This window comes from Daktulosphaira vitifoliae, unplaced genomic scaffold, assembly GCF_025091365.1.
Source record: "Daktulosphaira vitifoliae isolate Bord-2020 unplaced genomic scaffold, ASM2509136v1 Scaffold_2, whole genome shotgun sequence".
In the NCBI taxonomy this organism is placed as follows: Eukaryota; Metazoa; Arthropoda; class Insecta; order Hemiptera; family Phylloxeridae; genus Daktulosphaira; species Daktulosphaira vitifoliae.
This window is the reverse complement of record NW_026099573.1, coordinates 10,669,572-10,741,660: the sequence shown is the minus strand read 5'-3', so window position 1 is coordinate 10,741,660 and position 72,089 is coordinate 10,669,572. Positions and strand designations below refer to the sequence as shown.

The following is a 72,089-nucleotide window of genomic DNA, read 5'->3' as shown; positions in this document are numbered from 1 at the left end:
TTTTCCCAAACTACATTTTACTTAATATTTATTTTATTGCAAAAAGTTATTAAGATAATCAAGTTGAAAACTTAATATGATTAAAGTAATCTCACCTTATTAATGGAGTCTGTCAACGTTTCATCGTTACTAATTTTAACCTAGAGAAATACAAATAATAAACAAACATTTGAGTTTTAATATATAATGCTGTTGAAAATTATAACGAAAATTTCTTGAATTGAGTAATCTTATGATTATCATTGATTATTTATTATTTGATACATTTAGGAAGATATTTTTTATTGGAAATATTTATATAAATAATCAATTATCCACATAACTAATTTTTATGAGCTGTGAATCCCCCCCCAGATCCTGTGGTCTTCAAGCACATATAGAGCGATAAACCATTGTCTGTAAAAGTAAGCTACTGATTAGGGTAAAAGTACCCAACTGCGTTGGACAAAATATGTGTTGTGCAAAAAAAGTATTACTTCAGAAGCACTTTTTTTCAATACGAAGCTGAGAAGGTATTGGTTTTACTATGATGTGTTTTTTTTTTGTCAAAAGATAATACGTCATAAGATCACAAATCGTGTCTAGTAAAAACAGTACCCTCAAAAATTGAAAAAAATTCCCTCGTTCCCGTAAATGGGGGGCACCTCCAAAAAAATTACAAATTTAAAAATTGCTAATTTTCGAAATTTTTTCAATTTTTTTTTTTTTTTGCTCCGAAGCAAATCTTTAGATAGTGTTTAATTAAAAAAAAATGATGGATTAATCCAAAAGCTACGTGATCTGTTATTTCCTTATTAGTATCCTGAATGAAAAAGGGATTATTAAAAAATATTATTTCTCATAAAATAATAGTGTTGATCCATACATTTTTCAATAAGTTATGCATTATAAAGTTAAAAATGTAAAAAATAAAATCGAGAATTTTCACACAAAAATAGCATTTGGTAGCCATTTTTACCGTAAAGACAAAACAAAGTCCGAAATTTTTTTATTTTCATAATAGAGTACATTATTTTAGCTTTAATTTAATATATATATATATATATAAATAAAAGACTTTCCGGAACACTTCAAAAGTTAAGTTGAAAAAGTCAATTTTCTGTGAAAAAGTAATCATTTTGAATTCCCCACTGTAGGCAGGTAAAGGGTTAGATTTATAAAAAAAATCACGCATCTATAAAAAAAAATTATATTGTTTAGTTATTTTTAAGAAAGTTATGTCAGTTTTAAGAAAAAAAAAATTGAAAAAATGTCCAAAATAAGCGATTTTTGAATTTGTAATTTTTTTGGAGATTTCGACCATTTATGAAGAACGAGGGAATTTTTTTCAATTTTTGAGGTGAATTTTTTCGGATAGATACAGTTTGTGATTTTTTAACGTATCGTTGAAAGAAATTGGTTTGGTGAGAGCTGAGAAAAAGTGGTAACAGACAAAAAAAACACATCATATTAAAACCAATACCTTCTCAGCTTCGCATCGAAGCTAAAAAATTGTACAGTATAGGTGTATGTTTAATACTATTCATAATAAACATATGCATGCGCAGCAGATACTCGTTCCGTTACGCGAACGACAATTTTTTCCCCGTGCAAAACATATAACCAAAGAAGTAGTCACTTCAAAAAATATTAACCATTAATTATTTTTAATAATACTCTTAAAATTATATCAAAAATCCCTTAAGTTGATTAATTTTAGGACTATCATTAATCAGTCCTACGTAATTAATCGAGAGTTATATCCTTAGTATAATCAAGTTGAAAATTTAATAGGTTTAGACTAATTTAAGTATTATTTGATTATATCAAATTTTCATAATTACTAAAATTAACCTAAAAAATAGAAATAATAATCAAATATTTTAACAGTTGAGCAATTTCATGACTGTTATTAATCAATGACTATTTGTCGTGCTTTTTTTATTATTATAAGACGTAACAAGCTATTTTATTTAATGTAAATATTACTCGACAATGTGACGTTATCGATATAATTAATTTCATCATAATTTAATGGGAAACCAGATATATTTTTAGGAGGGAGACATTACAGGATTTTATTACATTTGAACACATTTTTTGTGCTGATTAGGTTTGATAGTAATTAATTTAAGTTTTAATATTGTTGATTTGAATTTCAGTAAAAATAATAATTTACTAACACTTGTTTTTATACAGCAATTAACATATCTAACTAATCATTCTTTAACTATTGATTGAATCAGCATTTCGTTATGTATATATATATTTTTATTGTACGATTTTGTACGTGATAAAATAGTATCCACTTATTTTTAAAGTGAAAATTTCTTTGAGAGATATTTCTTAGGAGTAAACGGGTGAAACGATTTAGTGACACTGACAATTATAATCAAGTATATACATATGTTCTATATGTATACAAGTAAAAACGTGATGAAGTGTAACATGTAAAAATGAATAAAATATAGATTCTATAAAAAATATATTATACTTATTTATCCTACACCGATATGTAATATCTTCCATTTTTAAGTTTAATTTAAACCAATAATCAATATTTATAAAAGAAGTTCTTACTTCTCTCTATTGTCCCAAGACGGTTTTATAATTGTATATTTTGTAATTGTTCGATAGTAACTAGTAGATCTAACTACTTGTTATGACTGCAACCAGCGCTTATTATGTATGATTATAAATAATCAATGAAATTATTCATTAAGAATGAATAATATAATTCTTAATAACTTACATACATTTCGGGGAAATAATTTTTGTATTGTTATGAAAAGTAGTGAATCTCTTTTATGCGATTTAATATGAATTACATTTTAAGGTATAGCTTACAAATTAAAAATTAGTATCATTAATAATTTTACCTCAGCAGATTTTGATGAAGATGCGACATCTTTGCCATGTTTTTTTTTTCCGGCCAATGCTGACATAATACATATAAATATACACATTAATAATAGTATATTATGATAACGCATTTTTCAAATTTTATTTTTAAAAGTTTTAAAATGTTAAATTAAACTATCAAAGTAGAAATATATTGTGGGTAAATAAAATATTATTTATAATGATATCGATTATATAGAAAAAAATTTTTTTTGTTAATATTTTAAAAATAATTTAAAACTTGTTAATTATAAATTTATATTTACTTCATATTTGAATTACTGACATAAATTTACAGAAAATATTTGAAAAAATGTTACAATTTTTCGCAAAAATATTGCTTGAAATGTAAAAGTGTTTGGTAGAGTGAGTTCATAAATTATTCTTAAACAAAATACTTCGGTCTATCAACAAACATAAATCAATAAAATAAATAAACTATACATTTAATTTTTTTTATCGATTATTCTCAAAATAAAAAAGAATATTTTAAACAAATTTCATAGTTATATAGTTAATAATTTACTTAACTTTAATTTAGAGAATGTATTTGTGTTTAAGAAGGTAAACCTGTCTCTTAAATGATTAACAAAACAAAGCTGATTTACTTAATTTTAAACATAGTAACACTAGTTTACATTTACTTTCAAAAAAAAAATTTCATTACTTAAATTCGATTTTTTCTATCTCCTCTAATTTATGAAGTTATTAATAATTAGTAAAAACGAGTATTATGAACGAAATCATGTGTAAAACTAAGCCTAAAATAATATTCAATATATTTATACATATTACTATATCACAGAATATAGAATATAACTACAAGGAATATAATTTTTTGAATGTTTCAATTATAGCAATTATTTAACCACTAGTTACATAAAAGTGATTACTATAATTTTTAATGAACTTATTTATTTAAATATTAATACAAAATAATAATGTTTTTAATGATATGTTGAGCTTTTCTCATGAATTTACTGTAAATAGTAAATTAATAGTATGTTCCTGGTCACATAATAAACTAAACGATTCGATTTTTTAAATTTTCATAAAAATTTCAATTTAATGATATATATATATATATTAAACTTATATGTTTCGCTAAAAAAAAAATTTAAATACAGCAAAAAATGAAGATCCTAGACATAGAAATATATGGTTCATTGATCTATTTGCTGTAGCAAATAATGAAAATAACAATTTAAGTATGAACGAAAAAAAAAGCCTTATTGATTTATCATCAGACTCTTCTCTTGAAGCTAAATTCATAAATACATTTTACTATATTCTCTTTTTGAATTTTCCTGATTTTAATAATAACATTTTTAATATATTTTTGTTGACTTGATACCTCGGTGATTCACGATTGTAATTTTATATGATCAATCCTGATATATTTAAAAATAGATAACCAGTTTAAATGCTGTTTAAATATTACAGTCATATTTCATGTCACACTTGTCATATTACATGAAGTAATTGATACAAAAGTCACTATGAGTAACATGATAAAATGAAAATCCTATGTATAATAAAGATAACTGTCTATGGACAATTATATACTTTCATTAGTACTAAACAAAAACAATAATTTAAAAAATAGTTGCTTTCAATGGTATGTATGTAGTATTTTATTTTCGTGCAGAATAAATGCAAAAAATTAAAATTAAATGTTGAACATTACGTAGTTTGTGGAATATCCATAATACGCAAATTGTAAATCTTGTTCCACTAGTAGCATTAAAATTATTTCTGCATCATAAAATTTTTACCAGACATTTTAATTTACTAAACGTAAGTACTAATTAAAAAATATTCAGTCACTTTTGTGTAGAGTTGATTAAGTTGGCTTATGCGTCAAGACCGTAAAACGATACAAAAAAAATTATAAATCGATTCAAATATGATATAGGTTAAAATGGCATTAATAAAAGTTTCTAAAAAGAAAAAAAAATTTTTTTGACGTTCAAATTTTGCTATCAAAATTTAAAATACTGCAAAATTTAAAAATTTAAATCAAAATTTCTAAGTTAAAAAAAAATCAAAATTAATAAACTTAATAATGAAATCGAAGTATTATTATATAATAAGTAAAACAGTGCTAGTTCCACAGTAATAACTTATTTGGATGTTATAAAATCTAGTAAAAAAGGTCTTTTTTCATGTTTTTTAATTATAATAAATGCGCTATCGGGTAAAAACAAAAACTATTTTTGTTGTCAATGATATTTAAGAAGCCTATGATAAAAATGTCAAAAATTTCTGTACTATAGCAGCACAAACATTAGGTGGTTTCACATGGAATGACCCAGCTTAGATAATTATCATGGAAACAGTTACATATTTATAACTAATATTTAATAAGAAATTATTTGGTTTTTTCTGTCCTTTTCTAAAATCATATTGTAATATTATTTTAAAATCTACTCTATAAAATCGCTATCTTTTTTTATATTTTCATTAATATAGTTTATTTTCCTTTTTTAATTAATTAAAAAAATATGGCAAGTTATATTATTTGCATAGTTGTAAAGTTTAAAAATTATTCGTGACTCTCTATATTTAACGCAAAATAGTATAATTTACTACAAATTAAAAAAAATTAACCCGAAGACTTGTCTTCTATAGTGTGATTTATTAAAAACACTAAAAATAAATAATATTTCTATATTTTTTTAACTTAAAGTAAGAATTTAGAATTTAGAACAGTTACATACTTATATATGTTTTAACAACTTTTTTAATTTTTTTCGTAAATTTGATTTTTTTTTCCTTTTTTTAATAAATTAAAAAAATATGGCTTGTTATGTTATTTGCATAGTCTTACAGCATAAAAATTAATCGTGACTCACTGTATATTTAATGCAAAATAGAATACTTTACTACAAGTAAAAAAAATTAACCCGAAGACTTGTCTTCTACAGTGTGATTTATTAAGAACACTAAAAATAAATAATGTATCAATATTTTATTATCTTTAAGTACTTTGTGTTAGTATTAATTTAATATCATCAGCTAGTAAAATATTTGCATTATTAAAAATGTCATCATTTTAGATTTAAAAGAGCTTTTTAAATTTTTAGTGAATTATACTAAACTATTGAATTATAAATACTTATAATACTATTATACTAATTAAGTAGTTAAGTAGTTAAGTATTATTATACTTAACTATTGAATTTTTGGAACACATTAATTTATTTTTAACTGGTATTGAAAGTAATTTTTTTAATTATTATGCTGATAGCTACTAGAATTTTTGACATATTATTGATTAAAATCGTTTCAATAGGTGATGATCAGTTGGTTAAACTGAAAAAAAAAACCATAATAAAAAGAAACATGTATTTGATATATTGATATTAACAAGAACTAAACTAATTTTCAAAAACATATCTGATAAAAAATATGAGGAAAGTATAATTTAAAAATGAAATTTTAATGGAAAATATATTAAAAAGTATATAATAAAATATAAATCATTGTTAGCAATACAAAATAAAAGTATTTATTTAAATTATAATTCGCTACATCAAATAATTTTCAGTTTTTGAGATTAACACCATTCCATATACTATAAAATTCTGTAAAATATCACAAGTATAAGTAAAACGAATTTAGTGCAGTATGAATCCAACAAAGTGAGATGAGCCATTTTTTTTGAAATACTATTGATACGAAAAACGAAATACGAAAAAAATAGTTGTCTATTTTTGTACCTACTCATTAATTATTAATATTTTCACTAAATATATTTTTTTATTAATAGTTATCGGAATTACGACAGTTATCACAAAAAATTATGAGACAGTACATATTATTTTTGATCAGGTTAATTACAGTCTTGATGCAGCATAATGGAATAAAAAAATCATTCATTGTTATTATTTATAGTAATCATGATTACTGAAAGAAATAAATACTACTGTGTTAAAAGTCTTGATGTGTAATTAGGACATATTTAAATTTTATGAAAACAACAAAATATTCAAGGTCAAGAATTTTAAAGATAAGATACAGGAACGTTTTTCTTTTAATAATCATATACAGAGTGATCGGGTTATCATAAACCACTCAATTAAAACCGAAATATTTAAAATATGGGAAAACCAATTTTCGATATCTCTTAGTTATATATAATTCTTGATTTATCAGCAAATAATTACTTTTTAGAATCATTACTTTTAATCCATGGAAACTGAAATTAATTTTTTTAAATGGGAACATACATATTTAACTAGTTTATAAAATAGGTAATAATCTAATTTAAAAAATGACTGGTCGATAGCAAATTCTATATCAGTAATTAAGATGTTATTAAAATATTAAAGTATAGACTGATGGTGAGAAATTGGTGCTGTTACTTATATTATTAGGCTTTAATCTTCGTCCCACTAGGTAAAAAACGAGAATAACATCTAAAAGACTGGTCCAAAAGTAATTTTTTAATTAGGTAATTTTCAATTTTATTTGTTTTGAAAATTTGTTTTCCAAATTGAATTTATTTTACGACTAATCCAGTGGTTTATGATAAACCAAACACCTTATGTTACTTAACACAAGCGTTTCAATTTGAAGTAATTTAGAATGATTTCAATACTATGCCTATATCTTAAAATTGGCTTTTTTCCAAAATTTAATGGTTATTTTTAAGACCCCAAGGTACCTAGATGAATAATTGAATTTTCATAAAATGTATGTTGAAACAATAGTAATTGTTTTAAAAATTAACACTGAAAATTTTATTTTAATACCTGTATTATTAAAATAGTTAAAGCGGTTTGTCATATCCACCAAAAATTAAATGATTATCGTTTTTAGAATTCAATTACTCATTAATGACAAGTTATTATTTTAAGTTTCATAAAACAAACATTAAATTTGATATAGCTTTGAATGATATATATGTTCCGTTGCTACTCAAAGAACTTTAAAATAATCTAATTTTATTAAATATCGTATGAATATTGGCTTTATTAACTCTTAAAAACGAGATTTCGGATAATTTTATCTTTCTAAAAATCTGTTGATTTACTTTGCAATTTTCGTGTATACACGAATATTCTCACTCCTATATGTCCAATTTACTCAAAAATATGTAAAATATCATAAAAAGTGTCTATTTGAAGCTGTCGCATATTAATTTTGAAATATTCCTCACACTTTCAGTAATAAAGAAAAATGACACACAAAATTACTGTTGTTATAAAAGAAACAATATTATTTTTAGTATTCAGTTTATATTGAAATAATTGTTGGAGAATTGGATAGATTATTATGACATTTTTATTGATAATACGACAGATTTATGTTTTTTGACTCCATACTTTTGTTTTAATTAATAATGACATAGATTATATAGATGTTTAAAAATTGTAAAAATATTTTTTTTTTCAATTTTTTACAATATTCCAAAAACTTTTTTTTCTTTAAATCTCCATAAAATTTATTATAATATAATGTATTTTTTGACGAAAATGATATATTATTTGAAATCTTGATCTCTAAGAGTAATTGGAAAAATCATAAAATGTTTTGTAAAATTGCAGATTTTAAGATTTTTTCTTAGTAACGGATCATGTACATCATTCAATGTAATAAAAATAAGATTTTCAGTGCTAATATTTAAGACACTTATCCTTGTTTAATTATATTTTTCTGAAAATACGTATATTAATTAATGTAGAGAATTAATTTAAACATCATAGAATTTTTAAAAAACATACAGTAGGAGCGAATGTAATCTCCAATACATCACAAAAAAAAAAAATAAACACGGAAAGATAAATCAATAGATTGACAGATACGCATAGAAGCTAATTGTTTACCATTTTTTTTTTTTTTGTGATAACTCAGTAGGCTCATTAAAGTTTATACAGTACAATAAAGCTATTCACTACGCACTCGGTTTGTAAAAATTCATAATAAAAGCAATACAATTTAAAACCTTATGGATTATATTTACTAATGAAAGAGTACCTTTTGTTTTAAGTATAATACTCTTAAATTACCTTCATATGTGACTTTGCCATTTTCGTGGGTATATTTTTTTAAACATTGTATGTTATCACATTTATAACGATAAAATTTCNTATTTGTCGGTAAAGACTTAATACTCTTTACAGTATATAGTGAACTCTTGGAATTATCAACGTCAAATTATTATTTCTCTTTATAGTATCAATATATTTTAGGAAAAGAAAGGCATAAATAAGTTAATAAGTTACAGACATGCCGGCTATATTTTTTCTTTAGTATCGGCAATTTGCGAATTTTTCTTGTAACATTTTTGTTCGTTTAATAACTACGATTGACTATACGAATTTTCACACAAAAATAGCATTCAGTAGCCATTTTCACCACGAAGACAAGGCTAGAGGTCAAATTTTTTTGTTCCAAAATGAAGTACATTACATTAGCTTTAATTTAAGATATATATAAAAGTGTCAGACCTTCCGGAACACTTTCAAAAGATATGTTGAAAAAGTTTTGTGAAAAATTGTCATTTTAAATCCCCCTGTGGGCAGGTAAAGGGTTAAATTTATGAACATAATATACCACATGATAGGTAAAGACATCAATCATCAATATAAAAAAAAATATATTGATATGTTCATTTTAAAAAAAAAACCAGCACAGGGGGGTAGTGATGGGAATTTCGGGTCAATCGAACGATCCGAATCATTTGGATCGGATCGTTCAAATGACCCGTTCATATAACTCGTTCTTTCGTTCATTTCTTACGATCGGTCACGGTTCTTTTCAATTACTCCTTACTTTGGTTTTCCTGAACAAGTCGTTCAAATTCGCATTTTCACCATGTAACATTACTGTGATATTAGAATTTTTACTGATAATACACTTGTATAATCGGGTTATATATTATTTTTTCAAATACAAATTACTTGAAATAACATAATATGCTGTTATACACGAATATTTTTGTATAGAATAAAAACAAATAATTTATACCTAGCGCATGAGTTGCGTTACATAAATCCATAGAATTTGTTTCTATAATAAGCGAAATCATTTAAATTATTTGTTTTCATAAAAGGAGTTTTATAGAGAAATTAATTCACCTAAATCAGATATTACAATTTACAGCAGCTATGACCAGATTATAAAAGAGTGAGGTGGTTTAATACCTCTCACAACAATTATATTAGTCTAATAGTCAATTTTTGTCCTAGTTGCTAAATTCAATAATTCATAGACCTATTTTCGCTTATAAATAATTATATGAATGTAATATTTATGAAATAAATAGCTATATATTGATAATCAAAATTGTTCTTCAAATGAACAATATAGTAGGATACTTGAAATAATCTAACTGTATTAAACCTGCATGATTATGTTAGTAGAAACATGTCACAACTTTGAAAATTTAGTCTGCAGACCTGCAATAAAAATGTTTTTATCACAAACCAAATAGTGTTGCTTTTAAACTCTCATTGGCAATAAGTATTTTTTTATTTAATTTTTTAAAAAAACATTATAAGTATATACTTATAAAGAATATATTCTTCGTTTTTTTTTTAAATTTTTATATTATAAGAATATAAGGTTAGGCATAGGTTTTAACCGAAGTGCAGGTAAACGTTCAGTAAATGAACGAATCATGAAACAGTGTGTCCGATATATTGCGTGAAACGAACGAACAAATGAACGATATCTATTTTTTTTGCGATCCGTATCAACTCGTTCACTGATATGACCCGTTCAAAAAGACCCGTTCGTTCGTGAACGACCCATCACTACAGGGGGGTCGCAACAGTGGTGACGTGGCATAGATGGATCAAGTAAATGATATCTGACAGTGATTAAAATCACTATCAAAAATAAACGCTTCGATGCAAATCTTTAGATAGTGTTTAATTTTAAAAAAATTGGTGTTTTATTCCAAAAGCTACTTGATCTGCTGGTTCCTTATTAATATCTCGATTAAGATAAAGTATGTCGAATGAAAAAGGGTTTATTAAAAAATATTATTTCTCATAAAAAAATTGTGTGGATCCATAAACTTTTCAATAAGTTATAGCATTATAAAGTTAAATATAATATAAATAATAAAATCGAGAAGTTTTACACAAAAATAAAATTCGGTAGCCATTTTCGCCGTGAAGACAAGTCCAGAGGTCAAATTTTTTTTTTTCAAATTAAAGTATATTACATTAGCTTTAATTTAAGATATATATAAAAGTGTCAGACCTTCCGGAACATTTTCAAAAGTTAAGTTGAAAAAGTTAATTTTTTGTGAAAAAGTTGTCATTTTAAATCCCCCCCTGTGGGCAGGTTAAGTGTCAGATTTACAAAAAAAATATACCAAATGATAAGTAAAGACATCAAGCATCTATATAAAAAAAAATTATATTGATATGTTCATTTTTGAAAAAGTTAGAGCATTATTAAGTTAAAAATATAAAAAAAAATTATTTTACAAAAATCGTAATTTTTTATTAACTTTGATGTCAACTTTCACCACGAAGACAAGTCCAGAGGTCAAATTTTTTTTTTTCAAATTAAAGTATATTACATAAGCTTCAATTTAAGATATATATAAAAGTGTCAGACCTTCCGGAACACTTTCAAAAGTTAAGTTGAAAAAGTTAATTTTTTGTAAAAAAGTTGTCTTTTAAATCCCTCCCTGTGGGCAGGTTACACATTGAAGTATTTTAGGGTGACGTGTCCTTTTTCTACCTGGGCTTTGAAGTAGTAAACACATGAATTGAATTTTCTTGAAGATGCCCTACGGAGCGCCCTTCGTTATAACTTTTTGGTGCTCGATGCATGCTGCTGATTTCGATATTGTTGATAGTTGATTCTTCTTTTCATTGGCAATTTTTCTTTTGCGACAATCTTGAATAAATTAGTTTAAACTAAATTAGTTTGTATTAAAATAACAAGTACTGAGAATTCAAATAATAAAATAAAATTTAAATTAAATATTCTTATACATGAGTTTAAAAAGAAAAACTTTAAATTGAAATAAATCAGTTATTCCGAACTTAAGCACATTTTTTTTTTTTTTTTTTAATGTAACACAGTAAAGATGGTAAAGGTAAAGGTGTAAATGTGCAACTATGTGTACGAAGATGAATATGAGGAGGTGGTGCCTGCTGTCTAGGTATTCACGTGCGTGTTGTCGTACAGCAGTCACCGTGCTCGGCTGACACTCCGGGTTAGCTGTGGGTGTCGAAAGGCTGTTGTTATAGGAAGGGAGAATAAGAGTAACACCTAGGTATGAGGTGCAGACGAAGTGCAAGACACAAATACCAGGTGTACCAGATAAGGAGTATAACAAAGTACGAGGTGCAGACGAAGTGCAAGACACAAGTACTTCAAAGAGAGAACGGGGTAGTCGAGTATAAGGTGCAGACGAAGTGCAAGACACAAATACTAGGCGTACCAGGTGAGGAAAGATAACAGAGTACGAGGTGCAGACGAAGTGCAAGACACAAGTACTCTGAAATGTCGAGGAAAAGAGTATATAGGTTTGAAAAGGAATAAACAAAGACTTTACTTTAAACAGTAAGCCGGACAGCGACAACCGAGTACTGAGACTGATGAATGACACAAAGCACTGGAGTCGAATGACCACGATGGTCAGGTCTATTGGGTTTTTATAATAATTTGAACTATTGCCAAATCGACAATAAATATTATTTGTTAATTCATCAGTCTCAGGCAGCGGATGTGCTGTCTGTATTTTATTAAAATAATTCTCACGATTATGAAAACGTGACACCATCACAGTAATATTCTAAAACAAAACAATATGTATGGTTACTTACAGTACGAGATACATTTTTACGATGGATTGAAAAAACAATGTTGTTGAAGTAGAATGAATTGGATTAAGGTAGAATAACTACATGGCTTAGCTTTTGAAATTACGAGTGAGTGAATAAAAACATCTCCTTTAAATGAAATAACTTCCTTGAAATGACACAGTGAATGAAATTATTTCCTTGAGTTGAAATAGTGAACGAAAATAATCTTCTTTTAAACGTAGCAAAAAAAAAGTAATAATAAAATAAACACTTCTTGATTATTTGCTTTCTTGTTGTAGTTGATGATTAAAACGCCGGTAATGATTGGTGGCGATGACGGCCGGATCAGCTGGACTCCTCTGGACAGTGATAAAAATGATACAGTAGTCTGACGATAACGATGGTGTTTCATAAATTTAAAAAACTTTTGATAGAGAGCGTACCCACGGCGTATGGGTGTGGCTACTATATTCTAGAGTGCGCGTTATCCATGGTTTGGATATTTCGATGAAAAATGTATACACTAGATGGCGTGAGAATCAGTTGTCGCACTTGTAAAATTTCTGACAGTTAATCAGAGACGGATGCGTGTGTATGGTGCTACCCAGTTGGCGGCCTTGATTAACGAATACGATACAACCAGAAACACCGATTCAAAGAACTTTTCGAAATATTGAAATTTTGTATATTAAAAAAAAAAACACGATATACACAAAAAGTAAAAATAAAAATAGTAATTAAAAATTACTATAACGCACTGGATTAATAAAATTTTTGTATAACGTACCTCGCAGACACGTGGGTATCATGTCAACACTTACTGAAGAAACACGGAAAAATGAAGTAGAATGTTGACTGTAGTTGATTCTTCAGTATAAAATAAATGTTGATCACACCGCTGCCACCAAATGTTGTGACCGGGTTGGTACAGTAGACAAAATGAAGAGATAAAACGTTTGATAATTAGTTGCTATTTATTATATATTAATATACGAGGTGTGACAATAAAATAACAAGACTTTCTAAATATATCCTAAACTATTAACGTTATCTATAAAACTATTATTGAAAAATGATTAGGAAACACTTATCTAAAAGTACTATAAACAATGATGAAATCGGTTAACTTTCTTATACGTTAGTAACCTTGTTATTAGTGCAAAGTCGACTATACTGCCGAAAAATGTTAGATATGAAAATCGAACAACGTGTTAACATTAAATTTCTTGTTAAATTAAAAAAAACTGCCGCAGAATCATTTCGTATGTTATGTAAAGTTTATAGTGAAGAATGTTTATCAAGAGCTTGCGTTTTTGAATGGCACAAACGGTTTTGCAATGGAAGAGAGGACGTGGAAGACGATGATCATTCTGGACGTCCTACCACATGTTCAACAAACGAAAAAGTTAAAAAAATCGACAAAATTATTCGGCAAGATCGTCGATTAAGTGTTAGAGCTGTAGCAGAGATGGTAAATATTGATGGAGACAGTGTTCGTAAAATTTTAGTTGAAAATTTAAATATAAAAAAATTGTATGCTAAAATGGACCCTAAAAATTTGACGATTGATCAAAAATTCAATCGCAAAGAAATTTGTTCTGACACCTTAAAAATTATCAAAAATTATCCATCTTTTATAAATAATATCATTACATGTGATGAAACGTGGATTTTTACATATGATCCTGAAACTAAAAGGCAATCTATGCATTAGAAGACATCAACTTCCCCAAGAATGAAGAAAGCACGAATGAGCAAGTCCAAATTCAAAGCAATGCTCATTGTTTTCTTTGACATTAAGGGAATAATTTTTGTTGAATGGGTTCCTAATGGGCAAACTGTCAACCAATGTTATTATAAAGATGTATTAATTAAATTAAGAGAACGTGTTAGAAAAAAGCGACCAGATCTGTAGAAGGATGGCTGGGTTCTTCACCAAAACAATACTCCAGCTCACAGTACATTTTCAATTCAAAGTTTTTTAACTGAAAAAAATATTTCTATACTTCAATATCCCCCCTACTTGCCAGACCTTGCTCCTTGTGACTTCTTCTTATTCCCAAAAATTAAAAGTTTTTTAAAAGGAACCCATTTTCAAACGGTTGATGACGTAAAAATGAAAACGGCAGAACTTCTAAAAGGGCTAACTGAAAGCGATTGGCAATATTGTTTTCAAGAATGGCAGCGACGTATGCAACAGTGTGTTGATGCTGAGGGAAGGTACTTTGAAGGTGACAATCATTAAATTGTAAAATTTTTAAAATAAATAACTTTTATTAAAAAAGTCTCGTTATTTTATTGTCACACCTCGTACAGTGACACTTATAATTGACTTTACGACTTTAATGAGTTGATACTTAATTAATATAACAGATTCAGTGAAAAAATTAACAAAAGATTCAGTGAAAGTGATTCAGTAGAGAGTCGTCCAGGTTTGACCCTATGAACTATATGACTCTTGAACGAGTAGTTGACTACTACTGGCGCGTCGCCTCAGGTGCAGGCGGCCGCCGTAGACCCAATAAATTGAAAAGGGCTGAGCAAACATCAAATGTTCTAGAAGGACTAGATGCTTGCCTGGTTAATACTTTATATACAAGACAAAATAGGGTTCCGTTCCCATGATTAATATATACTATTAAATTTCACAATTATAATTAAGCAGCAAAAAGCCAGTTCACAAACCCACACCATTTTGAATGACCCCCTAAGTCCACATTTATAATTAACCAACTTAAAAAATAGAAAATGATCAAATTAAGAAAATAATAACAGTTGATATAATTTGGTCCAGAATTTTTGATGGTATTAGTATTTTTATATACAGCCTGGTGATGAAACATTGAAGATGTTATTTTTAAATCAAGTAATTTCCTGGATACACACTTTCCCTCTAAATATAAAATTGTCAATAAATTCGGAAATACTGTTACAAAATTTTATAAATCAACATTAATATATATATTAAAAATCAATAACATTTGAACACCGAAAAACACAAAAAATTGATATTGTTTAAATAAAGCAAAACAGAAGACATTTAATTATGTCTCTCGTTTAAAACGAAATAATTGTTAACGTTTTAACTGTAATAACTGTTTACGTATATGCAATGAAATCAGGTTTGGAACAACACTGGGAATCCTATAAGGACGCCCAAAGGAACTACAAATCTGCATTGAAAAAGTCCAAAAGAGAAAGCTGGAAGAAGTTTTGTGAGGATATACAACAACTCCCTATAGCAAATAGACTTCTGCGATCACTAAGGAATGGATCAAACAAAACTGTCGAGGCAATACTACTGCCAGACGGAATGTTCACCAATAACAATAATGAAACATTATCACATTTGATGAACACACATTTTCCTGACTCTGCAATTAACAACAGAGAACAGGAACATGATGCACAGGACAAACGTGTGACCTGTGCTGATTGGAGACCAACCAGGAAAGTGATAACCCCAAGTGGAATAAGATGGGCAATAAAAGCCTTTGGCAGTTTTAAAGCCGCAGGCTGTGACGAAATTGTCCCTGCACTGCTGTGTGAATCTGCACAACAGCATGGAATAGAACCACTTATTATTAAGTGGATAGAATCCATGCTCAAGGAACGCTCCATTTTGGGACAGCTCAATGAGACCAAAGTAATCAAGAGTGTTAAACAGGGGTGCCCACAAGGCGGGGTTCTATTCCCCTTGATATGGTGTCTAGTATTGGACCTGCTTATTAGAGAGTTAAACAAATATTGTTATACACAAGCCTATGCGGATGAATAGGCTTAACGAATTAATACGTGAAATAGTAAATGATTTAGGAAATGAAGTAGTAAACGAATTACTAAATGAAATAGTAACCCAATAAAGAATTAAATAGTAATCTTAGAAAAATGGAACTAATTATCAAACGCATTATCTTTTCATTTTATCTACCGTACCAACCCGATCACAACAGCATTATAGCTCAAACTCTTCGCAATTCAAGGGCAGGAGTAGGGAAGTGGTTTATTCAAAATTCTGAGCTGTTCTCCCCTACGGCATCGTCTATTCGAGAATGAGGTAAACAAAAACCCTATGTTAACTGACCTATAGTCTAGTTGAGAGGGTAATGTAACCTACGTCTACACATCTGTAGTCTAGTAATAAGGCACTTATAAAAAACCCTATAATCTAAGCAATTAAAATAAAATTCTAAAATTACTTTAACAAGATTAAAAAAATATTTCCAAAAATTCGGTCCCCAACGGACCAAAATGTGTGACGTGAAATACTCAGACGACTACTCGCCGAGATAAATCGCGTCTCTAACAGTTCTTTTAAATTAAATAAAAAAATTAAATAAAATAAAAATTAAGTTTTGTGGACTGTAGTTTATTTCCCCGTTTGATATTATCCAATAAAATAGCTACAATAATTTACCCTAAATCTATTGTGCAGTATTTATATTTAAACAAATATAACAAAATATGACAACATAAATATATTAACAATTAATATTTAGACAAAAAAAAAGTAGAAAATGTGTAATCTGTTCTTGCTTCTTCGTACCACTATGACGAGCACTTCAATGTGTCAATTAGTACAGTCAAACTGTATATTATATGGTTATAAGGTGAATTGAACACATAAACCATCTAAAAAGAAGCAAGTCGAACAATCAACAACAGAATCCGTGACACTACACGCTATTAAGTTGGCTATTTTCATGCGTCAAGACCGTAAAACGATACAAAAAAAAATTATAAATCGATTCAAATATGATATGGGTTAAAATGACATAAATAAAAGTTTCAAAAAAGAAAAAAAAAAATTATTAAACATTTTTTAACCTTCAAATTTTGCTATCAAAATACTGCAAATTAAAAAATTTAAATCAAAATTCATAAACTTAATAATGAAATCGAAGTACTATTTAATATAAGTAAAACAGTGCTAGTTCCATAGTAATAGCTTATTGGGATGTGAAGTTATAGGCTTTAGAACATAAGGGGTTTGTTCATGTTTTTAATTATAACAAATGCACAATCTGGTAAAAACAAAAACTATTTTTGTTGTCAATGATATTTAAGAAGTCTATGATAAAAATGTCAAAAATAGCAGCACACACATTAGGTGATTTCACATGGAATGACCCAGCTTTGATAATTATCATGGAAACAGTTATATATTTATAACTAATATTTAAACAGAAATTATTTGGTTTTTTCTGTTCTTTTCTCAAATCATACTGTAATATTATTTTAAAATCTACTCTGTAAAATGGATATCTTTTTTATATTTTTCGTTAATATAGTTTATTTTCCTTTTTTTAATAAATTAAAAAAAATATGGTAAGTTATATTATTTGCATAGTTGTAAAGTTTAAAAATTATTCGTGTCTGTATATTTAACACAAAATAGTATAATTTACTACAAATAAAAAAAAAATTAACCCGAAGACTTGTATTGTGCAGTGTGATTTATTAAGAACACTAAAGATAAATAATATTTCTATACTTTTTTAACTTTAAGTAAGAGTTTAGAATTTAGATTTTAGAAGTTAAGAAGTTAAGTTAAAACAATATATTCGTTTAAATTTATTTTCAGAAAACTTATCGATAATATAAAGTACATATCTATAATGCAACATAGATACATATCATAATTTTTAAAGTAAAATATTCTAAAAAAAAGTTATCAGATATAATTAGTTTTATTTCCCAAATATAAAATAAATAATTTGTTATAATAAATATTACTTATATAAAAATTTAAATATCCTAACATCGAATAAAATAATACTAAAAACAATATAAAAATAAAATCCTAATACCATTATATCTTTTACAATCACACAACGAGTTCTAGTTTATTAGATGTTATCAATATTTATTTAGATCCATAAATTAAAATAGCATTTACATACAATAAATTAGTACACATGATATCTTATAAAAGAGGTAGTACACCTAATCGAATTTTATATTTAATTACTGGCTCTCATTCAAGCATAGATAATTATCATTGAAACAGTTACATACTTATAACTAATATTTAACCTGAAATTATTTCGTTTTTTCTGTCCTTTTCATCAAACCATATTGTAATATTTCATATCGTAAATTAAACACAAAAGTACAATTTTTCAAAAACTTTAATATGCTACAAATAAATTACTACTAAACATTAATAAGCTATTGTTTTACAAAATTTTTTATTTTTTTCGTAAATTAAATTTTTTTCCTTTTTTAATAAATTAAAAAACTATGGCTTGATATGTTATTTGCAAAGTCCTAAAGCATAAAAATTAATCGTGACTCACTCTGTATATTTAACGCAAAATAATATAATTTACCACGAATTAAAAAAAAAATTGACCCTTACACTTGTCATCTACAATATGATTTATTAAGAACACTAGAAATAAATAATATTTCAATATTTTATTATCTTTATATACTTGGTGTTAGTATTAATTTAATGACGTTAGCTAGTAAAATATTTGCATTATTAAAAATGTCATAATGATCCGTTTTAGATTTAAAAGAGCTTTTTAAATTTTTAGTGAATTTAAAAATATCAATATTGACTTTTTTAAAATTATTGAATTTTTGGAACACATTAAATTAATTTTAACTGGTATTGAAAGTAATTTTTTAAATTATCATACTGATAAGCTACTAGATTTTTTGACATATTATTGAGTAAAATCGTTTCAATAGGTGATGATCAGTTGGTTAAACTGAAAAAAAACCATAATAAAAAGAAACATGTATTTAATATATTTATATTAAACAGATCCCAACTAATTTTCAAAAATATATTTGATAAAAAATATGAGGAGAGTATAAATTAAAAATTAAATTTTAATGGAGAGTATATTAAAAAGTATATAATAAAATATAAATCATTGTTAGCAATACAAAATAAAAGTATTTTTTTAAATTATAATTTGCTACATCAAATAATTTTCAATTGTTGTTATTACCACCATTCCACATTTTGCAAAAATCTGCAAAATTTAAGTAAAACAAATTTAGTGCAGTAGGAATCTAACAAAGTCAGGTGAGACATTTTGTTAATTTTATACCTATTCATTAATTATTAATATTTACACATAATGTATTATTATATTAATAGTTATCGTTTTAATATTAGTTATTAAAATTATTTAAAAAATTATATGACAATACATATTATTTTTGATTAAGTTAATTACAGTCTTGATGCAGCATTATGGAATAAAAATATCATTCATTGGTCTTTATTTATAGTAAACATGATTACTGAAAGAGATAAATACTACTGTGTTAAAAAGCTTGATGTGTATTTGAAACATAATTAAAACGTTATGAAAACAACAAAATATTCATGGTCATGAATTTTAAAGATAAGTTACACAAACGTTTTTCTTATATTAATCATATACAGAGTGATAGTGTTTTTCATAAATCACTCAATTACACGCGAAATAATCTCTTAGTTATATCAAATTCTTGATTTATCAATAAAACAAACAGGTCCATAAAACAAACTTTAAATTTGATTTAGCTTTGAATGATATATATGTTCTGTTGATACTCAAAGAACTTTAAAATAATGTAATTTTATTATAAATCGTATAATTTTTGTCTTTAATAACTTTTAAAAACGAGATTTCGGATAATTTTATCATTCTAAAAATCTGTTAATTTACTTTGCAATTTTCTTTTCCATCCGTATATGTGAATATTCATTTATATTACACCAATTTACTCAACAATAAGTAAAATATCATAAAACGTGTCTATTTGATTCTGTCGCATAATAATTTTGAAATATTCCTCACACTTTCAGTAATAAAGAAAAATGACACACAAAATTACAGTTGTTATAAAATAAACAATATTATTTTTGGTAAATTATCAATAATTAAAAATCAAAAAATAAAAAGTATCAATTGGATAGATTATTATGAAATTTTTATTGATAAAACAACAGATTTATGCTCTTCGACTCCATATTTTTTTTTTAAATTAATAATAATGACATAGATTATATGGATGTTCTTAGCAATGGATTATGTACATCATTAAATGCGATAAAAATAAGATTTTCAGTACTAATATTTAAAACTTATATATTTAATATTTATATCTTTGTATTATTACACTTTTTTGTAAATACGTATATTATTAAAGTGCTATAGAGAATTAATTTAAAAATGATAAAATTTTTAAAAAACATACAGTAGAAGCGAATGTAATCTCGAAACGTTACCAAAAAAAAAAAAAAAATAAACACAGAAGGATAAATCAATAGATTGACAGGTACGCATTGAAGCTAATTTTTTACAATTTTTTTTTTTGGTGATAACTCAGTAGTCTCATTAAAGTTCATACAGTACAATAAAGCTATTCACCACGCACTCGATTTGTGTGATATTTACTAATGAAAGAGTTCCTTTTGTTTTAATTATAATACTCTTAAATTACCTTCAAATGTAACTTCGCCTTTATCGTGGGTAATTTGTCTTAAAGATTGAATGCTTTCTTGTAGACAACGTGATTTTCTCATCTTATTTCCTCCGAAACGATTTAAATCATTCATATTGAAAGAACTCTTTCCCTTTGATATTATCTTAAATACTTCCATATCTTCTATACTATGTGTAGACGACATTATTTCTTCTTTTTGTGTTTGACGACTATTTAAGTTAAATAGTTTCAAAAATCTGTTTAGATGAGTTTCACTGTCTATAATTATTAAAAAATTACTGAATTACACGTACATAAATAAATATAAACAAACATAACATTACTTATAAGTTAATATATTAATATTTAATATAAATAATAATATTTAATATTTATATTATAAGTTAATTTAATATAGTTAACATAAATCAACCTACAGTATATAGTGAACTCTTGGAATTATGAATGTCAAATAATTATTTCTCTAAATAATATCAATATATTTTAGGAAAAGATAGGCATAAATAAGTTAATAAGTTACAGACATTTAGTGAATAACCCTTATACTATTATGTATATATTATTTATGACAACTAAGGAAGTTCAACTACCTATTAATCAAATGAAATGTTAAATGCGTAATGGGATGGTTTCGTCTCCAAAATGTAGAAACATTTTTTGTTATATAAAAAAAGAATTAGAAATTGAATACTTATAACAAAAAAAACAATAAAAGTTATTGATTTTATTGTGTTAAAAAAAGGAAATAAAACTATACTAAACATCATTAAAAAAAAACTAATATTTTAGTTTATATAATCATACCAATCCGCAAAATAAAAAACTCAACATCTTAATATTAAGCACTATACTTAGTTTCAATAGACTATATACTATTTAATATATATAAAATAATTCGCAAAAAAAATTACAAAAAACATAAAACTTTTTTATTATAAAAAAGAATTATGAATGGAAGTATTCACCTATTCAATAAAATTTTTACCACCCCACCCTTAAATATTTTTGAAAAATTACAATTCCTTGTATTAACTCAACTAAATTCGTTAAATGTGAATGAAATTATTTTATTTTGCTTAATTTATTAAAAATAAATATATAGAGTGATTCATTTTTCATGAACCACTTTATTAATTGAAAAACAAATATAATATTAGTAATGTTTTTATTTTTTTTTATTTTGTTCAATATTCTTCTTATTTTTGAATCATAAAGTTTTTTTAGGTTCATTCCTTATACATAATAAGGGTGTCAACTTAAATTTTTCAAATAGGAACAACCCTAATTAACTTGCTAATTTATTTAAAAATGATCTAATAAAGAAAATTACTAATAAATTATATCTTGAAAACCAGTAATTCAGAAATTATAAAGTATCATATACTTGCTTTTAAATTTCTCCCACTTGAACAACTACACACTTTTAGTAATAAACCTAATATACAGAGTGATACACTTTTCATAAACCACTTAATCAATAGAAAAATTAAAATAATACTAATAATTTATTATTTCTATATTATAGTTTAATGTTTCTCACATTTTTCAATTATAAATATTTTTATGTTCATCTCTTATAAATTCTTAAGATGTAAACTTTTATTTAAATAATAATAACAACCGTAATTAGTTAGCTAAATTAATTTTAAAAAAACCAGCACAGTGGGGAAGTTGCAACATCAACTCCTATTTCCTTAATTATATCCAGATTAGTAATTCGTTTAATTATATATTACATAATTTTTATAATTAATTATTTTCAAATTATTATCGATTTTTAATATGTTAAAAGTAATCATTTTGAACCAACTTCTTTTTGTCCTTTAAAGTGAATGNTATTATATAATTTTTATAATTAATTATTTTCAAATTATTATCGATTTTTAATATGTTAAAAGTAATCATTTTGAACCAACTTCTTTTTGTCCTTTAAAGTGAATGTTTTATTTAAAAAAAAATTAATTTATTACCATAACTTTTAACTCAACTTGCAAGTTTGAAATAGATATTATTAAATAGAAAAAAATGAAATTGGTAGATTATTTCAAAAACAACAATAACACTTATTCCCTTAATTTTACCCCGATTTATAATTATAATATATGAACACATAATAATTACAGTAATTAAATTGAGTATGAAAGTGGTATTCAATAATATAATATTGTAATTTTTACGGAGATATTATAAAAATAAAAAGGAGTTGTATATTCATATACTTTTAATGCGTATACAAATTTAAAGGAATTTATGCAATACTTTTTAATAAAAAAATTTTGTTACTTATGAATAAATACACTAAACAAAAGGAACTTTCATCAGAAAAAAAATATACTTTTCTAAATAAACTTTTCGTGATGTTTTCAAATGTGCAATTAAACTTTTTCTATTACTTCTAAGTTTTAATATTATTACTTATTATTAAAAAATAAGTATTTACATATAAAAAAAAATAATTAAGAACAAAAAAAATTGTATTAAATTAATACTGATTTTGATTTTTAATATGTTAAAGGTAATCATTTTGAACCTATTTTTTATTGTCTTTTAAAGTGAAAGTTTTAATGAAAAATACCTTCTCAGCTTCGCATCGAAGCTAAAAAATGAATTTGTTACCATAACTTATAGTTCAACTTGCAAGTTTGAAATTGACATTATTAAATTGAAAAAAATGAAATTTTTAAGATTAATATGCAATCAGGAAATTTTATAATTACTATTTACAGTACATTTATCAAAAAAATTCGATTTTTTTTGCATTTTATTCGTAATAGATAACTGAAATAGAAAGAATAGTAATATTTTCCTAATAACTTTTAGTGTTTAAAAAGATTCTGCAATTGAAATATTCAGAACTTGATTAATTTTAATATTTTACTTTAACTAAATGAACCAATCAAAACAAAGTAGTTAAAAAGATTTACTCAATTGAGCGTATTATAAAAAATAATTATAATAATTATAACGATAATAATTATAATATTTAACGATGGATTTTTAGAATTATTGTAAAAATCCATCGTTAAATTCAGGTGAAACTAAAAATCATTTTTTTTTTTAATTTATGATTTATATAGCAACATATTACAAAAAAATTTGGCATATTATAGACTGGTAGTAGCACACAGAAATAGAGTTAAAAAATTAATAAATTATAAAGTAAAATTATTTACTTTTGTAGTTGAATACTTTTATCATATCAAATTTAATTCGACAATAAATAATTTAAGAATATTAAAAATTAATGATTTTAATTGTTTGTATGGACAAATCTAGTTAAGCTACTTTTTATTTGAATAAGGAATATTTTTTTGATTTTTAAGAGTAATAACTTAAACTAATCATTAACTTAAATATCATAAACTTAAATGAATCATTTGACGTATCGTTGAAAGAAGTAGGTCTAGTGAGAGTTGGTAAAATAAATCGTAGCCACAAAAAGAACCACATAGTAAAATAATATTAACATGAGATCCTTTATATTTATTGAAATTATTGAATCTAAATGAGATAAATATCAAATGATTTGAAAATTCTATTCTAACTAAAAATAAAAAATGCAAAATTTTAGAAGCTAGAGACGGATTTGAGCCTCGTACCCTAGGCGTGAAAGATTAAGGTGTCACTCATTCGGCAACTGTTCGTTGCTTTTTGTTGCTTTTTGTTGCATGATAAAATTAGTTATTTAAGCTAACTCAAATTTAAAAATTACTTTTTCGACTTTAAAAAAGCAAAAAAATTTTAATAAGTTTAATTTCATGTCTTATGAACTTTATTCTATGTCAATGAAATTATATAATTATTCATGAAAGTCAGTTTATTCCCCTAATAAGATATTTTAAAATAAAATAAAATACAAAACCCAGAATTTTAATAAAAAATAGCATATTTTTAAATACGGTAGCCTTTTGCGCATAGAAGATAGGTCGTCGGGACAAATTTTTTTTTTTCATTTAGTAGTACATAAAATAAGCTTTAATTTGATATATGTTTAAAGGACGCAGTATTTCCGGAACATTTTCAAAAATTCAGTTGAAAAAGTTCTATTTTTTATACAATGTTTCAAAGTTTGAACCCCCCCTATATAAGGGGAAATTGTCTAATTTTAATAAAAAGTATGTCAAATGGAAGATGTACTTATAATGTATTTAGAAAAAAAAAAATTGTGCTGATACATGCATTTTTCGAAAAGTTATAGCATTTTTAAGTTGAAAATTAAAAATTGAAAATCGAAAATTTTAACACAAAAATAGTGTTTTTTTAACTACGGCAACCGTTTACATGCAGAAGATAAAGTGTCGGGACAAATTTTTTTTTTTCATTTTATAGTACATAAAATAAGCTTTAATTTGATATATGTTTAAAGGATGCAGTATTTCCGGAACATTTTCAAAATTAAGTTGAAAAAGTTAGTTTTTGTAACAAAGTTGCTATTTTAAATCCCCTCTGTGAGCAGGTTAAGTGTTAAATTTTCAAAAAAATTATATCAAATGAAAGGATAATATCTAAGGTTTTAGTTTAAAAAAAAATTATGTTGATTTGTTGATTTTTGAAAAAGTATAGAAGTTTTAAGAAAAAAAAATGACAAAATTTGTCGATTTTTAAATTTGTAATTTTTTTGGATATTTCNAAAAAAAAGTGAAAAAAATGACAAAATTTGTCGATTTTTAAATTTGTAATTTTTTTGGATATTTCCCCCATTTGCGGGGAACGAGGGAAAATTTTTAAATTTTTAAGGGTAATGTCTTCAACTAGATACAATTTGTGATCTTTTGACGTATTGTTAAAAGAAATCGGTCCAGTGAGAGCTGAGAAAAAGTAGTGACAGACACAAAAAAAAAAAATAAACACATCATGGTAAAATTAATACCTTCTCAGCTTCGCATCGAAGCTAAAATACTGGTTGATAACAACTACTAGACCAGTATAACAGAAATTCCTGAAATATTTATATTTCGATGAGAGGAAGAGTACAGCTGGGAAATATTTAGTTATAAAAAATTAGGATACACTCTTCATCTTCAGTCATTTATTTTCAATTGTTACTAAATTCCAAAATACTTGTACAACAGTTGTTGTAGACCAGTCATTTTCTTAATCAGATCTATTGAATATGCTAGTTAATTAGGAATGATGACATTAGAAATTAAAGTTGACAACCTTTTCAGGTATAAGGGATTAAGATAAAAAACCCAAACCAGCACATTGGTGACATGGCATAGTTAGATCAAGTATAATGATATCTGACAGTGATTAAAATCACTATAAAAAAAAAACGCTTTGATGCAAATCTTTAGATAGTGTTTAATTTTAAAAAATTGATGGATTATTCCAAAAGTTACATGATCTGCTATTTTCTAATTAATATCCTGAATGAAAAAGGGATTATTAAAAAAAAATTATTTCTCATAAAAAAATTGTGTTGATCCATACACTTTTTAATAAGTTATAGAATTATAAAGTTAAAAATATAAAAAATAAAATCGAGAATTTTCACACGAAATTATTCACACTAATTAGATAGCCATTTTCACCATGAACTCAAGTCCAGAGGTCAAATTAAAGTATATTACATAAGCTTCAATTTAAGATATATATAAAAGTGTCAGACTTTCCGAAACACTTTCAAAAGTTAAGTTGAAAAAGTAAATTTTTTTGTAAAATAGTTGCCATTTTGAATCCCCCACTGTGGGCAGGTAAAGAGTTAGATTTAAAAAATATATATATACTTTCATATAGGTTGATAACGTGATGTGCGGTTGAGGGAAACATGGTACCGTGTCAATTAAATGAAAGGTAAATATTGATATGTTTATTTTTGAAAAACTTACGGCAGATTTTAGTAAAAAAAATTGAAAAAATTTCGAAAATGAGCGATTTTTAAATTTGTAATTTTTTTGGAGGTTTCCCCATTTACGGCGAACGAGGGCATAATTTTTTATTTTTGAGGGCAATGTCTTCCACTAGATACGATTTGTGATCTTTTGACGTATTGTTGAAAGAAATTGATTGGGTGAAAGCTGAGAATAAGTGGTAACAGACACAAAAAAAAAACACATCATAGTAAAACCAATACCTTCTTAGCTTCGGATTGAAACTAAAATACAAATAAAATTAAGCTATTAACCCATTGAATTCTTTCAATTGGCACCACGATTTAGGGACCAAGGCTGATGGGATAATAGTATTAATAAAATGAATCTGAGATCATAAAATTGAAAAATGCTATATTTTCAATATAATTGTTTGTCATAAATTACACCTTCCCCCAAATTTATGACATGAAAAATATTCAAAATTTTCATTCTCATTGTTTTAAAGGTCACTAACTTCAAATTTAATAATAGTTTTTAAATTTAGCCAAAATTAAGAACACAAAGGAAAGCAACTTATTTATAATTATAAAAAAAAAAAAAAAATCCAGCACAGGGGGTCGTGGCACAGTTGTGACGTGGTATAGTTGGATCAAGTATAATGATATCTGACAGTGATTAAAATCACTATCATAAAAACGCTTAGATGCAAATCTGTAGATAGTGTTAAATTTAAAGAAATTGGTGGATTATTCCAAAAGCTACTTGATCTGCTGGTTCCTTATTAATATCTCGATTAAGATAAAATATGTCGAATGAAAAAGGGTTTATTAAAAAATATTATTTCTCATAAAAAAATTGTGTGGATCCATAAACTTTTCAATAAGTTATAGCATTATAAAGTTAAATATAATATAAATAATAAAATCGAGAATTTTCACACGAAAATAGCATTCGGTATTTATTTTCGCCGTGAAGACAAGTCCAGAGGTCAAATTTTTTTTTTTCAAATTAAAGTATATTACATTAGCATTAATTTAAGATATATATAAAAGTGTCAGACCTTCCGGAACATTTTCAAAAGTTAATTTTTTGTGAAATAGTTGTCATTTTAAATCCCCCCCTGTGGGCAGAAAAAAGGTCAAATTTACAAAAAAAATATACCAAATGATAGGTAAAGACCTCAAGCATATATAAAAAAAAAAAATTATATTGATATGTTCATTTTTGAAAAAGTTATAGCACCTGCTGTACTTTGCACTGCGGCGTACAACGCGCGGTGTTTGTCAGTCAAATACTCATAAAATAGGGCGACGGCTCATAAAGGTGGCACGAGTCATGGGGCATCGTGTATAATTTACAACCTTGGCATTAATACCATGATAAGAAATTTGATAAGGCAATTATACTTATCACTCTCATTCAAAAGCATAAGTCATTTCATGGAAAAAGTTACACACCTTCAAATTATAGTAATCACGAATAGTGTTTCTACTATCCTTTTCTCAATACGTATTTCAATGTTTAATACCGTAAAATAATACATGAAAATTCAAATTTTCACAAACTTTAAAATGCTACAGAATATTTACTACTGAATATTAATAAGATATTTTTTTATTAAAATTTTTCTTAAATTCTACTCTACAAAATAGCTATCTTAGATTTTTTTTCACATTTTATTTAAAATTTAAAAATAATTAATATTTTTAATAAAATGTTAAAAAATTAATTATTGAGATATAGCTATAGACCTAACACTATTATTAAAAAAAAAAATCAGCTAAAAATATTAACTGGATCAAAAGTTATTTAAGTTGTCAGTGAGTGGTGGGCCACTCTGTATACATATAATTTATGACACGCACGCGTATATGGGTACGAAAACCAAAAATAAAATTATACAAGAAAATTGTGTTAGCGTGAGTAGTGAGCGGGGTGGGGTGAATGCGTTACGACAGTCTAGTCTCAAGGTCATACACGACGGGATACGCGACATAATAACACGTGTCGCGTGGAGTTACAAACTTACAGCAAACAACAAACATACATGTGAAACTAATATAAGCGTGTTAAAAAAAATTTGTCCCAACGACTTATCTTCTATGTGCAAATGGTTGCCGTATTTAAATAACATGCTATTTTTGTGTTACTATTCTTGGTATTGTATTTTAATTTATTTTAAAATACCTTATGAGGCGGTACACTGATTTTCATAAATATAATAAAAATCTAGTTGACATAAAATATAATGATAAAAACTTATTTGTTTGTCGATTCAGTAAAAATCATTTCCTGTGGGAATGATTTTTTTGCAATTTTTCCGTAATTCTTTTATGTTATAATTTTGCTTATCAATAATCCACCGATTTCTTAAAATTAAACACTATCTACAGATTTGCATCGAAACGTTTTTTTATGATTTTAATCACTGTCAGATATCGTCTATACTAGTCCCAACTGTGCCACGCGCACACTGTACCACGACTCCACTGTGCTACCTTTTTTGATATCATAGTTGCTATAATACAATTTTCTTAATATCTTTTAAAAATTAACTGAAAATGATTTTGATTTTTTATAGAGTAAACAATGTATTTGTTAAATTAAAAATAATGAATTATCGATAATATTAAAAATACTGCAATTCTAATTTTTACATTTAAAACACTTTGAATAGCAAAAAATTCAGCTTATTATTTTAAAATTCAATAATTAGTTTATATTTTTTAAACATTTTTATTAAAATATTACCTGTTTAGAATTTTCCCTGTGGATAGGGAATAAGAATACTTCCATGGCCCCTCTGTCAGTCGTAAGAGGCGACTAGTGAGGTTGTCAGGTCGACAGCCGGTGTAAAAATCTTTATCAAAAAAGTATGAAGAATCCTGCCCATAACTTAGGCGGGTTGTCCCGTCTTGGATGTAAGCGGGGACAACATAATGTAGTTAAAAACGGAGAAAGCCTAAGGAATAAAGTTTTTGATACTAGCCGGACAACTTATGCGGTAGCTGTTTTACCAATCATGTGTACAGGTCTACCCAACGCTTGTAGTGTCAACGTTGTAGGGACATCACCACTTAACTCTAGGCTGGACTCGTGTATAAGGGAGAAAGATAGATACAAAGTAAGAATAGGTACTTGGAATGTTGGAACATTAACTGGTAGTAGAGAATTAGTAAAAGTATTGAAGAGGAGATATAAAAGTACTTATTATAAAAAGAAAAAAAAATTACAACTTTTACAAAAAAATAGATATGTTATACAGTGTGTAAGATTAAACGTAACTTATAGTGACGTATAAAATTTATACTTGCATACAAATTCTCTTTTAAATAAAAGCATAGCATAAATTTATCAAATTTAAAATTTACATAAATTAGTCATTATATTCAAAATTATTTTGTATTAAATATTATTTTTGAATGTTAGAATTTGTTTATCGATTTAAGGGTGGCCTACTCAACGTAGTTAGGATTAAGATGAGGAAAAAAAAGAAGAAGAAGGAGAATATTTTTAATGATTTCATATTTTTTACATTAATAAAATTATTCTAATTGGCTAGAGATTTAATATAGGTGCGATATAATTATGATAATACTTAATTAATCCAACCCAGCCCTCTTTATATAGTAAAATTCTTTTAGTACTGAACACATAAAAAAATTTTAAACTTGTTAATATAGTTATAGTATTAATTTATATTTAATAACTTAAATGATATGATTAATGGTAAGTGGTAAACTTTTTATGTTAATGAGCTCTAGTATTATCTATTTTAATTTTATTCTAAATATTATAATATTTAGAGAATAAGCCAAAGTATTGAAGAGGAGAAAAGTTAACATTTGTTGTGTGCAGGAAACTAAGTGAAAGGGAGAGAAAGCAAGGGAAATAGGTGTGGTTATAAAATAATATACTCAGGTAAGACCAATACATAGAAAGGTATAGTGATAATAATGGATAAGAAGATGAAAAGTAGTATAGTAGAAGTAGTTAGGAAAAGTGACAGAATTATAGTCGTTAAATAAATATCCGAGGAAAAAATGTTGAATGTGTAAGTGCTTAAGCACAACAAGTAGAATGAAATAGACAAAGAAGTATTTTGGAGAGAGATGGATGAAAGAATATTGGGTTTCGCAGTATCGAATGATCTTGATGTGGTTAATACTTATTTAAGAAAGAAGGAAGAACATTATATAACATATAAGAGTGAGAAGAATAGATCACAGATCGATTATTTTATGTGGAAGAGTAAAGCGAGTAAAAGACTGTAAAGTTATAACAGGCGAGAGTGTAACTACACAACATAGACTGATGGTAATTCAGTTGTGGTTTACCGGAAAAAGAATAAATAAAAATAGAAAAAATACAAGGGAAAAATCGAAGATCTGGTGGTGGAAATTAAAAGGGGAAAACGAAAAAGAGTTTGTAAAGACGGTTGCGTTGGAATGCCAGGAAACAAGGAAACCTGGTGGTGGGATGAGGATGTTTAAAAAATCATAGAAAGTAATTCAAAGTATGACAGAAAAGTAAAAGAAGAGAAGACTGGATGGAGTACAAATGCTTGTGCAAAGAAACCATGTGTGCAGTAAGTAGGGCGAAGTTTAAGAGGTATGATTAGTTAAAAAGAGAACAGGTCAAAAGATTATCATTATATAAGGTGTATAAAAAGTGATGATGATGTGAAAAAAAGGTGGAAGGATTATTTGGAAAAATTATTGAATGAGGAGTAGTCAAAAGAGACATTAAAGTATATCTCGTGGAATAAGGAACTGACTTATTTAATAAATGAGAAAGAGGTATGGGAGGCTGTGGCATTAATGAAAAAGAATAAAGCAGTAGGACCAGATGAAGTGCCAGTAGAAGTATAGAAAATATTAGGCGGTGTTAGCATAAGGTGGTTGAAGGAACTTTTAAATAAAATCTTATTAGAAGGGAAAATACCAAATGAATGGAGGAATAGTATTATGGTGCCAATATTTAAAAGTAAAGGAGACATACAGGAGTGTGGAAATTATAGAGACATAAAGCTTATGAGTCATAGTATGAAAATTTGGGAAAAGGTAATAAATGAGAGAATAAGAAATGAGACATCGGTATCTAAAAACTAGTTTGGATTTATGCCCGGTAAGTCAACAATGAAACCATTATTTTGTGTGAGGTAACTAATAGAAAAGTTTAGGGAAAAAAAGAAAAAGCTTTGTATGGTATTTGTAGATTTAGAAAAAGCGTATGATAGAGTACCGAGAGAGGTTCTAAAGTGGGTATTAATGAAAAAACGAGTCCCAAAAAGATACATTAATATAATAAAGGATATGTGACACTTGTACTAGGGTAAAAAGTGTGGTAGGAGTAACAGAAGGTTTTTGGGTAAGAGTAGGAGTGCATCAGGGTTCTGCTTTAAGCCCTTACTTATTCTCTATAGTGATGGATGAAATTACTAGAGAAATACAAGGAGAGGTGCTGTGGTGCATGTTGTTTCCTGACGATATATGGTTAATAGGAGATAGTGGGGAGGAAATTAACCAAAGGCTAGTGATGTGGAGATCAGCTCTTGAAGAAAAGGGTTTAAGAATAAGCAGGAGTAAGATAGAATATATAGAACACGAGGTAGGTGAAATAAGGAGACCAGAGACGTGATTGGAGAGGTGCAAAGTTTTAAGTATTTAGGATCAGTTGTGCAAAAGAGTGTTGGTATTGACGAGGATGTAAGACACAGGTTTAAGTGCGGGTGGTTGAAGTGGAGAGAAGCGTCTGGTGTCTTATGCGATAAAAGAAGTTCAATGATGCTGAAAGGTAAATTCTACAAGACTGTAGTGAGACCAGCTATGACGTATGGTTCAGAGAGCTGGGAGGTTGGTAAGAAAGTAGAGCATAGAATGAGTGTAGCAGAGATAAGAAATCATATATGGATGAGTGGAGTGACTAGAGAAGATAAGATAAGAAATGAGCATATAAGAGGGATAAAAGTATAAGTGTAGCTTCAATCGTGGATAAGATGAGAGAAAATAGACTTAGATGGTTTGAGCAAATTATGAGAAGAGAAGAATCTGTAACCGTAAGAACAGTTGTAGAAATGAATGTTGAAGGAAGAAGAGGTAGAGGAAGATCGAAAAAAAGATGGAGAGATGTAAATGAATGCGATTTAAGGACATCTGATGTGAGCGTAGAGGATGTGAAAGATCGTGTCAAGTGGAAGTTTAAAATAAGTAGTTGGGATTAAGGTGAGGAAGAAGGAGAAGAAGAGACCTGTTTAGATTAATAGAAATATGACTATATATATATGTCAGTACCTTGTTTGTACCCTTCCCATGTCATAAGTTATACATTTTTTTATTAACTATCCACGAACTGCGACAAGAAGTCAGCGTATGTATTATTTTTTATTGCATTCGTTTTAATACGGTACTGTGTTCCTTTTACACCATATTGTAAATTATTAAACTTAAAGTGTATCAATAAGTAAATAGTAAATGCGCGGTGGCTAATAATAAGGTTTGACTCTATGACGCCTTTGGTTAAAAGATTTAATGTCATATCGTGTCACCTTTCTTTTCATAATTTCCATTGCACTTACAAATACTGGCCGTAAAATGTTAATCTATATTTATTACAAGCCAAAAGTAAACTTATTAAGAAGAATTGGAAAATTTATTTAGGTAAAAATAGTGAAAAATTTAATTTTCAAATTTATGATGATAACAATTCTGTTTTTTACTTCCTCAAGAAAATAATTTATGACTGCCTCAAGTTTAGATAGAAATCTATAATAGACACTAATTTTATAATTACCATCATTAGAATCAAGGAATTTCATTATCGTACTATATTCCTCATCGCTTTTTTTCTGTTCAAGCGTTGTAAAAATGGATTTCAAAATGTCAACAGTTAATTTTTCCGTACCGTTAGAAGTCACTACATTATAAATACTCGTAAGCAAATTAATTTGATCAGTTGTTATATCACTCTAAAAAATTACAAGTAATAAATTAAAAATTAAAAAAAATAGTTAAAAAGATTAAAATTAATAATTTGTTGAAATCAATATAAATTTTTTCTTTTAAAATAGACTTTATAATATTAATGTAAAAATATTTATCCTTAACTTAAACATAAGTTTTAATTTATTTAGTATATGTGATTATCATATCTGCATTTAAAACATTATGAAGTGTTTCATATATTTAAAAACAATGCTTATTTATATTTTTTATTAATCATATGGAAATATTTTATTTACAGTTATAAAATAGGATTTCAATTATTTACTAAATTATTTATTGAAGGAAAGAAATTTTTGTAAATCCAAAGCAATATAATAATTTCTTTAGTTATTATTATTATTATTATTAACATAAAATTACTTTGATGTTTTAAATAAATTACAGCCCTGGAAAAATATTTCTTTTTTTATGAAAATTTTACAAATTTCTCAGAGTAAACAATAAAATACTTGTTTTCCATACTATCGAAAATATCATTATTTCGATCCTATTAAAATACTATGCAAGGACACGTACTCTCAGGGAATGGTTCATTGGATCGAGAACCCCTCCGAAAATTAAAAAAAATTCAAATTATTTAAAATGGAATTTACTATTGTTAAATTTGATCATTATATTTAGCAATCAAAAAAACAAAATGGATAAATTTGGAAATGTATATGTACCTTATTATCTAATTTATTTAAAAATACTTAATAACCTAAAGTAGAAGATATATGTTATTTTTATTAATCAAATGTCAAAATTCAGTTTACTGAGAAATTGATTAAACTATATTAATACAACTGTTGAAAAAATTGTAACATTCACCAAAGTTTTTGGAAGGGCTTTAATTGTAAATAAACATTAAAGAACTATATAGAAATATATTTTGTGATTTATTTAGTATATTAAGTTTTATGTAGATTTGAATTGAATTTATGATAAATTGAACGTGTGGATGTTCCGATTCTATTCTATTCTATTCAAGAGTTGTTTATATAAATAATTTAAATAAATAATTTTGTTGATAAAAATAAAGTACTGAAACATTTTTATTTTTTTAGTACTTATTTTTAAAATTATTATAATTATTTTAAAATGAAAACCAGGGAAGTCGATTTGTAGTTTAAGACCAAAGATTTATAAAGTAATTGCAATAGGAATGAGCTTATTATTAATTATTACAAGTAGTTTAAGGTACAGCTAAGAAAACTCTAAACGTTATTGAAATTTAAAGAACTGTAATTATAAGTAGTTAACATTTCATTCTTCTCTGAGTAAAAATAAATGCTGCATATAAAATTCTTAAAACAATAAATAAGAACTAAATTTAGTCGTTAAAAGTAATAAAAACACATTTAATGAAAGACTGCACTATATTAATACCTTTAATAGCGAAGGTCGGTTTTCTGGTTTATTATTTTCTTCCTGTAAAATTGTTAAAGTCGCTATTTTTATTATAAAAACTGGTAAATTAGTTGAAGGAATTTATTATTTAATTAATTTTATGAATCAAAAAATATTTAATTACATATAAACAGAGAAATAAATAAAACCATAAAAATATAGTTATATCATTACTTCAATAAGAAAAATTTATTGATCAATGATAAATTAATTATTTTGTATATAAATACCTTTTTAAGTGTAGATTGTGTTTTTGATGTATTATTCTCTTCCTGTGAATTTTTTCAAAATTACTATTTTTAATATGCTAACTTAACTTATATGTTAGTAGTTGTAGAAATTTATTGATCAATTATAAATCAATCATTTTGTTTATCAATACCTTTATAAGTGTAGATTGTGTTTTTGGCGTATTATTGTCTTCCTGTAAAATTTTTCACAATTACTATGTTTAAATTTACTCATTTCACTAATATATTAATAGTTGTAGAAATTTATTGTTTAATTAATTTATAAATCTGAATTTTTTTAATTAATAGAAATTGATTGATCAATAATAAATCAATCATTTTGTATATCAATACCTGTATAAGTGTATCTTGTGTTTCTAGTGTATTATTCTCTTCCTGTAAAATGTTTCAAAATTACTATTTTTAATATATACTAATAAATTATGTCGTACGTCGGTAGTATCGCGACGTAGATACGAAAAAAAGTAAAGAAATTAATTAATACTTATAACGACGAGTCGTTTTTACCTATTCTGGAGTCCTCTCGTTGGGTATACTGGTCAACCACAATCCCTTCAATTAGTGAACCACTAAAGGAGTAGGTTTTAGACCCTTCATCACAGTCTAATTAAAAAATAACAGACTGAATGGTGGCTCCTAATCATTCACCAGCACAACTACCTTTCCATTATACCTACTAAAAGACGGTTAAGCCCAAAAACTAGCCAGAACGCACACTGATTGTTAAGATCGACTACAAGACCAGCAGTCCAAACTTGACACTAGCCGCACACACACAATTTTAATAGCACGGTACATAAAAAATGATTACAGTTTTCGAATAGTTATCTTTTATTTACGAAATTTACTAAACACAAAATCAAATTACAGTATAACAATGTAACACAATATAAATTAACCCGTTCAAAATATAAAGTTTCACGCACCAAACGTCCTTACCCGTAACTCGACGTTTCTTCGTCAAAACGTCAATCTCTCGTTACTTTTCTTGTTTCCATTTATATATTCTTTTTCCCACCATTATTAATTCACTTACCCTGCATATTCGCTCTATATGACGTTATTATATTACTTAAGAATTTGATAATTGCTTATTACTATATTGAAAAACTTTACTATACTAATATTGCAGTTATTTAATAACTTCTCAGCTATTTACTACAATTAATAATTATTAGAAATTATTAATTAATTAAAATGTTGTGTTATGATTTATTTCACGTTATTTTATTTCAATGGAATATTTTGTTTTAGTGTTAAGTCTATGTGAAAATACCACAATTAAACTTTATATATGTTTTATAAGTGTCAAAAATTGTCAAGTTGTTTGGTAAAATTAATAAATGATATCTTTTAATATTATTCTGCTAAATATGTATTTTTGATATCACATTAAATAATATACGATTTCAATATCTGTCCCGATCACTGATAATATAAACGAACCCGCTGTTATTATTTCACTGTTATTATTGACTTAACAACACTGTCACAAGTATTTTAAATTAGAATTTTAATACATTACTTGTGTAGTAGGTGACTTCACATCGGTTTTGTCACTTAAATTGATCTAAACATAAAATATTTCGAATTAGTAAAATAATTCTTCGTTTTCCCAAACTACATTTTACTTAATATTTATTTTATCGCAAAAAGTTATTAAAATTATCAAGTTGAAAACTTAATATGATTAAGGTAAACTTACCTTATTAATGGAGTCTGTCAACGTTTCATCGTTACTAATTTTAACCTAGAGAAATACAAATAATATACAAACATTTGAATTTAATATATATTACTGTTGAAAATTATATCGAAAATCTCTTGAGTTGATTAATTTTATGATTATCATTGATCATTTACAATTCGTTAGGCCTTTTTTTTTTATTGATAATGAGGCTTAGGCAGATATTTTTTTATTGAAAATATTTATATAATCAATAATGTTACGTTATTGATATAACTAGTCTTCGCCGTTCTGTGGATCCGCCCTTGACCATGTGGGCCTCAAGCACCTACAGAGCGTTTGGCTTGTCTTTACAGGTAAGCTACTGATTCGGGTAGAAGTACCCAACTACGTCAGATAAAATTTTTGTTGTGCAAAAAAGTATTAATCCAGAAAAAAAACTTAATTATTAAGAACAATTTCGAAGCGTCGTGTTATTAGTGAAAAATACATAAACAAACATACAATTTGAACAAAATTGATATGCGCAAACTAAAATTATATATTACTATAAACTATGCGTGTAGACCATATTAAAATAGAGAATTTTGACCTAATTTTGGATTTTTCATTTTCATCGTAGCATGTAGATTACAATGCTATATGAGGGAAACGGACAAAAAATCGTTTTCATGAAGTAAAAAATTCGGACGTCGCGGTCTGGATTGCCAAGATAAGTAAAACTCCTAACAAAAACCAACAGATTTTAATCAAAATTTTATTTTATACAACATTTAGGGTACAAAAAAAAGTATAATTATTAATCGTTTTACCTCAGTAGATTTTGATGAAGATTTGTCTTTCACTTTTTTGACACGACCTTTTTTTCCGGCCAATACTGATGTAATACATATAAATATACATATTAATAATAATATATTATGACAGCGCATTTTTTAATATGTACTTTTTAGAAGTCTTAAATTATTAAATTAGACTAACGAAGTAAGAATATAATGTGTGCAAATAAAATTTTTGTCAGAATAATATCGATTATATAGAGGATTTTTATTTGTTAATATTTTAAAAATAATTTGAAATTTATATCGTATAAATTTATAATTACTTCATATATGAATTATTGACAAACATTTTTAAAAATCATTTGCACAAATGTTTGAAATATTTAAAAAAAAATGTTCAAATTTGGAAAATAATTTTAAATAAGTTTTCTATTATGAGTTCATGCGTTATATTTATAGAACATATTTAGTTTCTCTAAAACCCATTTATCAATCAGATATAACGAGTTTTTTTTATTAAATAAAACAATGCTCAATAATACTTTACATTATTTTAGATATTACAATCAAGTTGAAGAGTGTAAAACTCTCTCACTTTACTCTTAAGATGTATTAACTAAACAAAGTTGATTTACTGATTTAAATATAATTTGTTTCAAAAATATACTAAATATAATAATATTAATCAATTTTTGAATCTAACTTTATTAGTTGTCCGTGTATAAATATTTTAGCTTTGATGCGAAGCTATACTATGATACTATTATACTATGATGTGTTTATTTATTTATTATTTTTTTTTTTTTTGTGTCTGTTACCACTTTTTCTCAGCTCTCATCAAACCGATTTCTTTCAACGATACGTCAAAAGATCACAAATCGTATCTAATCGAAGACATTGTCCTCGAAAATAGAAAATTATGCCATCGTTTCCCGTAAATGGGCAAAACTCCAAAAAAATTACAAATTTAAAAATCGCTAATTTTCTATTTTTTTAGTTAAAACTGTCATAACTTTTTTAAAATTAAACAATACAATATTTTTTTTTATAGATGCATGATGTCTTTACCTTTCATATGATATATTTTTGTTATAGATCTAACCCTTTACCTGCCTACAGTGGGGAATTCAAAAAAAGACAAATTTTTTACAAAAAAATTTACTTTTTCAACTTAACTTTTGAAAGTGTTCCGAAAAGTCTGACACTTTTATATATATCTTAAATTAAAGCTAATGTAATGTACATTATTATGAAAAAAAAAATTTTGGGCTTTATTTTGTCTTCATGGCGATAATGGCTACCGAATACATTGTTGTGTGAAAATTCTCTATTTTATTTTTTACATTTTTAACTTTATAATGCTATAACATATTGAAAAGTGTATGGATCAACACAATTTTTTTATAAGAAATAATATTTATATACCTTTATCATTCGACATACTTTATCTTAATCAGGATATTAATAAGGAAATAGCAGATCATGTAGCTTGTGGAATAATCCACCAATTTTTTTAAATTAAACACCATCTAAAGATTTGCATCGAAGCGTTTTTTTTTTATAGTGATTTTAATCACTGTCAGATATCATTATACTTGATCCAACTATACCACGTCACCACTGTGCTACGACCCTCCTGTGCTGGGTTTTTTATATTATTATTGCTAGTATATTTTTAAGAAAAATATTTTTGTTACTTAAGTAGTAAAAAAGATTAGTGTACCTTTAAATAATATAATAAATCACAATAACATTAATCGATTGAGTATTACAAGAATAGGAACTTTATTTAATTGTATATGTTTTTGAAAATCAAACCAAAAATCACGCACATCTACAAATTGAAAAAAAATGCTTATAAAGAATTGAGTTTACTTCAGAGAGTAACGCAAGTGTAGGGGAGAATTTTTCAATAAAAGTTTTAGTGCGGGTTAGAGCACATTTGACAATCTCACGTCTACAAATCGATGACTGTCGCATCATTATAATTCCATTAATTATAATAGTGTACAATTAAATAGTAATTAACCGAAATGAAATGTGCGCACTGGCCAGTTGTGACAACACCTGAAACAAACTTGTTAACCTAAATTTACAGGGAGAGGATGTAAGAAAAGAAACAAGAGCGCCAACATGTGGTTTGGACACAGCGCAGATACCAGAAACTATTTATAGAGCGCGACACTTAATTAGTTGCGCGCAAACAGTTATTTCAGTCAAAACGTTAACAATTATTTCGTTATTCGTTTTAAACGGGAGACATAATTAAATGTCTTCTGTTTTGCTTTATTTAAACAATATCAATTTTTTGTGTTTTTCGGTGTTCAAATGTCATTGACAATTGTGAACCAATATTTCCGAATTTATTGACAGTTTTATATCAAGAGGGAAAGTTTGTAGCAAGGAAATGACATCACCAATGTGTCATCACCAGGCTGTGTATAAAAATATTAATACCTTCAAAAGTGCTGATCCAAATGTCGTTATCAATCGTTATTATTTTCTTAATTTGATCATTTTCTATTTTATAAGTTAGTTAAATGAATATGTTACTTTTTAAATACATAAAGTTGATTTATGTTTGTTTTAAAACATACTTATACCTATTTTGCAACATAATAATTATATTCATGCAGCTTTGTCAAAAAATCTAAATAGGAAAATTTGAATTTCTATTTACAATCAATTTTATTTTTTAACTTCGATACGAACCTGAAATGGTATTGGTTTGTGGTGGTGTGCATATTTTTATGACTGTCTCAGTTCTCATTACTGAGATTTTTTCTGATTTTAATTATCAATACGCCAAAAGAACTCGATTTCAAGCTAGTTAAACTTATCTTCTTCGATTAATAGAATAAATCCTTTCAATTTCAGAAGTTTAAAAAATATCTCAAAATTACACAATCTTAAAAAACGTAATTTTCAAAAACAAAAAAATGTTTTTCATTTTTAAACTGCTAAAACTTATATTTTTCAAAACACTGAAACTAATGAAATTTAATAGAGTATACTAGAAAGAATTAACTTTTTGTATGTTTTTTTATTGAATTTCTGATAAAAAGCCTAAGCCTAAAGAGACCACTTACTAAATTATAGCATATATTATTCAAATAAATTTTTTGGGAGATCTCTAACTGATGTTAAATTAAAGATTTTAAATATACTGCTTATAAAAAAATGTTTGTTTGACAATTGTCATATTGGTAATTCTACTATGAGAAATGGGCTCTAAAAGTAAATAATATCGCAATTAAAAGAAAAAAAACAATTGTTTTGACTAATTTTGAACTCTTAAAATTTTTTATTTTTTTTTATTGTAGTTTAACTTTAATTAAATTTAATCTGTTAAAAACATTTAACAGATTCACATTGTAACGTATCATTACGATAATAATGTCATTGACTATCAGGAATCATTCTAACTTGTCCATGTCTCTACTAAGGTGGTTGTTTTTTGCAATTAAAGTGATAGAAATAAATGTAGTCTAAAGCGCGTATTTATTATCAATTTAACATCTCTAATTCTCTTACACTAATCATTCTGCTAAGAAAATTAATTTGGGTATTTTTCATTATCATGTATAACTTGATTTATCAATTTTAAAATACCCTTTTAATTCATCCCTTTTATGTTGTTAGGGTGTTAATTTTATTATTTTTTAATATATATGAATAATTTTTATATTTTATAAACAGCGTGATTTAATTATACTACCACTCATTTTTTTGTTAAATAATAACATTTTCATAAAAATGTACATATTCAAATTTGATTTATATTTATGAACTATAGTAAATATGAATTGAATTGTAGGAAAAAATTATTTTTAAGTTTAGATTTTCGATGTAATTTTCAAAGTTTAAATGGAAACCTATATTTCTTTTTTTTTTTAGTATTAAATAAAAAATAGCCAATAAAAATATTTGACTAATCGATAACTATTTATATACTATTGCTTTTTGAGTTAATATAATTTTTTATTATAGGTGAGCCAAATACGCAACATAAAAAAATCCTTATTTGTGTGATATGGTAAAAACAGAGCATTTGTTTTTTAATAAATTATACAGTTTTAGACACGATAAAAGCATATTGTTTTATTAACAGTCTCTAATAAAATAAAAATACATAATTTTGTTTTTTCCAAGCTACAAAAATGTCATTTTAAAATCTTGTTCTCACAGACAATTTTGATCGGACGATAACAACTTTAAGATAAGCAGCAACTAATTATTGCTTACAGGGCAAAATTTTAAAATGCTTCCGTATAAAACTATAAATTATTTTAATTTACTATTTTAGTGGATTAAGCTTGAAAACATTTTCATATTACAATAAACATTGTGTTCTTTTATCTTTTCATAATTATTTTATGAACATTTGTTATTTTATTTGATTAACTACATTTTTAAAGCTATTAATTTTATTTAAATCTGAAATTTTTTATAATTATACAAAAAAAAATGATGAGCAACATATTAATATTTGCACGCAACGTGTAAAGAAACATGACATCTTATTATATAATAGAACAAGGAAAAAACACTCTTCTGGAAAAACTACTTAGCGTGCTCAGATTTTCAAAATTTTTTTTTTCAATGAAAATACTCAGTCACCAGACTTCGGGAAAATTATTGGCAAAGGTCGGAAAACTTTTGCCGCTCGCCCGCGAGTGTTTTAAAATTTCGACCGTTTTCGAGAAAAACGCTTGCTGACACCAGCGTTTTACGACTTAAAATTTGAAATTTTCATCAGACCCGGCCAATGACATTCCTGAGATGTAATAAAAAAATCAATTCAATCCGTTTATTTTCCACCGTTTTACGAACTTTAGCTAGGGTTAGGTCAATTGTTTATTTTTGTATATAGTCCAATGAGTTATCCATCAAGTTACTACCATACAAAAAATCAAAATCTTCGGCAATCTCAGACATTTTTCAAATCGATTTTTAGTTCAGTAAGAATTCGGTCATAAAATTTACATATATCTTTTATTGAGGTAATATTTGCATATCTCGTCTTCAATTAATTCAAAGTTTAATTTTTTACGTTCCTCTTTCGTTTTTCAGGAAAAATTGCTTTAATATCGTGATCATTAGCTAACACTTTTCCGTATTCAGATGACTTATAATACTCAAAAAAAAAAACACTTACATTATATATTTTACAGCCCGGTTTTTCATCAAATTGTTCCTTTGTCATATGTATCGATCGATAAAAATATCCAGTTCAACAAATATTTTTAAGTAGCAAAATATTATTATAAGTATCAATTAAATACAATATTCGACCAATTAACCAAAGTACCAATAAATCTAAATTACATTGAAGTTGCACACAAAACATAACAGATATCACAATTTTTAACAAAAATTATTCATTTTACGATTTTGTGTCCTCCAGGATTTTGCGCCCGGGGATAAACACCGCCCCCCCCCACATTGAAACCGCCCTGAAGATAAGTAATTAATGAGTCAGAAGAATTTTAATACATAGAGTTGATATGTAGTCCAGGCGTGAGGTATTTACTCCATAAATACTTATCCTAAAGTTACTATCAACCAATAAATATTTTTTGAAATCTTATATTTGATTTTAAAAATGACTAATACTATGTTAAAGAATGACATTTCATTAAATTGTATACAATTTGTTTACAAAAATTACAAATTTTTGCTTATAAATTTATTTATTTATTTTAATTTCAAGTAGTTTTATGTTAGTAAATGGGTTTTATTGATTAATTTTAATTTTTACTCCATTACAAGACCATAACCTAAAATTTGAAATTTTAAGTTAAAAATATATTTGTCAAAATAAAATTTAATGATGTATTAAAAATTTTACGAATGTAAAGTAATTTTTATTTTAGTGTTATAATTTTATTTTTTAACACATCTGTTGATTATAATAAAAATTTAATACTGTTTGAATTTTAGGAAATTGTGTAAACCCTATCATTTTTCATTGCTATTATTTTCCTGTCATTAAACAAATTAAAAATAAAGCAAGCTTTATATAACCTTTAGATCAATACACAATATTTCAGACAATTGCATTTGGATAAACATTATAATTTCAATAACGAGCTCAAACGATTATAAATAATTTTAAAATAAAGTTTTTTAATTAAAAAAGAAATAGTTTTTCATATGATTTTTAAGTCTCCATAGTATCTTTGGTTATAACTGTATTTTCAAAAAAAGCATGTAATCTGCAAGTCAAATATTTAAAGTGATCATAATGCCAATAATTTGTCATATGGTCAAAAAATTATTTTACTATAAAGAGAAAACTAAAAATATATCGGCATTAACTATTTTATCACAAGTTCAATTTTTATTAGTAATACTATAAACATTTGAATTCCTGACGACATGCTATTTTTATAAATCCAATCATTAATTAAAATATTGCGGGAGCTTAAAAATTTTATCAAATTTTTGTCTTAATAATATTTTAATAAAAATATTTTTTTGAAAAATGATTAATAATTATAATTTTTTTTATCGATTATAACTTACATAAAATATAGTTCATAAAAATCGCCATAAAAGAATTCCAATACACTTCAAAAAAATACAAAAAATATTATTTTTTCAAAATTTCTATATATTATTAAAAATTATACTGTTTACTCTTATTTAACTTTTAAAGATATTATTGATATAGACACGCAGATGTTATTGTTTTTATAACTAGTCATTTTACCGTCATAATCATCCTCTCGACTAGGTATAAAAATTTTATCATTTAAATTAAGCCATAGAAATGCTCATATTATAATAAAGCCATAGAAATGCTCATATTATAATAAAGCCATAGAAATGCTTAACAATAACAAATATAAGAAATTTTATTGAAATTCATAGAAAAAATATATATTTTTCTAGAAATTTCAATTAAATTTCTAAATTTGTCTTTATAAGAACTTTTCTATATACTTTTAAGAAATTAAAAATTATATAATATATTTTAATTATAAAAGAGTAGTTATTCGTTAAGCAGTAACCAAAATTGCAAAAAATATTTATGAAATAGATGTTTATAATTTTTTTCACATTTAGTGTTTTTTTTAAATCTTTTTGGTGCATATAAAAGTTCTTAAAACAATACTTTTAAGAGCTCATTATAGCGTTTTAAATAACTCATTTTAGTACTGCATATTATAAGCTCTGATAGTATGTATCTACAGTACAAAAATGTGTGATTATTTTTATTTATACATAAAATAAATTATGTTTAACGTAATTTAATGTTTTAAAACTTTGTACTCGTCTTTAGTTTAAGTGAATCACTTCTACCGGTTATCTGCCCAAATATTCAGAAAAATATTTTTCAATTTTTAAAAAAGGTTGGAGGTCAGACTTTAGTAGGGTGGTAATAATTTTTACAAAAACGTAATTTCATGTCACTTTGGAGAACTATCTAAGAGAAAAACGTTACACTTTTTAAATATTTTTAATATTCAAATAATTTTTTTAATTTTATAGAAAATTCATAATTTTTGGGATAAAAGAGTAACTACATTACAACATATTTATAATATTTAATATTTTGAAAAAGTTTAAAACTAAATTTTATTTAAAATACAGTTGAAACCATGAATCTATGTAAATTAAAAAAAAAACTATTTAAATTTATAAACAATAAAGTTTTTTGTTTTTATTTTTAAGTTGAAGCAAGCCCTAATTAACAAATTAGTGGCTCCCGTATAAAATTGTTCAAAAATTGTCATTAACTGTGTCGTCAAAGATTTGCTATATTAATTTTATTTTTTTTATAGTTTTTTGATAATTAGACAAATTTTATTTCTCTCAAATTATGATAAATTGTGTACAACTTAATAATTTCGGGAGCACCCTTCGAGTGGGGCGTGTTATATGTACCAAAGCCCTTCCAGAATATGTCATTGAGCTGAGTAGTAGAACCAAACTGATGTTTTATTGTAAACCTCTTCTGTTCAAAATATGTTCTTTGTTTATTATGATAACTTACTTTTATAATAAAACTTATACTATTTTCGAATTAGTGATCCTTGAATAATTTATATGAAAGTATATTATTAATATGTGCCTGCAGGTTTAAATGTTCTTCGGATTCGTTTATACTTAATTATTCACTCGAAGTGCTACTGCTGCGGATAAGCATCTAGAAGTTAAATATTTTTAACAGCATTCAATAATCCAGTAGCCAAGTCGGCCACAAATCTCACACGGTATTTACCCAGCAGCGTGGCGCTGTTATTATTAAATTATATTAATAAAAGTATAATTTTCTTGTCATATGTTATCGATCAAACCACGAACTCGACAAACCAAATTGAGATAATACATGATTACAGTGCAGATATTTAACCGTAAATCAAATGATGATTTTGTAATGAAGTACAATTTAACATAGTTAATAACACTATAATGATCGTTAATACTACGGTATTAATTCAAAATAAATAAAAATAATATCAATAACAACAATGTCAACAGGCAATCATCAATCGTTTATAAATGAATCGACTTAATAAACAATTTACAGCCGAATACACAAACACAAATGGTTGGACACGTTCCCAGAGAGTGTGTTTAACCAAAACTTTTAAAACTCAAAAATCGTTCGATCGGAAGACAGTCAATTGTTAATTAGCATTGATGCACTCGCTAATTGTATTGCTATTGCAAATGGATGAACTCTGCTGATATTACACATTGCGACTACCTACTCTGATATGGATTTTCATAGAAGGATGTTTTCAACTACAAAACAATTTTACACTTCCTTATCATTTTACTTCGGTCAAACGAACAATCGTATGTCATACCGAAACACTATAATTTATATCAGTCACGTCCGCTCCAATATAATTGCTACGTTTCTCTCTTCGGGGCAGATGTTACGGACCTTGTGTTCGTTTTATTGAATCGAAGATTTATACGTTTTCGTTTTATCTCTGGTTACATTATTATTCAGCATCCGTACTTGGAGCGACGGCTAAATCTTTCATTAAATGATATTACTTAAGAAAAGATAGCGCTTGTAATCGGAACGCTCGTGCAATTATGTCGAGTCAACCGCTGCTGATAGATAGCCCGAGGACGTGTCGTTAAGCCTAATCTAAAACCGATTAATTTTGAATTGAGTCGAAACCGATAAATTTGTCAAACGGTCTTAATTATGTTAACACGGCCGCATGTGACAATGATCGTTTATTAATCGTCTCTGGCCCCGAACACTACGAAAACGAGATGGCTACGACAAACTGATAAGAATATTCCACGATATCTGTTTTCGATTTCCACGTTGTAACTACTCTCTTCACAATTCGTCGGCCGCTTTAAATGCGACTCGGGATTCGTGTTAATGTTTTTAATCAATCGCTTAACTCGACAGTATTGTCGATCGAGATAATCTTAACTAGTTATTAATTGTGATTTAACCGGATGATTATCATTAACCCCTCGCGTGAATGGTAAACACAACGAAAGAGAATTGCGTTTCACAGAAACGGATACATCTCGAATGCATTGTGGCGATTCCATTGCAATCCGACGGACGCCATTATCAGGTGCTCGACATCCGACTGCTAATTCTTGTGCGTTTCACACACACACGCACGCGATCCACGAGACGTGCAACAGTGACGTCGGCACTACCCAAAGAGCCAAAGGTGGTACACGGCGTACAACAAACACTCACTCGTACAAACGGATATTGAGTTTTTTTATGATCTATAATTATTATGGTAACTATCTTTCCCCCAATAATTATTGTTATTGCTGTATGTGAATGTGCGCGCGAGACGACGACGACGAAAGACGACGGCTGTTGCGCAAGAAAAACTACCGAGAGCCGGCAGGTAAGTTAATAGCATTGTCAGAGTGGCCCCGGGCGTCTGCGATGGCTCCAGCGCCGCCGCCGTCGCCACCACGTAACCCCTCCCCCCGGCCGGTCATCTAGACAGTCCCACGGACGCAAAGAAAAACACGGGACGAAAAAAATAAAAAACGTATGTGCTTACACGTATGCAGACGAACGAAAAGGACTGACGTCGTCGGGGGGTGCAGTGTAATACGTATTTCTGTGCGTACGTAATAATAGATATCTGACACATAATAATACTAGTGCGTTTCAAAACCATTGTTTAAAAATAATCGTCGAGGTCGTTGTTATTTTTATTATTACTATTATTATTATTTTTATATTTTAAATATTGTTTTACATATTATATCGGCGGACAGCGTTTAACACGTCCGATAGTAATAATAACGACGATGACGATGATCGTGCCACGATTTTCATTGGACTCGGCGTTTGCCGAGCTCGGCCCATACAACAGGCGGCTACATTGTTTCAAAAACTTTATGGTCGTTATTATCGCGTTGGAAATAATGAAAAACCAGAAGTCGTTAAACTGTTCCGGAGCGCCACCAAAGGGTCGCAGACGGCGACTGTATGTCGGCCGACAAAAGGCGTCCAGCGGTACTCCGGGGGCTGTTCGCACATGTCGAGGCGACGCTCGGCCAAAGTGCATATTATAATTTACTTTGTTTTCTTATCGTATAATTACGCGGGACAGCCGAGAAAGGATATTGATAGTCGTGAATTTATTTGATCGGCGCAGTTTATCCGGCGCTTAGACAAAATTACACTGTTATTATGTAAAGGATTACAGTCAGTTTATTAAAATAATAGCGACGCCACCGCCACACGTAACGAGCGCAATGGAAATGGTTTTTTATTTTAATGTATTTCTTCGGTCTCGGTGGGAGGAACTCGTGCGTAATACATTGTAATACATTATAATTGTATCTATTAACACGGATTGTGACATTTATTTGCAAAAAATATATACATCTTTATAAGCAAATACATATCATATTTGGTATTTTTTTTAAAATTATTGTTTCATTATTTTTAATCCGGTTCACGACACCCGACTATATTTGTTTCAACGGCAATATTTTATCAATAAAATATTTCTTTTCGGTGTTAAATAAAATTTAAATGTTTCTGAACAGTAAATCATTATTTTTCAAAACGTTTTTTATTTGGTTGTGTACATATCTTATTTACGTGGATAATGCTATTATAAAANTAAATGTTTCTGAACAGTAAATCATTATTTTTCAAAACGTTTTTTATTTGGTTGTGTACATATCTTATTTACGTGGATAATGCGATTATAAAGCTATTAAAACCTATTAATGTATGGAAAAAGTCTATACATTTGTTATATTTTTACATAGATCTTTATTTACATAAATTTATTGCATGTTACTTCACATGCAATAAACACTAATCGAAATCATTAAATCATTGAAGCAGTATAATCAATTTGTAATAATAAAACATTTTCAATAAACTTCAATTTTAACGATTTTTTTAATTACACCATTTTTATATTAGAGATGTAAAAAAATTAACAAAAGTCATAGATTTAACACAGAAAATCTAGAATAACTAGGTTATGTTATAAAAATTCTCATTCAAATATTCTCCTTGAAAAAAAATATCTATTTTCTATTCGAGTAAATAAAAAAATCAAGTTTTTTAAACTCCAACCCCAAATAGAAAAAAGTATAAACACATTATACTTGATATATTATCATTAGAGGTACACTGTTTTCATACAATACATTTGATTGTGTGAAAACTGTGTTTATTGTATTAATACATCGGACAAAATATAAATTCAATGTATAAATTTCATAACAGTAATGTCAGTCAAGAGGTGTACTTTTTAATGTCGATTTTCAAAAATGAATATTAGTGTATTTATAGGGTACAAAGGCTAGTTCCTGTAGAAGCAAATTTTATGGGGCATGTCTTGGGAATAAATTACCTTTTTTTTTTTGATAAAAAATGTTCTTTTATTTAATTGTTTTAATATACATGATGGGTATTTTTTCTACTAACAATACTCAAACTTATATCGTTATAATATGCTTAATGGATACACTTTAAATTTTAATTAAATTTCTAAGGTGTTCATTTTAAATACGAATAATCACCTGAAAATAACTGACGAACTGCGCAGGTGTAATTTTCATGTCATCGACGCATTAGTAAAAACTGAGATTCCCCAAAACGCTTTTGATTTCATTGAAATGAGAGAATATTATAAGTTAACTAGACATGTGTCGCAAGTAACTTAGATACTACAGAGCAGAATAAGTAAGATGAGTGGAAGTAATTGGAGAAGCCTAATAGTAAAACGACCGGGACAATACGAGAAAACAGGATCAAATACGATTCACGCCTTATTTATAGTCATTAATATTCTCATAGACCCATCAATAAAACAAAATTAATTAAAAATAATAAAAATAAAAGTAACTTGGCTGGAACGTAAAATCATGACATGTAAAATTGTCGATTTTTCAAACTATGATAACTAACTAATCATCATATAAATCTAAAATACTTATCAATGAAATTTTTATTTTTATTTCAAGATATTTTTTTGCCCAGAATAAGTGACGTCGTATTATACAAAAACTTCCTTCAACCCTCTTACAAAAATCTGGTAAACTCATACAAATATTGATTGAATTTGAGTCTAGAATAAAATGTAAAATGTTTAAGTAACATAAATCATTTTTAAAGCAAAGCTTCTCAACGGAGGTTTGGATGGGTATTAAATAATAAAATGTGTATCTGTAAAGCGCAAGCATATAAATTCGCATGCCATATGATGTCTGTTGGCTAAAAAATAAATATATTTCTTAAATTTATCTACTTTAAACTAAATGCTCCAAAGAAGGACAAAGATAAAATACATCTAAAATAAAGTTGTATTAGTTTAAATATAATAAAAGATAAAAAAAATATCATGAATATTATTAAACACTACATATTTTAGATAATTATCAAAAAATAAATCATAATCATTTAACTCTTTACAAATACTTAACGTACAATTTATCAGACTATTAATAACATCGTTTTTAGTTTGGTGTTCAATGTGAAAAATATTATAATGTCATGTATTTACATAAGTCACAATAAAAGTAACTTTATTTTCATAAAATATAAAAGTTAAATTTTAAACAATACTAACTTTATTCGTGAAAAGTTAATTTTAACAAAATGCAAAGGTTGATATTTATGTAAAGTTTATTTATCTAAAACTATTTTTAATATACAGATATTTTTAATTTATTTGAAACTTTCATTTATTGAAAAAAAATATTAAATTTTTTTTTACATAAATTATAGTAGGAACAATATTTTTTATTTAGTTCCAGAACAAAATGTAAATATCATCTAAAACTCTTAAATCGATAAGAAATGAATTAAAGTTCATAATTATTTTTTTATTTGTGTTGATTCAGCTGAGTAAAATATAATTTAAAAAAAAAGTTATTAACTCTTGGTTTAAAGTTAGAATTTTCCAGTGACTTAACATATATAATTTAAATATTTTTTTGGTTATAAAATCTTTAATTTTTTCAATGACAACTTGTTGCAATCAAATCGACACATTTTTAGTAAAAAAACTCAAATTCAGTGGTGTGTTCTCTACGAGTAATGATCATTCACCGGTGATGTTGCTATATAATTTTTTTAAAAAATTACTGTTTACTAATTTAACCAAAAGGTTATAGTGAATAAAAAATATATTAATAATTATAATCAAGTTTCTTCTTGAATCTGTGAGAACCATCTTTTAAGCACACGAGTGGCTAGAAATAAACAGTATTTATATGTACTTATTGTTAATTGCAACAGAGAAGTATGTGTATTGTATTGTGCACACACTATTGTTGTTCTGTAATAACATTAAAAAAAAAAAATTCTTTTTTCTTTTATTTATAGAAATATGTTTTTTTAAAAGTCATAACTCTAATATAACATATTATTTGAATTATGGCTTTAAAAAAGATACTTAACTTCGTACGTTGCGTCTGATTTTTGACGCACGAGGAAAGCAAAGCTTCTTGACGGTTCTTTGGGTGAACCAAAAACAATTAAAAAATTAACAATGCAATTTTTAACTAAATTTAATTATAAATATAAATTAATAAGGTTTCAAACTCAATTTTCGTGAATGAAATATTAAATATTATCAAATAATAGCTTCAAGTTGAAACGCTATTACACAAAAATTAATTCAAAAGCTAATTAAATGATATGTATAAATACAATGTGATTAAGATACTTATATGACAAATTCAATAGAATATAGTAATGTTTCAAAACATAGTTATTCTTCTTCTTGTTTTTTTTTCGTCTTTATCCCCACAACTTGGGGTCGGCCCTATTCAAGACTCTTAATACTTATTGACAGTATTTTACACCGGCTGTCGCCCTGAAGCAACTTCATTAGTCGCCTCTTACGACTGGCAGAGGGGCCGTTGTTATCTCTTTACACAGGGAAACATTATAGTTATTAGTGATATATTTATGTATATTCAAATTGAGCATTATATTATATTAATAATATCTTTATTATTACGGAAATAACTCCATTTACAATTTATATATAAATATGATAACAGTTGAGAAAACGTAACAATTAAATCACAAATTAATACAAATAAATATATATTATAGATTATAAATTAATATTTTTTATTATTATTTAATGTATAAAGATTTAAATTTATCAATGTTACTACAAACGAAAAAATCCGCACCAGCCCTATTACCAGCCAACATTAAAACAATAATGGGAGAAGATTCTAATATTTTTTTTTTAATATTTTTTACGTAGAATAAATCTTTAGGTCGGGTGCTAATTTTAAGAATTTTAAATTGTAAACGCTCAAGAAGGAATGAGCAATCAATGTCACTATTAATGAGTTTATATAAAATCACTTAATTTTGACTGTTTCTTCTATAACCTAAAGTATTAATATTAAAAAACCCTAAAACTCCATCGTAACCAGAATTGGGTATCCTTTCGGCCTTACATTTAAATGATAAATATCTTAGAAAATTATTTTGTATTGAATCTAAGTCATGAATTTGAGTAAAAAAATTATTAAACCACACAAGTGGAGCATATTCTTACTAATGAAAAATAAACTGCTTTAAGAGCATCTGGGCAAAAGAATTCGTGGCAACTTCTTTTCATGAAGTATAAATTAGATGTAGCCTTTATTTTTATCTCATTAATGTGTGCATTAAAAGTTAGTTTTGTATCAAATGTAACTCCCAGGTCTTTTACATTATCTACTCTTTCAAGAAGATGATTGTTTAAAAAGTATTCATGCAGTATGGGTTTTTTTTTAGTGTAAAGGATAAGATAGAGCATTTATTTGTATTGAGAGTCATACCATTATCGTTATACCACAAAGCGAAATTATGAATATCAGTTTGAAAGCAAATAGCATCGGAAATAGTGTTAATGGGCATAAATAGTTTCGCATCATCTGCTAAGAGTAATATTTTTGAGTATTTCAATACATTTACAATGTCGTTTATAAATATAAGAAACAAGATAGGTGATAAATGATCACCTTGAGGAACACCTGATGTTACTCTAATAACATTAGACTGGAAATTTTTATATTTTACAATCTGTATTCTATTAGTTAGAAATGAATTAAACCAAGATAATAGAGGATTTAGAATAATAATCAATTCTAATTTACGTACTAGTAATGTGTGGTTTATTTTATCGAATGCTTTTTCAAAGTCAGTATAGACAGCATCTAGTTGAGAATTAGATTCAAAAGAGTCTATAATAGTCTGCTTAAAAAATTTTCGCAATTAATGAAATTTTTTATATAAGTCTATAGATATTAATTTGTTCTCGGTTATCTATCTTAAATATGTGATTGACAAAAGATGATTTTAAAATATCTGGAAATACACCACATTTTAATGAACTATTAAATAAAATTAGTAAAATAGGTGAAAGAACAAATGAACATTTTTTTAAAAATAAAGCATCTATACCATCAGTTCCAGGACTACCATTTAATGAACTTAATTCATTAAATATATCAGATAAACTAATTTCAATTTGATTTAGGCTAGACAACAGTTGGGGACAGTTTGAAGTGTTAGGAGAAAGATTATTTTGAGATGTATATGCATTGGAAAAGTATTTACCAAATAAATTAATGATATCTTGACCGTTATTAGCAGATATATCATCTAAACACATAAAATTTGGTAAATCGTGATATAGTTTTTTCTATTTAAAAAACTTCCAAAATTCTTTCGGATTTGTTTTGATAGAATTTTGAGAATTATTTATGAAGTTTAAGAAATCTCTTTCTCTTGCTTTTTTACATTTAGAACGCAATTTTGAAAAAGATAGTAAAATCAGTAGGTAATTTTGAGTTTTTATAAATGTTATGGGCATGTTTTTTATCTTTAATTAAAGTTTTTAAATTTTTACTAAACCAATACGGGTAACGTGATTTGAAAATAAATGACTTTGGTATATATAGTGNTGATTTGAAAATAAATGACTTTGGTATATAAAGTGCAATAACGTAATATAAAATTGAGTAGAAGTTAGAAAAATTTATGTTAATATCATTATGATTTAATAACAATTTCCAGTTAAGAGAGCCTAAATAATTCAAAATAGGATAATAGTTACCTTTTTTCCATAAATAAATTGGTTCTTTAAAATTCCAGTAATGCAATTGATTTCAGGTGTAGTAAATATTTAGAGGTGGATGAAGTTTATCGATTATTGCTATTGGGTTTATGTTTTTTTCGATTGCAATGTTTTGATAATTTGAAATTACTTTATCTAAAGTAATACCATTAATATTAATAATATTGTTAAATTGTAGTAGGTTTAAGTTAAAAATTTGTTCATTAAAAAAAATTTCAGAATCACAGAACGTGGCAGAAGGTAGATTATAATCTCCTAATAATATTATATTGCAATTAGTGTTTTCTAAAAGTAAATTTTCTACAGTAGAAAAGTGGTTTAAAAATAATTGCTTATTAGAACGTACAGGCATATATACCGCACCAATAATAATACATTCTTTACCTAAATTTATTAAAACAAAAACTTGTTCTAAATTATTAATAGAAGTACAAAGTATCCTAGAAAATAGTTTTTTATTAACAGCTATTAGAACTCCTCCACCTCGTATAAAGGCACTGGTGTTAGTGTTTCTGTCAGCTCTGTAGACATTATATTGTTGGTAACCCATTTCTGAGGAATTAGTGGCACTTGAAAGCCAAGTGAATAGTACACGCCCAAATTATATCCGAAACCATTAATAGTAACCAAAATATATTTGTAAAAAACCGAATAGTAAGCTAATTACAGTTATTTAAGTAAGTTATTTTTCAAACTAGATTTTTTTAAAAGTAAAGTCGAGTTCTATTTTCCTGTTTGTTTCCACTTGTTGTTTGTCTAACTCTTCAAAGTTTTTTTTCGAAATTAGCACTGTTCTCCAAAAATCGATCAACATACATACGTATTATTGGCTGTATTTTGATTTTTTAAGAATAATTTTTTTTTATTAATATTTTATCTGTAAAATGTACAAATTTGAATTATTTTTATAAACTATAATACAGTTAAAGTTTATCAATAGAAAAAATGATTTCTAAGAGTAGATTTTAAGATTAACACTTAGTTCCCAATTATATTTCAAAAGGTATCTGTGAAAACTACTCGTAATAATAATTTTTTCTCACAATAGACTTTATGTTTACAAAAATCAAATTTTAACTATACATTTTTCATGGAATAAATGGTTATTTAACGAAATAACGGGGGTATCAATGTTAAAAAATCACACAGTTTAATGTGTGCATTATATAGCGCTCTTAAAATAATACTTTTTAATAAGTATCTACTAGAAGTATATTCATGTTGATTGTAGATATTTTTTGTACATGTATTTTGTTGGTTAGGTTACATTTAAAAACACGTAAATCTACTAAGTCATTGAAATTTCTCATTTAAGAATTTATATTATTATTATTCGAAACATTATTATTATGTTACGTTCAATTTTGTCTTAATAAACCACATCATATAATTGTGTATCGATTAATTTTCGAATTACTCTGTCTGATATAATGAAAGCCGAAACCCTATCCTTTCGATCATGCTCGTTGAAAATTGCGTTTTTTATTAGTTTACCGATGCATTTTACCGTCAAGAAGCTTTGCTATGGTCGTGCGTGCAAAACAAGAGACGCGCATTTTGTTCATCCGCGTGGTCAACGGTGCACAATGTTTTGCCGACGATATCCTCCGACCTGCGGAAGGCGGCCAATCACTTGAACACTGCGGTCGTTTCCAAAGCTGACTTGTAATGGCGCACTTGCAAAACAAACAAACGTTGCGCCACCGGTTCGTTTGTGTTATGCGTACAAAAAGACCTCGGTGCGAATATTTTTCAATTGTGTCTTTTTTATCATCCCATTAAATGACACGCCGTCACGAGATCTGCGTTTTCGTGTACATGAATGTTTTTCCGTGTTTGTGTGTGTGAAAATATACTAAAACCTTGACTGTTTCAGTTGAGTTGCGGTCCTCGTGTGCACGAAACAAAATGGCCAAGTTATCTCCGTCTCGGTCGCTCTTGTACGGGACCCGCCGACTGTCTCGGTCGCACGCACGTCACACACACGCGCTCTCCTCGACCGCCGTTTTATTTTTTACGTGTACGTCGCGTGTGTTTCGGTCGAGAAGAACTCTTCACAAAACACACGCGTACAATTGACGTACCCACTGAACGGGTGTACGTGAACCGGCCGACTAGACAAGCACACTGTACGAGTATTACCGTTTTTCAGTTTTGTCTTAGCCAACAACAACAAAAAAAAATGAAAAACCCAATAAATGAAGATGCACACTGATGAAAGCTTATGGCGACTACAACTCGACTGCGATGTTAAAAATTTAATATTCGATTCTCACGCGGAGTCGAATTACTTTTCCAATATCTCTATGGATTCGGAAATCGATAAACGCGGAGGACAATTTCACGAGAAAATTGTAAAATGATTATTGTTGTAATTTTAATAATTCAATGCAAAAGTCGAGTACGAATTGAAAATAACGAGGAAATTCATTCGTTTACTTTCTCAATTAATAAAATATCAAATTGATCTTTACGAAAGAAAATCATTTTGCAAAAAAATACCTTAGGTCAATGAATGGCATCGACAAAATAAATATCTGCACTCGATTCACTCAAATTTCCTTATTTCTGAAACTTTAATAAAAAATTCGATAAATAACGCAGACCAATACACAAAAACAATATAATCACAACTATGCTAAATTGATTCTTCGAATATTTTTGTTTTTTTTAATCAACATTTGTATATTAATATGAAAACCCATTATTTTTTCACCTCTGGCATTCAAACGAAAAATTAAACGAATTTTCGCTGAAAATTCGTTTACGTTATTCAAAAATAATTTAACAAAGTTCTACAAAATATTCTTAATCGGCCGTGAAAATTAATATTAGCAATTACAATCGCTATTTGGCAAACGCAAGCTCGTTAGTGTATGTTCTTTTGTACGGCATTGACCTACCAATTAATAAGTGTGAAACAACATGTCGTCGACAAGACTAAAAAAACTGCAAATAATAATTAACGGTGAGATACGTAAACAACAATGGACAAGTGCTACACGGTTTTTTCAAGTTTACGTCGGTGTTAACAAGTAAACAAAGATAACAATCTGAACCTAATTAAAAATAAAAACACCTACAGGAACGGCTATGGTAATTAGAAGATATTTCTGCAGTTTCCGTGCATACGAAAACCGTCACCGTCTAATTCCACGCCATTTGACAAAAACAATGGAAAACGCGTATCGTTCAGACAGCACAGCCGCTGGAGTGTCTCCATCTTGACACGTTACTCGGCACTTTTGTTTTATCGGAGATAATTATATTTTTTAGTATCTGGTTAAACGCGAACTTAACGCGACGGAAAAACGCAATCGATCACAATGAACAGACTCGCGTTACACCCCCTCCCTCAATTAATACTTTGATTCCGTCGCAGTTTTCAAAACTGATTGTAATATAACATGACTGATTCCGTTTGTCGAGTCAATATTTTCTATACTGTTTCATACAGACACTAATAAATTCAATTCCTAATGTGTTTACATAAGCTCATTATCATATTTAGCTAAAATGTCCACAAGTTTTTTACCGTCGTTACGCGCCGCAAGACCCTAAAGACATCCAGCGCTGTGTACTATTTTCGACCCGAAGGCCATAAACACGCACCGACCTAAACCTTCGAAAACAAAATTTGTACATGTGCCCTCCTATTGTGACTAAGTATAAAATATGTCATTATCGAATACACGGAGACGTTGTACAATTATGACGGACGTTAACTCTGCCGGTTCAATGCACAAGGATTTCACGGCTCAGAATAGTATTTTCCACGGGCGGATCTCGTCGAGATAATTCCGCAAATTTATAGGACACGTCTTGAACGAGTCAAACACCACCACCACGTTCACAGAAGAAAATCGTTGAATCGCTCGAACCTGTGTAATGCAGTTTTTTTTTTTTTTTTTTCTGTTATTTATTCATAGCGGTTGGTCGTCGCCGGCGTTTGTCAAGGCAATACTGTTAAAATATACACACTGCACGACGGCGTGTCGTTGGGTTTATTTATTGCTCCGGTGTTAAAACAAATTACGGTAGCCAGTAGCGTTTTGTATTAATTAGACTGAGAAACACATTACGATGGTCATTTAAAAGATAATCTTGGCGTATAGGCAACGCACGGGAGCCACTGCATTTGCATAATTTGAATAATGTCCGTGTTTAACAATTACAAATAGAGTAACAAGTTGTTTTTGTTTGGTGCAATATCGTGATTTAAAACAACGACAACGTCGGTTGACAATGACGAGATGTTGTAAATTAAAAATTCAACATTTTTTTTAATGTATTTGTAACGTTCCCTTTTTCAATAACCGGAGCTCCCAGTGAATAATAATCGAACCGTGTACACCGTTAATAGCTACGGGCTGAGTAGTTTCTGAAAAAACAAAACACATTTTCCTGTGGCGCTTGTGTTCAAAATCAAAATCTCACCGATTCTCGTCCGGGAGAACTTATTTCGATTTTTATTTTTCTCATCTCCGTCGACGATTTCGTAAATGTGATTTACAATTCGTCAAATATCTAATTTAGAACTCGTTTCGCGCGTAGGAGTTGCATCTATCCGAATTCACGGCGTGTGATAAATTTTATTCTCCGTTGCACAATCCTGAGATGCGTCTCTGTTAAATAACAAAATATCATACATCTGTTTACGTCGTCGAATGATAAAAAAAACATAATATCATGCACTGTAATCAACGGGCACTTATGTCCTTCGACTTGATTATATGGTGGATAAATAAAAAATAACCACAAACACGTTACGGGTATCTTGTTTTTTGCGTGTCGTTTCCTTGGCCGGTGCGTTCTTGGCGAGTTTTCTATATTTAAATTGCAGCTAATAACGACGACTCGTCGAAATTACTGAAATGGAATGGAAAAATTCGATAAGTCTGTCAAATGGATTTCATTGAAATAATTAAATGTCGTCGATTGCTATATTATCGTTAGTAGCAATTGCTGATAAAATTAGTGGACGGTGTTTATTACTCAATTACAATAAAAACTTTCTAATAGATATTTACAGAGGTAGGGGTGCGAATAACGATTAACAACTCGGCCGTAAATTGATTATTGGTAAGGTTTTCAAAACGTTTCAAATAAAAAAATATTTTATTTGCGAATATAATATTGACTGATACACCAACTGCTACGAGTTATATTGACCCGGTAATTTTTATTTTCTTTCTATCAACTGCCATTCATTCTTGTAAAAATATGTCATTAACAACAATGAAGGAAATTTACCACTCTAACGGGCCAATGCGTCCCCAACAGCGCTGAATGCTTTTTATTAACCTCAGAACCTTGTCGCCCTCCACGCGTTGTCTGCGACGTCATTTGATAGGATTGTCTGTTTTAAATTCTCTAGATGCGTTTCGTTTATTACAATGCGACTGTCGAAAATCGACACATGGCGTTTTCATTGACTCGGTAAAAAGAACAATTGTACAATTTGAGCGCATATAAAAAAGTTTTGGGGTTTCAAATGTCCGTTTGCGCGGTCGCCGTGTTAGTGTTCAGTACTTATACAGTGGCCACTTGTACACGAATACACAAGCCGACCAGTCTATATTGGTAATGCTCTGAATATTTCAAGTATAACAAACACTGGAAATATACGTGTGTATAATAACAAGTTACCCCCTAACGGGGTTGTTTTGTGACCGGACAAAAGCGACTCCCTTACGCGTGTTTTCACTGTTGAATAATTAATCGTCGGAGTCCCACCGCCCACTCGTTGCCGGCGGTGACTTGCTTTCACTTAGGTGAAAATTCGTGCAATGAATACCATATGAACGCGTGTCGTACGCCAGGGAAAATTGAGCCCGTTCGAAATGGGACCAGGTTTACACAAGCGCGTGGTCTGTCGTCAGACTGTCACACGCACTGGCAAATATGATTTTTTTTTTCCACGGAATCGTACTAAAAAAAACTTCACTGGTAGTTTTATAAACACGGAATCCGACCAAAATGTGTCGGTAGGGGGTTTGAAAATAAAAAAAAACCCTTTCTTTCTGAATACATATTATATTTATTTCATTTACACATTGGAATCGCATTCCGAACATGTGCCCACTCTGTTGATCGGACAATGTATTGGTTTTAACACGACAAGTCGCTTGTAAAAATTGTACTGGCAATGCAAACAATTGTATTTTCAGAACTCGGTCGAAATCGATTTGTTTTCTAAACATTGATAACTTGAATTGCGATTGGATTTTTAGTGAATTCCGTGCAAGATGTTTTTTACATCGCCGTAAATACTGACTGACGTGCTCGAACAACAACTATTTTTAAAGCGCACGCTCAAAGGTCACACTGTATTTTGAAAGTCGTTCGTTACCGCGGTTGGGTCGGAGAAGTCGATTTTACGGGTGACCGGTCACTGCAGCGCGACAGGAGAGCTTAGTGTGCATAGGGTGAAATTCCTTTGTACAATTAACAATAATCGAGACGTTCATTGTACGTGTGCACTGTGTGTAGTGTACAAACGTTAAGGGATGACGAGGTGGTGGACACGTGCAGAACACGAGCACGGCGCTCACGTACCGCCTACGGTGCCATCGGATTAAAGTTCATTACCGATAGACACCCAAAGTATTGTGTCCCAGTGCGCTCTCGTCTCTTTACGCCGTTGATGAGTTATTTTTTAAAGCCACCTCCCACCAAAAGTTGCATCGAAAACGCAACATCTAAGCGCTGTGTATATTTTTGCCGATTTCGATGAAAATCAAAATTAATGCCACGAAATATAACACAAATTTTTATCTGTCACGACCAACATAATTGTTACGAATAATTATTTCGGCTCATTAAGGTTAATCGTTTCAATTGTTTTTCCTTTCGCTGTTTTTCTGTACAATTGCCGCACAAACGTATTTTAATATGGAAACGAATTCGTTTTGGAAAATTAAACGAAATCCAATAAAATAAAGACGAATCATTTCACATGGAAATTATAATCAGTTACTGCGATACTCGACGTTGTAATTACTTTCGTGCAATTTAATTAGAAATTTTTCAAATCGCTCTACGGTAATATTTGTTGTTTCAAGATTGATTCTTTTCAAAAAAATTCTAAAACTTGTTGGCTATTTAAATTTTTGTCAACAAAAATATAATAATAATAATGCTGGATTGAATAAATATTTTGGCGACTTCAAATATTTATTACCATAACAACATGTTTGCTATAAATACTAATTTTCGAAAAAAAATAATGATCATAAATTACACGAATTGACTCTATTAATTTTTCAATTTTTTCATTAATTTAGTATTGTTTACTCGACTCTGTTATATTACTTCAATTACTATTTTCATTGGTGATTTATTAGTTCTTTGTAGTGTGTTTTCACTTGAACTAATCAATTAATAAGATAACCAGCCAACTGAGTGAGTACATGGCGATAGACGGATTTTGAAAAATGAATAAGAAATCGAAGACATTTTATTTACTTGTTTTGTGCTGTTGTATGCGCAATTGTGCTTGATTGCTTGTTGTGGTTGTTGTGCACCAATTAGTTGACTCAGTTAATTTTACAAATGATATTTCATTCAGTGTACATATCAAACCAATATTGAATTCCAAAATTCTTCTATCGAAAGACCTTTTTATTTGCTCGAACTGTAGTACTTAAAACTGTATCAAACATTTTAGTCTTATTTTTTAGACTTGTAGTAAGACATGTAAAACAATGTACGACATGCTCAAAACAAATGTATGACTTGTAGTGTATTCTTTTAGCGTGAATATTATTCATTATTATTATATTAATCACTTTTACAATTGTCGTTGTCGTTGGTCAATAAGCATTTAAGTATCACGCAGAACAAATATCGAAGTCAACATTAAAAATGTGGACTCTTTTTGTTTAAATGTGTTTTATTTAATGTTCACAGTAATTCGCAAAACAAAACTTATCAACGTTAAAATGGAATTGCTAACACTACAATGTTAAAACAGTATACAATTGATATAATGTAATTAAATGTAAAAATAAATAAATATGTAAATTTATACTAAAAAGTGTACTTTTATTCAACTTATTAGATATGTGCGATTATAAATTAATAGAGATATTTGTCAATTTAAATTATAATAGACAATTTTGAGTTGAAAATTTCGTTTGAGAAATTTTTACTGGTACAAATATGATATAAAAGTCCACTACTTTAATGTTTACAGTGGAAACGTCCATTTTTTATTATCCAATTACACGTGATCTTCGCCAAAAAAGTTTAATTTTCAATTTTATAAAATAACTAAATAAAGTAACAGATTACTAGTCCTCAATTCTATTGACTATTTCTCAAACATTAATGTCAGTGGAGTTAGATAGATGAGTATATGAGAAAATCATTATATGCTATTATCTTAAAAATAACTATCACAAAATTGGCTAAAAACTATCCAAACATTAATAACTTTAGCAATTTTTCTCTAAAATAAAACTTAGAAAATATTTTTTTTTACAATAAGCCGGATATTTGCTATGATTTATACAAATAATTCAATTTTCTATATGTATATTGTTAAATTATAAATTTAATTATAATTTTTTTATAAATTATTTATTGAAAAATTAATGGGTAATCATTTTTAAAAAATCACACTGTAAAAACTGCATAGTGTTGTCAGTAGTAAGTTTTCGATCGCTTAAGTTTTGTAAAATGTTATTTCATTTTGAAAATAAAAATGGAAGAATTGAAAAAAACAAGTGTAATGAAAAAGTAAAATATTAATATTATTCTTCAAAAATATTATATAATAGCAAATTAGTTAGCAATTAGTAAGCAACTTGCTTACGATTAGAGATTTTTCCAAATATACTTTAGTAACTATTATTGATTATAGATATAATTTGTGCATGCATTTTTTAGTATTACTACATTTTAAAATAAAATTAATCTTATATAATAACTATATTTTGAATCATTACTATGTTATATTAAGTTTGTCATATAGACTTCTAAATAAATCATATTATTTATTTAGCTATTAATTTTTTTATAATAACGTTTCGCACAAAGTCATTATTTAATAATATTTAATATATCATTTACAAAAATTGTGTTTGAAAACCTATCCATAAATATTTTAAAAAGTTCCATTATTAATTTCTTAATTTTTTTTTTAATTCACCGATGCGTTAACGAGCTTTACTATGACTCCAAAAACAAATCAAATTTTAACCCATACATTTCTAAGAAAAAATTATATTTTAACGGAAAAAAAGGAGATGTTGTATTTTGAATAAGTCATACTGTAAGTTCGTTGCTTCTATTCGTAATTATTGAATTATATTAAATTCCTTACAATATGATTAATGTAACACATGGCTGATCTGTAGTCAGTAAATAAATCGAAAACTTTTAAAAAACGAAGTGAAATGATTGGTAATAATAATAATATTATTTAACATTATTATACACGCCAACCGTTTAACTGTCGACATTTTTATTGAGCAAATTTTTTGTTGTAGACAATAAGACTTTTATCATTTAAGTCTTTCTAAATAATAATTATAATTTAATTTTCTATTAAAAGAGTAAATTCTATTTTTAATGATCAAAAAAAAACATTCAGTTCCCCTGTCCTACTCTATAGATTAAGACATACATATTTGTTCTACGCACAATTATAAATTAATAATAGGTTGGTTTTAAATTGTTTTATTTTTAGCAAATACTTGGCATTTTGTTTATAAAATTATTTCACAATCAAATGTAGAATTTAAAATCTATAAAAATAACTTTATATATTATAAATATTGTATATATTACTAAATTTTTGAATCATGGAGTATTTTTTATGTTTATTCCTTATACCTTATAAAAATGTCAACTTTAATTTTTCAAACGGGTACATGTATTAACAAGCTTGTATAAATAAATAAAAATATAATGAAGAAAATGACTTCTCGATAACAACTTTTGGACTAGTTAAGACATAAGTTATTAATAATTTAAAGCAATTACAGGATATGAGGATTGGGTGCTGATTTTTTATTATTAGACATTTCTCGGCTTCACTCCCTCTCCCGTCTTGATACTAAAATACCCCTAAGGTAATTTTTTTATTGTTTTTTAATATAGATCTTTAGTGGCCCTAACAAATCATTATGAAAATAATTAATGTAATGGAAAACTTGGATATAATCTCCCCCGTTCTGGTGCTAATACTTGTATAATACTGAGCAACGTGGGGTCCCAAAAATCACAATAAAAATTTTCATTACATTTTGCAAATAAATTATTATTATAAAAAAAAATTAATACATAAATAAACGATTGAAAGATATATTTGTTTATGATAAAAAAACACAATTTTTTCCTAGTTATTATGGCCAGTGCATTATAAATACTTTAATTTTTCCAAGGTAATTTTAAATTTAATCCATTGTCGTAAATTATGGAATAACGTTTACAGTTTTTAACACAGTTAATTTGCATGGCTATATAACTGTAGTTTACTGTGTTTCACATAAAGTGAAACAAATACGTTTTTCGATTTTCTATGATTTACATGAATAATGAATATATTAATTTTAGTTTAACGTTAACACTCTCGTTGTATACGTCTAAAAATTGCAATTACGTTATGTAGGTATTAAACTAGTTCATTATACGAAAAATAATTTTATTAATTTCCATCACAAGCTAAATTAATAGTACTTAATAGCAATGGGTAGCTTAATAAACGTATTGTTTTTATATGTGCTTGTACTATTACAATTAAATACATTAGTAATAGCACATTTATGGATTAAACTTTAAAGTGTTTTGTGTTAATGTGTTCAATGGCTGTATTAAAATGCAATAGTTATTTGTTACAGTTGATTTTTTAATATAATAAGTGCAAATTACAACACTGGGAATGAGTGTTTTAGAGAGGGGTATTTTGATTAAAATTTACCGGGTCGAGTGATTTCAAATTGACCGTAATGATATTATTTTGATAACTGTAATTAAGTGAATCAAGGAACACATGTTAGAACTACTAATTTACATAAATCATGTAATAATCAATATCCGAGTGTTTCAATGTGACAGTGAACAAAATCCCACAAAGACTTGACAGAGATTTTTACGAGTAGTGTAAATTATCGATAAAGGTTTTATTGTATAGACTTTTGTTGGACGGGATCGTTTAGTCATAAGAACGGCTGCCATTCTGCAAATGTGTATACAATTTAACTCAAAATATAATTACGGATATTAAACATTTAGTTATTTGTGCAGTAATTCTGCTCAAGGCATGACTAACCTGATGATTAGTATACACGTAATATGAGTATAATATTATTAAAAATTAGAAAATCTCCATCGGCTTGCTCCTACTGAATTATCCAAGTGATATTTTTACATTATTAATTCACAGAAGTTGAAATTTCAAAATGACGTATTCATCATCCATCTAAAGTTATTGAAAATAATTATTTTTTTACTTTTCAAATAATTTAAATCATAAAACCCTTCTTTCAGCACAGTATTTTTTTGGAAGATGATTAACAGAAAATTTAAACGCTCTAAAAAAAAAACAGAAGTTGTGTGTATGCGTAACAAGCAATAAATCGACTTATTGTACAAAGAATATGAAAAAGGTAAAGAACAATAAGGATCCAGTAGAGTTGAGACATTTTTTAGATTACTATTGTTTAGTATAACAGAGGTTAAAATACTATCGAAATAAGGTTTCAATGTGCAAATTAAATATATTAAAAAATAAATAAATAACGACAGCACAGTGTGGACGTGGCATAGTTTGGACAAGTGTAAACGATATCTTACAATGATTAAAATCACTATCATAAGAGAAACGCGTTTAATTTTAAAAAATTGATGGATTATTCCAAAAGCAAAATTAACTCATATGTCCTTATTAATATCCTCATTACAAATTGTATGATATATAAGTGTAATATATGAATAAATATTTAATAAATTTGTTCAAGTTCGACGGCCATTTGGAAATATAAAATAGGTCATCGGAAAAAAGGACGCAGTATAACATTTTTAAAAGTTAAATTTAAAAAATTGATTTGTATGAAAAATTTATTAGTTTGAAACCTTGGCCAGGTAAATAGTCAGGTTTTAAAAAAATGTATACCATATGAGAGAAAAATACCTAGGTTTCTATATAAAAATAAAATCATTTAATTTGTTTTTTTTTTTTTATTGTATAGCAGTTTTAAGAAAAAAAAACTTTAAAAATATCAAAATTTATCGATTTTAAAAATTACATTTTTTTTTTGGAAATTTCTTTTATTTACAAGAAACGAAATTTTTCCAATTTTTAAGGGTAATGCCTTCAACTAGACACAATTTTTGATCTTTTAACGTATTATTGAAAGAAATCGGTTTGATGAGAGTTGAGAAAAAATGGCAACAGATATAAAAAAAAACATCATAATAAAATTACATTTCTAATAATGTCTTTTGACTTAAGAGTTTGATTACTCATTGAGGATAAGTTATCGTAAGGTTTTTCTTTTTATAATCGTATATTATTTAACACTAGCTTTAATTTGAAATAATTTAAAATTATATAAGTATTCCTTTACTATGCAAAATATTTTATTAGTATATTGTATTAGCTTTAATTTAGTGTAGGTTTTCATTGGCTTTGAAAAATTGACTCTTTCTACAACTGTAATTATTTTAAAATTATGGCACTGATAGACTAAACTACATATTTTTTAAGATCTTTTGAAATATTGTTGAGCTAAACAGGTCTAGTTGATGCAAGAGTAATAACACCCCACTCAAAATAATAAAAACATGGCAAATTAAAATTAAAAGCTTCTAAAATACTCATTGAATTTAAAAGATACTCTGGCGAAGTGATATATATATTTTGAGTCTAATATTCTCTATTTAATAATTAAATAGAAAAATGTCACAATGTCATATTTGTTGATAATTTTACCATTCTATATGTAAGCTACGTTCCCTTAAAAACGTTTTAACAGGGAAGAATGAAAATTTTAGCAAATTTTTAATTAGTAATTAGTTGAGACAATTTCCAAGAACATTTTGTAAAGTATTATTTCAAAAGGACTATGTTAGCCGGTGAAAATAAGTAAAACCGAGTTAGTGTATAACTATTAAAAATGTCATAAATCATTATTAATAAAATGAGGTTCGTTTGATATTTCAACGGATAATTCAAATGTATAACGAATACAAAACATTTGTACAAAAAAACTTCTTATATTATTAACTTGTTAATAATGTTCTAAACGATTTGGCAGAATTGACCGTATGGGTAAATTTGCAACGAAAATAATACAAATCATAATAATATAGTGTGGATATTGTCTTAGGCTGTTTGTTCAGTTCTACCACTGTCCGAGTTAACCTTTAAACAATGACATTTCGCGGAATACAAAAAACCAAACAACTATTACAAATCATAATTATAGAGAAGTTCTAGCAAAACACGAATAGCACAAATAATCCGGCTAGTGTGCGTGTATTATAATTCAATTAAACATGTAAATGTATAGCTCGTGAGTCTTCTTCTTTAATATTATATTCTCAACCCCAAAACATTTCTAATATATTATGTATGAGCTTTGCCTTTCGCGAATACAACTCGACGGCGCTCGGCGTGTTACACACACAGACAAACATTTCGAGACAATTATCTACCCATCTTATTAAAATTGTATTGTTTACAGAAAAACAAAAATAAATAAAAAATAAAGTTTAATAGGATACAGCGTAGTGAAATGAAGAAATTTCTTTTTTTTAGATTAGTATTGATTGATATCTGGCAGTGGTTAAAACGCTTTAATGAATATTTGAAGCAAATTAATAAAAATTATCATATTTACTAAAAATTACAAGAGGCCATCGATTACTTTTAGAGAACAAGTCACCGATATCCTTTAATCTCCACAGTTCTTTTGCTAATAATTGGATTCTAAAAAAAATTTGTTGTCGACAAGAATAATGCTTAAAATATTATCAATAAAAAATTGACAGTAATTTGTCCAATTTATAAAAAATTATTTCAATGTGAAGTGAAACCTAAAAATATCACCATTGACTGTTTTATAAAAACTTTATTTTTTTGCACATTTCCCTTTTGTTGCGGCCAAAAATAACCAGGGAATCTTTGGGTTCCGTGGCTATTTTTGGCACAGCCTGCCAACGGCTAACACCGACCACAACTGGTCGCATCTATTTTCGTCCTGGGCTTTCCTAATAAATGATAAAACACATTCCTGACAATAAAAAGACTGTTAAGTTATCTTAACGTTATCCAGTTTTTCGTTTGATTCTCTTTATTATAACATCCGTGCTGGCTCGTCATAATAAAGTATAGTTGTATTGGTAAAACATGTGTATTTTTTCCTAATGGTATAAAGTAACGTATTACCACACTTTATTACGGAGATTGAAAGTAATTTTTCATAATTATGGCGCTGATAGTTTCAACTAGTTACGTTTTATAATTATTCGATATATCTGTTGAACAAAATCAGTCCAGTAGAAGCGGAATAATCGTGTTTAGTTACGGTGTTGTTGAGTAATGTAGGCGACACAAGATTCTAGTTGGTTAAAAAAGGCCGAACCCTTTAATTAAATTTAATAGATGCGCACCACAAAAGCTTTAAACAAATAATTATGTATAGTTATATATATATATATACAAATGAGTCGATTAAAAAAAAGACATAATAAAAGAGCGGTTTATGATACTAATATTGGTTAACTTAGCGGTGTCACACAAAAGGGTACGGCATGTGCGGGTTAGGGTCACGATAATGACTTCGGCATATAATTGCGGTGGGTCGTCGAACGGCACTTGCTGGATTTTGTGACATAATATATCGCACGGGGTAAAAGTCAGTCAAACTATAATGTATACGTAATATGGCGACGGTGGGCAAAGGCAACGCGGGTAATGCACATCACAGAGCGACCGGAATTGTGTCAGTCAACATTGACTGTTTAATGACAACTGTAACTTGTTGGCACATTTCCCTTTGTTACAGTTACCGAGGGGAATATTTTAAAAACACAACACTAATACAACGTCAGATTAGGAACAAAGGCACACCGATGTTTTTACTTTAGGGCCCAATGGCGACTAATCTAGGTACCTCTGACGACCTTTTTTTTTTTTTTGCTCATCAATTTGTTTATCGATTTTTGATCTCTTTAAAAATTACTCTTCAGTGTCGTATTGACGGAAGGGATCTAAATCCTAAGTAGTACATATAATCAATAAAACCGCAAAATTTAGACGAAACAGTTTAAATTTTAAAACAATCATATTTGTTTATAACATGTTGATTTTTTTGAACAGTTACAGTGATATTTTAAAGTATAGTGACAAAAAAAAAAACGGCAGAGTGAAACCAGTAGCTTCTCAGCTATACATCGATGTTAGTATTTTTAGAAAACGGCAAGGCGCACACACGTACATAATGTAACACGGACATTTATTATTTATGAACCGAGTTGGTCAGTTGTGTGGAAATCATAACGCGTGGTGAGCGTGTGTTCGGGACGAACATAAAAAATTCATTAAAAAAAAAAAGTCTTTCGACTAGACCGGCCGGGTACACCTGTACAGCATTCGTGTATTTCTGCCCTGTCCTCCACTTGGGCCGCCTTGTGCTCCTCGCTCGTGCAAAACGACCCGCCCGCTAAGATTTCATGTGCGCTCAAGGACGACCTTGAGTCGTTGTTTTGTACGCGCACGAATTCTGCAGATATGAATTAAAATTAAAATACATACACGCGTATAATAATAAAAAAAAAAAAATACGTACAAACATGATATTATTAAATGCAGTCCGGAGAGAACATAATGGTCGTGTAAATGCACGGCAGGATAACATTATGGGCGGACCGGTGCCGCGGACGGTCAAGGAATATAAACACGTTTTGGTATCCGCCGTGAATAGAAGCTAAAGAGCTCCTCAGACCTTAGGCCGTGGGCTCGCCGACTATAATTATTTACAATATTAATTATAATAAGAAATCGATTTAAAAAAAACAGCGCCCGGTCCTGCAGTTTGTGCATTCACCTCGTTCTTAGGAAAATCCTCTTCAATGTTATAATTCAGTTGCCAACATTATCGTGATACAAACCCATATGATATAATTGCAATACTAATTATTAAGGTCGTATATAGGTCGTACCCACGGAAACAAATAACTTCTTATTGCCGTTTACGTTTTAACGATTTGAAAAACGGATCAAAAATAGAAATGTTTTTGAATATTATAAATGTCGATTTTAATTTAGCGCATTAATTCTTACAAGTTTTTAAATTATGTAAACCGATCATTCACGACGAGTTGCAACAAAAAACCGAACTATTTATGTTTAAGTGTATCAACGCTTAAATAAATGTCATAATAATAGTGTTATTTTCTATAAGAACGTGAAGAGTACATCAAGGGAAAAATAGCATTAGGTGTTTTTTGATCAGTAATTCGTTCGTTAAGTAAAATTATTTTTCGGTATCTGAATAAAAATGTCTTGTGATTACTGACAAGTATAAATGAAAGAGTTCAATCATGTGAAAACATTTTGTTTAAGTTTACACGTGTGACAGCGTAAACATTTTACAATGATAATTCATGTACTCAAAAAATAAATTTCATTTAATTATCGTTGCCTAATTTTTATGCTTTCCAAATGATGAATATCAACAAAACTATTTTAAATAAATAATTTTTACTATTAATCATAATTTAATGATAATTTTCAAAATTCTTTACGCATAAGTATTTTTATTAACCGCGGCATAATTTTCGACGGTACTCAAATACACCCAAAACGTATTATAATAAATTAGATGCAAATTTTAGTACACCATTAAAGGGTACAATTAAAAAATTACTCTTTAAAATAACTTTTGTGAATTTGATATTTCGGCTAATACCTAATCAATATAAAAACATAAAGCGCTGATAGGGGCGGTCTGATTATATGAACATTTTCAGTTAATTTTCTAGAAATTATTGATATCAATTCGACCTATAACGATGCAGTCTTTATCTCGATTGCACGAAGGGCAAAACAATATAATTATAACTGAAGTGTAAATGTTAATTGGCTGAAATAGATTTGGCCATACCCATCGCCTCTTGCAGCGACTCTGTGAGAGTCACCATGAAAACGAATCGAATTAAACATTTATAAAAAACGTTAATAATGGTCAAAACAATAATAGGAACCATCGACACGAAAACGACCCGAGAACATTTTTCATTACACATATTTAATATTCATAAGGGGCATTTTATTTTAACACGGTCAAATCGAGTTCATTTAAATATATAGTTCGTCGTAACAACTGTGGAATTTTACACGGTGGCGGAATAAATACCCTTACCCCGTTCCCTTTGGTCGGAAGCGCCGACAATTAAAGTGTCGCCGAAATGCTCAATTAATAATTTTCGGATCGTTTTAATTGTATTTATG

The 72,089-nt window shown here is 27.5% G+C and overlaps 3 protein-coding genes across 9 annotated transcripts in view; 1 reads left to right on the top strand and 2 right to left on the bottom strand.

Moving 5' to 3' along the window:
• The window catches only part of LOC126897506 (uncharacterized), a 47,848-nt gene extending 44,796 nt beyond the window's left edge, over window positions 1–3,052 (bottom strand). For 3 of the 6 annotated variants that reach the window (XM_050671173.1, XM_050671169.1, XM_050671172.1), the window contains exons 1-2: window positions 2,859–3,047; window positions 96–140 (exon numbers count right to left, since the gene is read on the bottom strand). In XM_050671173.1, coding sequence (XP_050527130.1) covers window positions 96–140; window positions 2,859–2,972 — 159 coding nt within the window. In that variant the 5' untranslated portion in view covers window positions 2,973–3,047. Of the gene's footprint in view, window positions 1–95; window positions 141–2,858 lie in introns of all 6 variants that reach the window. The other 3 variants (XM_050671168.1, XM_050671174.1, XM_050671171.1) reach the window with 3 other exon arrangements.
• Window positions 3,053–13,810: 10,758 nt separating this feature from the next.
• Window positions 13,811–15,329, top strand: LOC126897511 (protein GVQW3-like). The gene has a single exon (XM_050671187.1). The coding sequence runs from the start codon at window positions 13,843–13,845 to the stop codon at window positions 14,371–14,373; it is 531 nt and encodes a 176-aa protein (XP_050527144.1). The 5' UTR covers window positions 13,811–13,842; the 3' UTR covers window positions 14,374–15,329.
• Window positions 15,330–19,484: 4,155 nt separating this feature from the next.
• LOC126897505 (putative E3 ubiquitin-protein ligase protein PFF1365c) lies at window positions 19,485–38,283 on the bottom strand. 2 transcript variants are annotated; one of them, XM_050671166.1, is made up of 10 exons: window positions 38,073–38,283; window positions 37,279–37,323; window positions 37,099–37,143; window positions 35,907–35,948; window positions 35,705–35,746; window positions 35,553–35,594; window positions 35,302–35,343; window positions 33,722–33,896; window positions 21,111–21,371; window positions 19,485–19,648 (listed from the first exon to the last, which is right to left on the bottom strand). In XM_050671166.1, the coding sequence occupies exons 1-10, from the start codon at window positions 38,190–38,192 to the stop codon at window positions 19,608–19,610; spliced, it is 855 nt and encodes a 284-aa protein (XP_050527123.1). In that variant the 5' UTR covers window positions 38,193–38,283; the 3' UTR covers window positions 19,485–19,607. The 2 variants fall into 2 exon arrangements, with proteins under 2 accessions (XP_050527123.1, XP_050527124.1); XM_050671167.1 differs by lacking the exon at window positions 35,553–35,594.
• Between the last annotated feature and the right edge of the window lie 33,806 nt (window positions 38,284–72,089).

Coding starts and splice junctions, on each gene's coding strand:
- LOC126897511 (XM_050671187.1), top strand. CDS start 13,843: ATGTTAGATATGAAAATCGAACAACGTGTTAACATTAAATTTCTTGTT.
- LOC126897505 (XM_050671166.1), bottom strand. CDS start 38,192: ATGCGCTGTCATAATATATTATTATTAATATGTATATTTATATGTATT. Junction 35,747..35,906: donor CACAAGATACACTTATACAG/GTATTGATATAC, acceptor AAAATTTTACAG/GAAGACAATAATACGCCAAA. Junction 35,595..35,704: donor CACAATCTACACTTATAAAG/GTATTGATAAAC, acceptor AAAAATTCACAG/GAAGAGAATAATACATCAAA.